Here is a 69,292-nt window from a genome sequence, read left to right as displayed (position 1 = left end):
TGTGCATAATCTCTTTTATAAAACACATTATATTTAAGAAGCTATTTACTATATCATGTATTCTCATTTATTTAGGTTCGTACATGCTATATTTGTTCAATGGATTATTATTATTTTATTTATTTTTAAAACATTTTACACAAGTAATTTTTTTTAGCTCTCTACAACCACGGAAATTGCTTGTTTAATTTTTGTCTTATTTTATTTTATTATCATTTATTAGCACCACAATAAATTTTCATCAGGAAATAGCACCCCGCACCCCCCATACACCTTCCTTTTCTATTTTGTACACGACCACAGCGATGATGTTGGACACTTGCAAACTGTTTCCGGTCTCTTTCAAGGCAGTTCAAGCCACAGCGAATCAGACCATAATGTAAGTTGGTGCCCCATCTAGTGGTGATATATGTGCTTTCTGCAAAACTCTCCCCTTTGGCTGCTGTTCAGGTCTTCAAACACACAGTGGCGCTATCTGGTCATGAATAACCTATGTCCTGTGAGCCTTGCCACACTGTAATTAAATAAAAAAGCACCAAGGACCAATTAAAAGTGTTAAAACTTGCCTCTGTTTGCACTGATGCTTGTAAAGCTAAATTATTAGTCAGATTACATAATGTGAGCTGAATTTAACCCAAACTTCCACAAACTCAGATGATGTCAGTTAGAAAAATACTAGATATACAAAAAGATTGCAGATTATTCATCATCATAGCACATTTTCATCTTGCATTTAATATTTATTAAATGTTATATTATTTGTTGGCTGAGCTCCAGTTGCACATGTAATGCTATAAATACCCACTCACCTGCGAGCAAGCTACAACTAATGGACCATAGTTTAATACAGCATTACAACAAACTGTAGCTGACAGGTGCAAAAGGAAGTTAATAAACCATAATAATGAGCCAAATTGACTGCCTAAATGGATATAATGAGGCAATTGCACCTGAGGCACTATTTCCCGGAAATATCCTTTATATAAAACCTTTAATTGATTGCAGGATGAAACACCAGTGGCAGGTAATTCAACAGTCAAGGTCAAACCTCTCAAAAAAAATAAATAAAAAGGCCAGGTTTTGTGATTGTTCCTTTTGGTCTGTTTGGCCACATGTGGGGGACAGAAACCACCCCCCAGAACACAACAAAAATGCTTTTAAGGAAACCCCTCTGGGCTTTGGTACTCTTCGCTGTATTGCAAGAAGCCCAAAATAAACCCAATCTGACCTTATCACTAGGCAGACAAGGTCCAGGCGGGGGGGAGAGAGGGAGGGAGAGAGAGTGAGAGAGATAATTCTTTATTCCAACAGGTCTTTTTTTTTTTTTTGAGGGGGGAAAAAGAGCTCAGAAATGCGTCTGGTATGTCCGGATTGTTCCATATTTGATAAATAATTTCACAGGGTCTGGAGACTATCAGCAGCACAGGCAGGACCCCTGACCCCGAAGCTTGGCCAGAAACACAATGCGCGTGTGTGTGTGTGTGTGTGTGTGTGTGTACGGATTGTGCGTGAAACATGTGTGTGTTTGTGCGCGTGTGTATTTACGCCCGTTGAACCCATTGTCTCCGAGTCTGTTATCATTATGCAGCAGTTTCCTTTGGCTGCGGTGACGGAGGGAGAGAGAGAGAGAGAGAGAGTGAGAGAGGGAGAGAGAGGGAGAGAGAGAGAGAGAGAGGGGGGGGGACAGAGAAACAGGAATACACTCAATTATCAGTTGCTCAACAATGAAGAGACTATGAAGTTGACAGGCTCATCATCGCTCCCAAGGCCAGGCCACACTCCGCCGTCTTTCAACACAACATGTTTTATGCACTCTTTCATGTCCGTCCTCTGTTCACTTCAACACCCAAGTCCACACACACACACACACACACACACACACACACACACACATACACACCCTCCTTATCTGCCAAGCTGGTGCCCCAGACACAACCACAGTAAGTAAACAAACAGCTGACATCATGGGTGTACCCACACACACACACACACACATGCACTTGCTTTCCCATTCCTGGTCTGAAGTCACTGGGTTGGAATGTGACCAAAAATAGAGTGAGAGTGAAATGTGTGTATGTGTTTTTTAGTTTGTTTGTTTTCCAGACCAAGGAGTGTGACAAGGAGGAGGAGGAGGTGAGGAAAAAGGGGCATGAAGAAATGGTGAAAATGGGGGCGACGCAGCAGGAGGGGAAAAGGAGACGAGATACAGAGGTGGGTATTAGAGAGAGTGAAATCTCTAAACAGACAGGAGGGGACACACCTATAGACGGTGACACACACTGCCCACACACACAGACACACGTAGAGTGTGAGTCATCACCATTAGGCAGCGTCTTATCAGGGCAGCACATAGTAAAAAATCCACCAGTCACAACACGGGCTGACTGCACTGACACACACTGTACTGCAGGTGTGTGCATTGTATAAGGTTCACATTACGTAAGCGCCCCGTGTTTACACACGATAACTTTTATTTACATGACAAATCTAACGAGGGCCACATGTGTTTGTTTTGTTCCTGGATGAGTGAGAAGAGTCGTTCATTCAGCTGAGGAGCAAATACAACGTAGGTCCTTATCTACAGCTGATATCTGATATCTGGTCTCCTACTCATCACTTTTATTAAACACTGATTGCACACACTGTACTGCAGGTGTGTGCTTTATAAGGTTTAATATCACGTAAGGCCCGACAAGTCTAACAAAGGCCACGTTTGTTTGTTTTGTTTCTGGATGAACACGAAAAGATCATTCATTCAGCTCATGTGCAAATACAACCTAGATCCTTATCTACAGCTGATATCTGATATCTTGTCTCTTACTCATCACCTCCATTAAACACACATCAAACTCAACAGTGCAGAGATGATAAAGGATCAAGTAAAGTTCCCATCTACAGAGATCTGCACCCATTCATATTACAATTTAACTTATTACAATTTTACTAAATTATCTTGTTTACTGTTTACCACAGTAAACATGTTTGCATGTTGACCTGAATATTCACCCCACAGTAACACTGCCCGAAATACTTTATTGATCATCACGACAGAAATGATGTTACAAGTTGTTAAAGAGAGCAAAGGCAAGATAATATAGATAATACAGATAAATGTACATACAAACATATAAGATGGATATATACACACAATTAGGACAGCACAATAGACAAAAAACATCAAAATTGCAATTATGGGCAGATATTATGATCATCATTTACTATTTCAGTGTGAATGGTCATTTTTGCTTTTTTTGTGTTATGTCTTGAGAACACAATTTGTTTGCGTCTCCATAGCACACTGTAACACACTTTTATAAATAAATTAAAAAAGGTAATAGAAAAAGGCAGCTCTTTTAATTAAATACCGCACTTGATTTCTATTATAATGTGATTAATTGTTCAACTCTAATATATGAGAAAAATGGAAAAGTCAGACTATTGTTTCAGAGCATCTGATAGTCAAGTTGGGTCAGTGAGGAAAAAGAGCAGAGTATTGACAGGTTCAATAGGAAGCTTTATTCCATACATTTTGATATATATATTCCATTTGATATACTTAAGTTGTGGTGACGGTGCACAGTGTCTGCCTGACTGTCTGTCTGTCTGTCTGTCTGTCTGTCTGCCTGAACCGCCTCACAGGCTCCGCTCCATTTATTCTAGGTCACATTCATTCTAAATATTTTATGGTGCAAGTCTGGTGAGAAGCTTTAAATTTAGATGGTTAAATCTGGGCTGGAGTCCAGACATCTACGGCCATCACCTGGCCTCCCACCTTTTACAGCAGAGCAGAGGAACTGGTACATGAAATACCCCCACAGCCATCACCATCATCACCATGTGTCTGTCTTTAGGCGTCCTTGGGCAACAGCCTATAAATGGGCTCACTCACTATAACACGGGAAGTGATGAGGCAGGATCTGAGAACCAACCCATTTTCCATTTTTAAATGAAATCTACAAAGCAAACAATGATTTTGCAGTTTCATCTGGTTAATCATCAGTGATTGTAAAAAAGCTGAACACAAAAAATGTATATCTCGAAAAGCCATTAGCCATCTTACATTTTGCAAAAAGCAACGCCTGGCAACCTGTGTTGTGGCCCCTCGTCGCCATAGTTATGACCGTTAAGTGTCAGTGGGGTTTCCCTCATAGAGTTAATGAAGAAACTTCCAATGAACTGCTGATAAAGTTTCCATGTTAGCCGCTGAAAGAATGCCCCAAATGCTCAGAGTTTCATGAGAAAGCCGGGGGGCATTTCCACCTTCAAATCTGTTTTCCTGCGAGGAAGATGACAAAGTCTGACCTTTGTAATTTTTGGAATGTGCTGGATGGAATAAACAGGATGGATTTTCCTTCCATAGCGGCCAACAAGCACTTTCCGCAAAACAATGTACTTAAAGGGACAGACAGGTCTTTGCCTGAAGGGGTTTTTACAACACGGCGTATGACACCCTCTATTCTTAGACCCTTCAACAGAACCAATCACCTCTGTTATTCATAGCAAAAATCTAAGATAAATGAGACATGACTGACTCTGTGACATGGCGTTAAATCTGAGGAAGATGTGCGAAAAAGCGAAGAAAAACCTGATCATGACCAATATAGGTCATGTGAAGAGCTCAACGCAACTTCATGACATCACCCCGCAGCACGGCACACATTTTAATCTGCTGAGCCACAGCGAGTGGCCCCGTGTGGTCAGGCTTAAGCTACTGTGAGACCAGTGTGACAGCAGCGGCGTAGTGCAGGTTTAATCCGCTCCCAGTCAGGCAGGACACTGACCTCACTGCTCTGACTTCATCAAGGTGAGTCAGAGACGTCTGAGAGAGAGAGTGGCGGCCGCGGAGGAGGAGGAGGAGGAGGAGTATTATGGTAACAGATGTACACATACAGCATGTCGCAATACCAGCATATTTGGATTTAATTCTTCACTGATGATGATTTCTATACTGATAATGAATAAAATGACAAATCTAACACAACTGGTGTCTTTGTAGTTCACAAGCAGAGCATCAATCTGTCATCACACTCATTTCCAGCTCCTACAGGCAGTTGTTTTGAGAAAAAAAAAGCTACAGTATGTTATGTATGAAGCAGTAGCCTAAAGGCAAACACAACATTAGAATCTAGCTAGTAAACATAGCAGAGCATTTAGCTACTAAAGATATTTCCATAAGGAGTTTATGGAGACTAAAAACAGAGCTCATAAAAGAGTAAATACTGAACTTAGATTCATCATCATGTGTGTGGAAATACGACCCCGGTTGTTAACGCTGCTCTGCGTCGGGTGGATTTGTGAAGGATAAACGATAAAATCGTCACCGCAGCGGCTTCATGAAGACATAACTTAATGTGTTAACATCTTGTTTGCTCTGCCCCACAAGTGGCTTTATGGTTACGCAGTGATAAAAATATATGTGCGTGCAGACAGAGCACACATTACACACTGATATAGGATTTTACGTCCCTGTCTGTATGTGTGTGTGTATGTGTGTATATGTGTTGTCTGGCTATCTTTCCGGGGACTTAGGTGTGATTTTGGGACCTTTCCGGGGACATTAGGGGAAATGAGGACATGTTGGCCAGTCACACCTTCAAGAAGCTGCTTTAAGACGAACACCTGGTTTTATGGCCATAGGCATGTGTTGTGAATTTTATTGCAATGGTTATAAAGTTAAGGTAAGGGGCTAGACAGAGAATGCAGCGTGTCCTCACAAAGATAGAAGTATGAACATGTGTGTATCCACGTGGGACGTACTGAAGAAAAGCATGCACACACACAAGACGAGACAGTGTGTGTGTGCGTGTGTGTAGTGCAGGGGCCACTAAGTCCTTGTCAGATATTGTCACTTATTAACCAAGGCCTCCCTGCAGTCTCGCCAGTGGGAAATTCTTTATCAGTGACATCACAGGTAGTGGACAGACAGACAGACAGACAGAAAGGGAGGGAGGGAGGAGAGGAGGCAGCGACAGTTTCACGCAGCCACAGGCTCCTTAAAAGGAGAACTGTGTTGTTCTTCGTTTCGGTCCACATCGTCTGCACTTCCTCAGATTGTCCTGAGGATGAGTCGACCGTTGCACGAGTGCCACATTCACCTCAATGTTATTCTAAAAGCCACTGAGAAGAATAAACCACCTGCATGAGAGTTACACTTTTACCCAGGGAGTGGGTGTCAGTGCTTTGTCCAAGTTCAACTGTTGCTCACAAGCCACCGCATGTACATTTATCCCCCAGCTAGACTTGCAGGAATACTAAAGCTTAACCATTAAATTAGTTACAGCTTCCACTCCACTGTAAATCATTTCACAACTAATGATGGTTTTTTGGCAGTCAACCGCATTGACAATGCCAAAGATGAAAGAATTATAGTTGTGTTGTTTTGAGTTGATTGAGCAAAGTGGGATTTTTCTAATTATAACCTCGGGGCATTCACTGTCCTACATCCAACAACTGTTTTTTTTTTTAATTTGACTATACCCTTACTACTAAATACAACAATGTAACCAGAAAGTACATCTCAAAGATTTTATGTTAATTGAAAGAAAAAGAGAGAAAGAGAGACAATAGTCAGTTCAGACGACGTTGGTTGAGGCCTCCTTGTTCGTCTCCCATCTCTTTGGTTTCCTCAGCCCCAGAGGGTGCCGGATCCTCGTCCAAGTCGACTGCCTGTCTGTTGTGGGGGCCGTGTCTTCTTGGGGAGGCTGGTGGTGAATTAAGAAGATCTCTTGGTTCATCTTTTGTTGGATGGTGTTGATCTCAGTACTCGGGTCTTTGTCCAAAATCAGGTCGTCTGTCGCCCTGATATCATGAGCCTCCATTTGTTTCTCCAGCTGATTGTGCAGGTTCTCAACCTGCTCTCTGGTGGTGTGGACCAGACACTTCAAGGTGTCTTTGTATGAAGCTCTCACTTCCTCCAGGTCTTCTTGGAGAGTCGTGTTGTTCTGTCTCTCTGCTTCTAACTCTGTGGTGAGCTCAGAGTTGATAGAGAGTTGAGTGTTGAGCTGAGATTTCAGTTCCTCTGACTCTCTCTGTAGAGCCAGGTCCTTGTCCGATGTTTTTCGTTTAGCAAGGCTGATCTCTTGGGTCATCTTTTGTTGGAGGGTGTCGATCTCAGCCCTCAGGTTTTTCTCAAGGAGCAGGTGTTCTGTCACACTGGCAGCATGAGCCTTCATTTCCTTCTCCAGCTCATGCTGCAGGTTGTCGGCCTGCTGAGTGGCCCTGAGGACTTCAGCTTCATACTTCTGGGTGTCTTGGTATGAAGCCTCTTGGAGAGCTTTGTTCCTCTCTTTCTCCTCTCCAAGCTCCGTAGTCAGTTCACTGTTAAGTTGGAGCTGAGTGTTGAGCTGGGTTTTCAGCTGCTGCAGCTCTCTCTTTACAGCCAACTCCTGCTCAGATGCACAGGTGATCCTGTGTTGGAGGGCCTCAATCTCAGCCCTCAGGATTTTCTCCACAGTCTGATCTTCTGGCTCCCTGGCAGCACAAGCCTCCATGTGTTCCTCGAGATCCTTCGACACAATCGTTTGGACCTCAAACATGTCCCTCAGTTTTTGGACTGTTAGCTCTCCTTTCAGTTCTGAACTAGTGTTTGCCATTGTTGTGGTTTTAAGAAAGTTTGAAAACGTAACGATGAAAAATTCCACTGTGCTCTCTGAACAGCCGTCTGCTTCAGTAATGTGTGTGTAATGAGCGGTTGTGTTCTCCTCTAAGTTTTACCTGATAATGTCAGTGTTCCATTTTGACATTATTGCCTGATGATGTCATAACAGACATTTTGACTTTGAAGCCGAGTGTTCATTTTTTTCTATTCAAATTATTAATTCATTTGTTTATCTATTTTTTAGCTAACTTGCTAAAAGCTATGAGATAGCTGTCAATAGGTATAGAGTGGTGAAGTCCCATCCCTTCTGCTGGACCCCATGGGACCTTTCGGAGCGTAAAAAATGAATGGTGTTCACTGGACAGAAAATAATTATTTTCTGATCCCGAAGTGGTTTTGCCTTGGATTACACAAATGTTGTTTAGAGGCGTACATGTTATTTTTCATGTCAAGAGTTTGACCGTTAATTGTGACATTGTTCAGTTAAATGCTGTTGAGAAAACACAATGAGAAAGGCTACATGTTATGTTGCGTATGTGACGTCATGTCATCACCATTTCCAGCGAAGACCTGTAGTTCACAAAGTGGGCTCACACAAAACCTAACATTATCAAGATTCTTCACGCTAAATTGTCGTCTTCTTTGCGTGAAAAATTATCTTTAAATATCACAAACAACAAATGTGAAATCCATGGCACAATTCAAACGAGGCCAGAAAATAATTTTTATCTAACCATTGAATCTCGTTGATAATTTTTCACTTTTGAGGACCCATGTACTGGAAACGGAAGGGCGGGACTTTGCCACTCTATTATGGTGTTTGATCAATCACTCTTCAATGACCATTATGAGACCAATTCATTAATGAGGGACTCCTCTGATATCCCTGCAGTTAATCTTGTCTCCAATACATTTATATGAAGTCTCTGTGAAACACAACCACACACACCAACACATGTGCACGCCCCCTCTGTTTTTTTCTCTCTTTTACACACACACACACACACACACACACACACACACACACACACACACACACACACACACTCCTAGACCCAGTTATTGCAGCGGTTCTCAGATCAGATTGTGCCACATTTACCTTTCATACAGTTCTCGTGTCAGACTTCATTGCATGTAGCAATAGTTAAGTGTATATTCAAGACTTGACTATACACTTAAAAACTACTAAATACAGCAATATATCCAGGAAATACATCTCAACAACTGAATCTTTTTATTTTATTTATTTATTTATGTTGATTTAGAGAAAAAAGACAGAATTACTGTAAGAGAAAAAAGTTCAGAAAAGAAGAGTGAAGGAAAAAAGAGAATAAAAAGTAGTTTAGAGAGGACGAGTAAAAGAAAAGAGAAAAGAATAGTTACTGTAAGAGAAGAAGAGAAAGGGTTGGGGAGAAAGTCATTTCAGATGACGCTGGATGAGGTCTCCCTGCTCCTCTTCCACCTGCTTGGTTTCCTCAGCCCCAGAGAGTGGCGGATCCTCGTCCATGTTGACCTCCTGTCTGATCGGGGGGCCATGTCTTCTTGGAGAAGCTGGATGCTGCTCCACTCTGGTGTGGAGGCCATGTCTTCTTGAGGAGGCTGGATGTTCCTCCGCTTTGGTGTCAGCTCAGTGTTTAGTGAGAGCTGACTGTTGAGCTGAGCTCTCAGCTCCTTCAGCTCTTCCCTCAGAGCCAGGTTCTCGTCCGATGCTTTTTGTTGAATTAAGTGGATCTCTTGGGTCATCTTTTGTTGGAGGGTGTCCATCTCAGCCCTCGGGTTTTTCTCAAGGAGCAGGTGTTCTGTCACACTGGCAGCATGAGCCTTCATTTTGTACTCCAGCTCATGCTGCAGGTTGTCGGCCTGCTGAGTGGCCCTGAGGACTTCAGCTTCATACTTCTGGGTGTCTTGGTATGAAGCCTCTTGGAGAGCTTTGTTCCTCTCTTTCTCCTCTCCAAGCTCCGTAGTCAGCTCACTATTTAGTTGGAGCTGAGTGTTGAGCTGGGTTTTCAGCTGCTGCAACTCTCTCTTTACAGCCAACTCCTGCTCAGATGCACAGGTTATCTTGAGTTGGAGGGCCTCGATCTCAGCCCTCAGGATTTTCTCCACAGTCTGACCTTCTGGCTCCCTGGCAGCACAAGCCTCCATGTGTTTCTCGATTTCCCTTGGCGCCATCGTTTGGACCTCAAACATGTCCCTCAGTTGTCGGACTGTTAGCTTTCTTTTCAGTTCTGAACCAGTATTTGCCATTGTGGTAGTTTTAAGAAAGTTTGACAAACGTAGCGACTAAAAATCACACTGCTGACACTGAAGCCGTCTGCTTCAGCATTGTCTGTGTAATGAGCTCTTGTGTTCTCTTTTACAAGTATTGCCTGATGATGTCACAAGACATTTTGACTTTGAAGTTGAGTGTTCCATTATGACATCATTGCCTGATGATGTCATAACAGACATTTTGAAGCTGAGTGTTAATTTTTTAATTATTTATTTATTTATCTAATTATTTATCTATTTCTAGTGCCACAGGACTAATGCTAACTTGCTAACAGCTATGAAATAACCGTCAATTGATAGCTTTCATGTGACGTCACGGCCCGTATGGAACGCCCCCCTGGTGGTCAAAACAATCCACTTCCCCGCGGCTTAGGACAAGGCAGAAAAACACACACTGCTCCCTGCTGCTTCAAAAATACCCGTGTTATGGCCCAACTGGTGTCTGATTTAACTGGTTACCGTACTGAACAACAGCTGTGCTGCACTTCCGTCCGCAGATTTGTCACAAATTCACAAATCAAGCCACAGTTCACATGTTACTGCAGCGTTGTTACTATGCTTCTGTGAGTGAACCTGGCTTATTCCTCCAATCTACAGACATCAGCGCCACACTACTCTCACTCTGCACAACACTGCAGTACACTATGACAAAGCCTGTCATGTTAAAGTTACGAACTAATGGAAAAAACTCTGGGCTCAGTGGGCTGGAGCTCAGCGGAGCTGCGGTACCAGGACGGTGTTCCCGCACAGGAAAGTTACAGGTACATTTCTACCACTTCAATGAGTTCAGAAACATTATTTTAAGATTAAAAAAAACTACAAAATGGGGCTTTTAATCAGAAACCAGTTGAGCCATAACACCGGAGGTATTGGTTGCAAGCGGTGGAGGATGATGGATTCTCCACCAGGTCAATGTAAACATCGCCCAACTGGAGCTTCGGCAGGGAACTGGTCATCTTAAACAGCTCGTATACAGCAGCTGGTGTTGTATATGGGTCACAAGTGCCCAAAACTTCAAAGTTGTTTTTATATCTTTCTTTCTCGGCTGCTGGCAGATGATTTAAGTCATTACTCGGTTGTTTGTCCATAGAAAGTCCGTTGCGCTGCCATTTTGGAATGTTGCTTTTGACCGCCAGGTCCCTGGGAAGTGACGTCACTGAAAGCTATCAATAGGTATTATGGTTTTTGATCAATCATCGTTCAATGACCATGATCATTCTTGGAGAAATGTTGAGATTATAATGTTCAGGCTAGAGTGGAGAGTGGGAGAAGTTGTCGGAAATTGTCTGAATTTTTCTATTTACACGCTGCTCCGGGCCACAAATTACAGTCTACACAGATGATTTTTTCCACAGTTGTCGACAAACTTGTCCTCTCTCACACAATGTACTCAAAAAAGCAGAGCGACTGACAGAATTTAAACTGTGAATCTCTGAGTGCAGCAAGATACCCTCCTGCTCCCCACTGAATCCAATACAAAGGGTTTTGGAGAGAAGCAGGACCTCTGTTTCTAACTTGCACAAGTTTCCAAACTATTGACTCTAGAAACACCAAATCATATTAAAGTGTTTAGGAAGTCCTCTGGATGCTCACGTTCTGCTTCTTTTTCTGATAGGAGTTACAGTTCTGTCACAGTAAGCCCAAATGCGAGACTATTGCCGAGGCAGAAGGCAGGACCGCAAAGAAAAGGAAATACAGTCCAAGTGAAGCGCTGGAGCCCCAGGCCGAAACCCGGATGTCACAGACAATGGGAGCCTCAAGTGTTATGCTGTAACGAGTAGGAGGGTTGTTGTGGTGGGCTGGGAAGCAAGTGCTAGCGGCGGATGCTAGCCACCACCGCTAGCGGAAGTTAGCATCGAGTTAGCGGGAGTTAGCGGTGGCGGATAGCATCCGCCGTTAGCACTCGCTAGCATCCATGACAGCTAGCGGTGGTAGCAGCCCTCCTGCTCTGCTGCATGGAGCTTAACCTGAGCTCTGTCATTGGCTGGAGAGAAAACACCACTCTCCATCCAGAAGTTTCTAGACTGTTTTTCTTGTTTTAACAGGCCTATACTATGTGAACTGATTAGTTTAGTTAGTTTAGTAGAGTAATGAAAAATCCAACAGTGACTTGAAGCAGATGTCAGTTTTATAAAATGTAACTAGTCTTCCCCTAACTTAAACCGATCTGCTTTCTTTGCCTAAACCTATCACCACAGGTAGGATTCAGTAACAAACTCCGGTGTGCCTTTACCATCAAACACAATCCCCTCACTTTACACATTTCATTTGGTACCAAACGTGGCCAAACATATAAGCATTACAAAAATGTAATTCATCTGAGTTTGACTTTGTATTATGAATACTGCCACTTTACTGTGTGTGGTGTTCTCCAACCTGTTAAAGCATCAATAAAACTATTGGCTTCCAGATATAATCTAGTTCAAATATATAAAGTTTTACAGTATGCTCCAGTGAGTGAGATCTGTCTGAAAGTGTGATATATATTTCATCACTTTATCTCTGTGGAGCGTGAATCACTGCAGACAATGAGGCTATGAACTACAGACACATCACAATAAGACAGTTTTAGTCTATAAATAGAGGGAGGGCTGTCGTGTGTAACGATGGATACGACCACATCAGTAGACATACACACAGACAGTGATTTCAACATATCAAGCTGAACAGTGGGTCGTAAAGATGAGAGTTTAGACTATAGGCTACCAGGGGAAAATGTGACATGATATGTCTGATGTTTTTATGTGGGAGTGTATGTGTGTGTGTGTGTGTGTGTGTGTGTGTGTGTGTGTGTGTGTGTGTGTGTGTGTGTGTGTATTTCATTCAACCAGACAACCTGACTAAGCAAAGATTCTTCTTCTTTTTTTCAACAGTAATGACCCAAGGGAGAAGATGAATTACATTCATACCAGAATGAAACCACAGCTCCTGCTGCTGTCGCACAATCTGGTGCCTTGTTTAACAGCAGCTTGTCTCTTTAAATAAGTTGCGGTTACTCCTCATTGTCCTTCACCTTCATGTGTTTAATCTTACAGGGGATTTGAACCATCAAACCTCTAGTGACACAGCTGCATCTCAAATGCTCACACATTCTTCCTGTAGCTATCCACATTAAATATTTGTCTGCGGGTGAATGCACATGTGCAAGTGTGTGCATGCAAAAATGCAGAGTGAGGGTGTGTTTCCAGCATCTGAGCACACTGAATGATGCTGTGCTCATTTAACAACAAAACCATGCACCTCCACCTGGCCGGTGCTGCAGACACCACAAATCTTCACCCCTCACCTCCTCACCACACCAAAGGGAGTCTCCCTGTGAGCTCACGTCTGGAGCTCAGCCCACAGCCTGTCTGAAACAGGATAACACGGCAACGTTGTGTTTATCTGTTTGTTGGTAGCATCTTCTAAATACACTCAGTATATAGGATTCATCCAGTTTTAGATGGTGAGCACATGGTTAAGAGTGCGAGTAATCTACCCAGCCAGTTTTAATCTGTTTTAAGTATGTAATCTTCTCATTATGATCACTGTGACAATAATAAAATGAACATTTTAATTATTTCATGCTTTAATGTTGTTAATTTATTGTGAAAGCACTGTATTAGTTACTTTTTCTATCTGCTCGACCTTCCTAATATCGGCATTGATAATGATGTGAAACTTTAAGAACGTAACAAAATGCTACTCTGCACCATAAATATCAGCATCATCAGCTGAGACTTGAACTCTAGGTTGATCGACATTAAAAACAAAATTCTGCCTCTAACTCTTGCTGCAAATGTGCGCAAGGTTATTTCTGACCTCTAACCTCTGAATTTGTTAATGGTGCTTCACTTCTATCAGACTGTTGGACTCGGATGTATATAATTCAGAAATTCTTCTCCCTTTTGAAACGTTACACCTACATTTCCCAATGCAACTCAACCATTATTAGCTCTGTTTGAGATCCTGTTGCATTTTGCTAATATTGGCTAATGTGGCCTGGAGACATCTGATTTGCTTCTGTCTGGCACCTCAACCCCAGATTTTCTTTTTTTAAATTTCCGTTCAAGGGACATCCCTTGAGGAAATGTATCAGCTTTTGCACAGCTGCACACTTGTTTCACATGTTCAGTAGTTGGCCTACCCTCCAAACTCTTTAAACAGACTTGGGTGTGTGAAATCAAAGAGTTATTTATTCCAAGGTTGGCAAAGCTAAAGCAGCTAAAACACACATTTGAAACTACAGGGGTATATTGCCATAATAGAATCACTCCGAAACATGCACATTTGAAAAACAGCATGTTTTGTAGGGACAAATATCCAATAAATCATCCTAGACAACCAGTTCTGTTACAATGACCTCAAATCACCTCCATGCCTGAAATCTAATCATTTATAATGATTGATGTATCAATATTTTTGTATTTGTGCATGAAAACATGTGCATGTGTAAGTGTGTGGGTGGAAAGTTGGGGTCAGGATGTCTAATGGAGGGCTAAACACCCAAAAGAAGGATCCACCCAGAGAGACTCACGCAAGCCTATCAATGGAGCCATTGATACATGAAAGGCCACGATGGATGGAGGGAGTGTGTGAGAGAGCACGAGTGTCTGAGTGCGTTAGAGTGAGTGTGTGTCTGAGTGTGCAAGGGGAAAGAGATTTACGAGAACAAATCCGCCAGATGTAGAGTGTGAAGCAAACTTCAGACATTCATGTTTGCCCAGATCACGACCTCGGAGAGAGTTTGATTTTTCCATGACCTGCAGACATTAGACATATGTTTTCCTGCAGCAAAAACTCTTTGACTGACTTCCTGTTCCTTGACCCCTCTTTTAACTCGCAGGCTTTTTTTGATGTCATTCAAGTTACTCAATAGGACAACAAACTTTAGGGGCTTTTGATGTATAAATTTGCACTGGATGATGAATCCCATTGAAACAAAATAGAGCTCATTCTGTTTAGGGTCAGGATCACACACCAGGCTGAGAGGAACACACACTGCGATATATCAGAGCATCAGCCAAAGCAAAGAAGAAAAAAAAACCTTATTGTTGACAAATCTGTTACAGGGTTTCTCTGTAGTTTACAGATCCTATAAAGTAAGACTTTGATGAGTTTGATTATAGATCAGTTCTAGAGTCTGTATTAATACTGTTCACAGTGTCCTCAGAGAAATACACACAGCCCGTATTCAGAAACTGAGTTTTAAAACCAGCCGTCAGAACTTCCTGTAACTTTGTGATGTCACAACAAAGCCGTCACCAAGCCCCGCCCACTTGGACCCACAAGGCTCCAACTTTAAGAGATCTGACTTCTCTGAGGTTTTACTTGACATCTGCTATAGTATCTTTATTCGATCATGCAGAAATCATTCAGCCAATCAGAAGGCTGTGCCCCTCTCTTCTGATTGGTTAAGCTCCAAAGAGAAGCATGAAAGAGAAGATGTAAAATTAAACTGCGATGTTTGGTTCTTACATCCATAAATATAACTTCTTGAACATCAACACTCAAAATAAAACACAAGGAACATGTCAAACCCGAGGCCTCTAAGTGTATTTTTAAAGCATTTTCTGAATGAATGAAGTGTTAAATTTATTAATTCCAGTGTTGTCGTCGAGAGCAGGTTGCAGTGTGGACGGCGGGCGTATTGAAGTGCATGTAGAGAATCTGTGGTTAGGGTTTGGCAACAGAAGCATGTTGGCTAAATGGCGTGTGGTTTTCATTAGTATGTTTGCAGCCGTGCAGAACACTGCTGATGATCATTACAACCTATTAATTGACTCCTCTACTACGACCAATAAAATGCATCAAGACTTAAAGTGGCGGCGACTTCTCTTTCATCCTCCCCACTCATTCCTGCCCTCGCTCTCACCCCGTTATATCTGTCTCATCTCTGATGCTTTTCACTCTGCGCTAACTCTTCCACAGTAAACTACCCACTCTGTGTGGGACCAGCTGTCTGTGTTTTGATTTTCACTTGTTGCTCGGTGTGTCAGCGCTACCTGAACTGTGGCTAACACTCACATTTTCATCCGGCAACCGCACCCACAAACACACACACACGCACGCACGCACACACACCTTAAGTGGATACACAGGGGTGAAAATGCTGCTAGCAATCGTAAACAGCAACGAGACGTCACATAAAAGAAAAGACAATTTGATAAATGTTTGCTGAGACTTCCCCCGTATACGCCTGAGCCTGTTTTATCATCTCTACATCTTGATATATAGTTAATGGCAACAGTACTGAAGTAACACACACGTTGTTAGAAAACGTCCTCACAGTGCAGATAATTAGAGAAACTGAGTGAAAAGTGAGAAAGGTCTATTTCCCCAAATGGACATACATTTGTATGCAGTCTTATTTACTTGTTATTCAAACAATTTGGCTGTAGAATAGACTTAATAGAGTAGAGAAGAGGTTGGTCATTTGAGTCCAAGTCGTACTTTTTTATTTAATCTGTGGAGAAATTGGCCATTCAGGCATTTCAAACACCTGGACGGACATAAAACTCTCTAGGATGAATCATCAGAGCAAACAGACCATGTGGCACAGTGCAGGAATGTGCACAACAAAAAAAGCCAAAAGGGAAGTCAACTTGCAAGAAGCAATGAGGAGAGACACATCCATTTACAGAGCTGTTGTTACATTTTCTCTGCATTGATTTAATTCAGTCATTAAGGATTGGTGGTAATTCTGCAACTTCATATTGAAGTGTTGTGTTTCGGTTCCTTTTTTTTCTCACTCCAATGAATCATTTACTGTTCATTACAACCAAAATGACAACAGTGAAACACAAAAGAGTAATTACTGTCCTATCCGAGTAACAAAAGCAGGAGGTGTGATGCTTCCTGTTCCCTGTACCAGCATCAGGAACTTTCCCCAAAGCTTGGCCAAGAGGTTTTTTAGCTGCCTAAACTCACATGGGGTGGCACAATCAGAAAATAAAACTCATCATCATTAAAAGGGAACATTTTCCGCACACCATCACTTTTTCTACCGATGGAGACAATAGGAGAAGGAGAAACACCACACCTTGTTGGCAAAAGAATGAGCAGCCAGGGAGGAAGGAGGTGGAGAAGGAGGGGTTCATCTCCAACCTGAAGGCAGTGGTCCAGAGGTGTGTGTGTGTCACAGGAATGAACAGGAAGCGGATATTACTTTTTTCTTTTTTTTTTGCCCCTATCTCTATTAGTGTGAGGAATGATAATGGAGTCCTGATCCACATCAAAGAGCAGGGACGTCCGCCATCACAGTAAACTACATAAACGTCTGTAAAGCCCCAATTCGCGTCATTAGAGGTAAGATGAGGCTCTAATAAGCCTCCATAAGGAAATTAGGCTGTGGCAACAGCAAACACACACAGGATACATCAAAGTACATTCAGACATCACACTGTGTACACTATAGGACCACAACAAGAGAAGGTAATTTCCACATACACCAGTTTCAACACTACAGCAGATTAAGAGGACAATCCTTTCCTTCTTCCTTTGACGATGCAAGATTGGCTTCAGTAAAGATCCAGCCTCAAAGGAAAGCCTTACTCAACACTGTGTGTCAGGTGGTGTCTAAGATGAAGGTAATGTCTAATTTAGTCATTCATTCAACATTTTTGCTTCTGTGTCCTTAAGCAAACTCTGTGTCCTCTATCTAACAGGTTGTCTGATGTAAAAGGTGAAGTAGTAGTAGTTTGTTCCAGCACAGATAGGCTACGACTAATTGGAGCAGTTACGGAAACAGCGCCCTCTGGAGGAAGGAGGTAAAGACTAAAAGAATAAATAAGTGGCCGCACCATGAAAATGTCATCAGGCCATCCTTGGACATTTCTGCCAAATTTGAAGCAATTCCCTCAAGATCTTACTGAGATACAAGGTGTGGAAAAAACACAAATTCCCCCAGAGAAACAAAAAATGGTAAAGCAACATTAGAGAAGAGTTTTGGTGAATATTCTGGATTTGGACAAAATCTGGTAAAGAGTAAGTGTATCGGTAAGTACCTGCCTGACTATTTACTCAAAGTACTTCTGAAGACCATACTGTCACAGCCACAGAAAATATTGATCGACTTACAGTCTGCAATCTGGGTGCGGAAACTTTAATTTACAAGGAGGGCAGTGAAGTACAGAATTACAAAACAGATATTCAGCTTCCTCAGTTTTGTGTTGTTGCCCCCTCAGATGTCAACATCTGATTGGTCAACAGCAGAGTGAGTCACAGCAACCAGGGGTGAACGCAGTGTGAAAGATCATCATTATTTGGATGAATATACTGTAAGTCCAGTGTTTTACTGTAATGTGACAAGGTACAAATTGTTACTGTAACTTCACCATGTGTACTTTACTTTGATTTTCAACAGGGATGTCAAACTCATCTTAGTTCAGGGGCCACATACAGTGCAATTTGAATTTAAGTGAGCCAGACCATTAAAAATAACAGCATAATAATGTATAAATAACGAGAATTCAAAATGTTTACCTTTGTTTTAGTGCAAAGAAGTACGAGTACATTATTAAGATGTTTACATTAGATGACCAATCCTTTTACAAAAACATTATGAACAACCTGAAATTCCTTGAGAAAAATATGTGCAATTGCAGCAATATTATGCCTCTTCTGTCAAATTCATCCCGCAGGGTTGACACCTCTGTTTTACAACTTTGTACATTTTCTGAATAAAATGTGTACTTTTACTCTGATACAATTCCCCTAACGATTTTCATTACACATTACTACAAAACAAAATTTGAGGAAATATGTCTATCAAGACAGCAGCTTTGGTGAATCAGTGTTCCTAGATTCCTAGAAGAGGAAGAAGAAGAAGACCGACGTCATCTCAGCAGAATCAACAGTGACTGATACCATCATGGAGGAGCGGGCTCTGATGCTAACGCTACAACTCTGGTAACAGATGACAACTGCCAAGACTACGGTGGTGATAAAGATGAGCCGTGTGCCAATTCAGACGCTTGAAACTTTGGTGGGAGCCATTTTGTTGAGCCTTTAAATTGGGGACAGGCCTTGTTGCGACGCTGTGACGTAATTGGCCTTCGAATGCCTCCCCCAAAGGGTGCAGCCCCTGAATTGAGACACAGCTCTAGTCTGGCTGTAATTGCAAAAAATGATTTCATATGTTTGATTGAGAAATGCCTCCTTTGATCCATTGAGGGAATGGTTCCTTAAAAGTCCTGGAAAAGTCACTGTCGTTATTGTAGTAAACATTTCACAACTTATTTGCTGCAGTTTTACAGTTGTGCCTGCGGGCTTATCTAGCTTTATCACCATTCAAAGCAATCTGTGTAACACATTATATTGCTCGAAATTCATCTCCAATGTACTATTTTCTCTCTTGTTTGCCTTGAAAGGGGTGTGAGTTGACGGTATTCTATAAAACTTGCGCGTTTTGTTATTTTTATCAAAACGATTAGTGCAACTAACAGCACAACAAGGCATGATCGCCGCTCTGTCTGCAGGCGACATGCGCAGTAGAACGTCAGCGACGTAGACTGATAATCCCTCTATATTTGATAAAATGTGGGTGCCCCATGCTTTATTATAAAGAAGCCATGATAAAGTTTGTAATCAAAATTCTACCTGCTCACTGTTTTTAACTTTTACCTTTAGTAACAGAAAATGTGATGGTTAATTAAATCAAATATTTAAGAAGTAATGTTCTTAAACTTTAACGTCTACCAAAGTCATTATTTGTAAAAAATTAAAGCGTTTTATACAAGCAAGGCAGTTAAGTAAATTTAACGCTTTAATGAGCAGACTGTTTACATAATATCCAACTTTATGCAGACAGGTTTAGAACATTAAACATGACCACATCTTTTTGTAACATAATTTGGATTCAGCTCACTGATGGTGAAAGAAATGGGAATTTTCCAAGAAGTGTCGGATTAGTTATTCAGTGCTGGGTGAGCATGGGAATGGAGAGGATGGATGGATGGATGGATGGATGGTGGTGTAATGTAGGCAGAGGTCAGGGATTAGGTAAGCAAAGTAAAGGATTTCCAGACGAGAGAGTAATCTAGACGTGTCGATATTCATCCTCTAAGGGGGAAAAAAAAATTTAAAAAAATACGGGGTTGAGGAGATTATCCTGATGGCGATTGCGTAATCTCGGTGTGTGTGCATGCTTGCATGTGTGTGTGTGGGTGTGTGTGTGTGTGTGTGTGTGTGTGTGTGTTATGGTGAGCAGACAGCACAATTAGTCACTCACTCAGTCGTGGCCTCGGGCTGCGACCAGACACACACACACACACACACACACACACACACACACACGTCACATCAGGCATGCAGCTACAGAGCAGCAGCACAGTTTAACGCACAGGAACGAATCAAACCAACTGATGAAAGAGCTGCAGAGTCACTTTTTCAACTCAGTGGGGAACTTGGATTTCCCCCCTTTCTCTCCTTCCTCCCTCTTTCCTTCTTTCTTTGCCCCTTTTTTCTAAACCACATCCCTTCTTTTTACCCCTTTTCCTTCCCTTCTTCTCCATTCTTATTCTTCTGTCTTTTCCTTGGTTGCATATTCACTTTTCAACTTGTTTTCTTCATTGTTCCCTCCTCTCTCCCTTCTCTCCTTCCCTCCCTCCTCCCTTGGTCATCTCTCTCGGTGATCTCTCTCATTCGATCCTTCCTCACCTTTTTTCCTTTCATCCGTTGCACATTTTCTTAAAACTTCTTGATTTATTTCTAATTTATTTTCCATCTTTCCCTTGTTCTTTCTTTCTTTTCCTTTTACTGGATCCTTCCTTATACTTTTCATCACCAGTCCTTCTCGCTCTCCTCCCTTTTCCTGTTCTTCCCTCCTTTCATTTCCCAGTCAGACCTCTTTTTTCCTTCTGTCAACCCCTTTTCCATCACCTTCTCTTTGATCACTCCTCTGCTCTTCCATCTCTGTCTTCCCCGTTTCCTCAATTCAAAAACCACCTCAACCACTTTAATCCACTTAAAGGAATTATCAAATTATGCTGCTCGGTTTATGATGTCATAGTTCGTCATCCTCTATTTTCCAGCATCCCTCAGAAAGTCTTGTATCCGTCTCTCTTTCTCACGTACATAAACTTCTCAGAGGTGATGTCAGTGTGTTTGATTCCCTCCTTTTCTTCCATTGTCTCACTGCTGTAAATCCCCTCATCCGTAACAAATACATTGGAAAAGTCTTCTCCATAATAACCTACAATAGGTCTGTAAGAGTGTGTGTGTGTGTGTGTGTGTGTGTGTGTGTGTGTGTGTGTGTGTGTGTGTGTGTGTGTGTGTGTGTGTGTGTGTGTGTCTGTGTCTGGACCTATTCAGCAGTGGTTCTCCCCATTGTTACACATACTGTGCACTAGGCCAACAAGGGATATTATGGAGTCACCAAGACCTACTGCTTAAAATCAAATGTAAAATCATGCAAAACAACAGTAATATTAATGAAAATAATAAAATAAATAAAACATTATTTCCAAAAAACATATATACAATTGGCTATTGCTTTAGCCCCATCCTCCACACCATAGGACTGGTCCAGGATTCAAACCACAAACCGGCGTCTGGTCTGACAATGTCAAACAAGTTTTTGTATAACAGAAACAAAAATGACCTAAAATAATAGAAAGAGGCACAAATGGTGCAAATACACTGTGTATTACTTTATACGTATGTGTTTGTGTACTTGTGTACACTCTGTCTGTACACTCTCTGTTAATCCGTACACACACCATACAGCTGCTCCATTGATCTACTTGGGCTCATATGAAGATCAGGATTGCTATTATTATTGGATTTAGAAGATTAGCACACACCTGCATGGCAGGACATTAGAGGGCTCTCGGAGTGGCGTGCATGTGTGTGTGTTAAAATGCGCGTGTGTGTGTTTGTGTGTGTGTGTGTTGTACAGTAAAACCATCTTGAAAGGAAGAAAGATGAAAGAAAATTTGGCCATTTGAGCCGTTTTAACTTTCTGCTTCCTGCTATTACTCTGCGCCATTGATCAGTCTCCTCAGAGGGACAAAAGAGCAGAAGGGCCTGTGATACTTTATTGTTTATGGATTAATCTGGAGAGAGAGAGAGAGAGAGAGAGAGAGAGAGAGAGAGAGAGAGAGCAGACAGACCTGTGGGTGTTTGGTGCTACGTCTCTCGCTGATGTTCAGAGGAAGTCTTCCCGTGTAAACAGGAAACGGTGAGGACAGTGGATGTGACAGCAACAGGGAGGATGGAGGTCAATCCGACATCAAACACACACTCACGCTCATCTGAACGGAAAACACGGCATTCAAGTTTAAAATATGAATTCTCCACACTACAAATGAAATAGAAACTAAAAAAAACACAGATGGTCCAGTTTTATAATAGAATTGTTCTTCTTGGATTTCACTGATCGCAAGAGGACGTGCTCTCTTTTTGCGTGTCGTACTGCCAATAACTTTAAGCAAGCAAATATTTTTTAAGCGTCCATGGATTCATTTTACTGTGTTCTAAGATCTGTCTCTTTATGACAGTTTTTTTATTTACACTGTTGCCCATAAAGTTGGAATAACTTTGAAGATATACACTTTATCTATCAAAAATAAATCATATTGTCACAATCATTTCATGTAAAGAGGTAAAAATATATATATTTTATTCCAACTTTATGGGCAACAGTGTACTTATGCAACATAGAACATGTATGTGTGCAATATTTCTTGACATATTCTATCCTTCTCATTAATATTAGAGTACAAGGACATTTTCTTATATTTTATTTTTATATTTTTCCTGAACATCAGTATATTTAACTGTATTTTTCATCCTTATCATCATCCTCTTCATTTTCCCTATTCCTCCCTATCGAAGTCTAATGTAACTAACAAATTTCCCCCCTGGGATAAATAAAATAGTCTAATTCATTAAAAAAATCTTATACTCCTGCTTTAAATATTGGTGCTATATGTTTGTATTTCACTCAGTTAGCTGGCTAGCAATAGCACTAATTCCTCCTTGACGTAATTTTAGTTGAGTATCATGTGGTGTGAATTAATTTCAATCATGACACAGTTAAACAACAGTTTCTGGAGTTGTACAGCGACCGGCTACTGTCTCTATTTATATGTGTGTGTGGAGATAAATAACTGCATACAGACATTTATAGAAATTCATACATGCTCATATTCACACTTGACACAGCCGTGTGCATGATTGACATTTATAAGGTGTATATAGTTTCTGGCAGCAGTACACACACACAAACACACACATGAAGCAGCATGCAGTGAGCAAGTGAAGTATTAATATCAAAGAATGTAGAGAGCGAGCAGGAAGTCCCCCTACATCAGATAGAGTTTGTGGAGAAAGAATGGAAACCCAATGCCCTCATTACCTTATCATATACTGTAGAAACAGGTTAGCTTGTCACAGTGTGTATGTGTGTGGGTGTGTGTGTGTGCGTGTGTGTTGCCTGGTTAGACTTTAAGTGAAGGAGCATTCCTGAAATAGTTTTACCTCCCAGTCATTTTCTCCTGCACCCTCTCTGTCCCTCTCTCTTGTTCTCTCCTTCCTCCATCCCCTTATGCATCTTTCATGCAGCCTCACCTGTCCTCCACTCCTGCCCCACATTTTTCTCTTCTCTCTCTTTCTAGGAACTATGAATTATGATTAAATGATGATGTCTAGTGAAAATATAAACAGTATATACAAGTATTCACATTATATATCCTTAAATGCATTGTTTCAACCAATCAATACAAGGTTGTTCATATTATTTATATTACTATAGAAGTATATGAAGATGGAGATGTTGCTGGGCAGTATGGATGTAATTATTATCGTAATTACCTCAGTTACATATAACGTCATTGATGAGTCCACTCTCCAGTCCTTCAGGTCAAGTCCACATGAACAAACCCAGATGCAGGTATTCGGCTCTGAAATGATAATATATATATATATATATATATATATATATGTTTCAAGATGTCTGCCTGCTGCTATGTTTTGACTGTCCATCATTAACTTATTCAAATTAGACACAAACAAAGGTCAAATGTTAAAGGTCAAGGTCCTCCCAAAACACTTTTTCAGCCACAATTCAATATTTAAAACAGCCATTACGACGACATGTCACAAAATTGGTTAATATTTTATAGGATACTGAACCAACAGGGATGTGACCTGAAACTAATCCGAGTGGCAGAGAGAAACAACAACAAGGTGGTGAATCGAGTTCTGTTTTCATCAGGCTTTTACTGCATCGAGACAGAAGGTCACATGTAAATGTATAAAATAAAGTCTGTAGGGAGTTTAGTCTGCACTTAAAGTCTCAGGTCCTGAGCTGCTGCTGGCGTCAGAAGTGCAGTGCAAGTATTTGGGGCATCAGGTCACATAGAGGAGGAGAGAGAGAGAGAGAAAGACACAAACACAAGTACTGCATCTTCAAAGATTAAAGGATTACAGTCAGTTACTTCTGGACAAACACAAATCAGACTTTTCAGTGTGAGAGCGTTTCATAGTCTTCACCTGTTTTCCCCAGTCAAGACTGTGACCCCGGCCATGGAGGGTCACACACACCCTTAAACACAAACCCAGGAGAGTCAAGTCTGTGTGTGAATGGATGAAGTTGTCCTGAGAGGTTGATGTTCCTCCTCTGCTGACGCATTTCCACTGCTCCACAGACCCGCACAGACTTTTCTTAGCATCTCTGTAAAAACCACAACTGTGCAAATTTACACAGACAAACCACCAAAACTTCCCCAGATGGCAAGTTTAGGGAAGTGGCTTTCCTTCGAGCATGTGTGATATGTGTATTTGTGTCTGGTGTACGTGCTTCTTTGAGTCACGGTTGTGCGCGCGTGTACGCTCATCATTCGCACCGGCTTGTTGCTTTTTCTGTGACACTTATGACGCTTTGTTCCAAAATTAAGACCCGGCAGAGTCAGAGTTTGTTTTTCGTGCATGTGTTTGCCCTCACGTTGGGGAAAATAACCTCGGTTGGAAAAGAGCTGCGGTCGCGCGCCTCACTGGAAGTTGTTCATCTCGAAATAAAAAGGTTAAACTGCTGGAGAGATGGGAAACACAGGTGCAACACGGTGCAGAGTCGTTTCAGATCTGTCGGCCTGCAGACTTATCCTTCTGATTTTAAGCTGAGCTTTGGTTGAGAATAATAGCACAGCTACATCCCTGATTCTTCCTTTCAACATGAATGGTAAGATCTTCTCCAGGAAGCATCAGGATATTCAAAATACAAGAGATGAGATTTTCAAAATGCATCTCTGCACTAATGCTCAGTTTTATGCATTAATTTATGACCAAAAATAACATAAACGTATTGCTAAAATGTGCATTTTTTAAAGTAGTGCACATGTATTTTATGTATTTAACTTGAGAGGATCCCTGCAGCTGATGTGTGCACACGTTTTGAAAGAGGGCTTTATTTATATCAAAATCGTCGCTTTGTGCAGCATCCAGTCAATATTTTGGTGTCTCAAAACCACAGCAGAAAATTTGAGCTCCGGCCCTGGGGGGGGGGCGGGCGATGGAGGGCCTGAGTGAAGGAGGTGCTTCCCTGTTTCAAGGCCATTATTTGTTTTTTTTTTACAACGGAAAATCCTGTGAAAGCTGTGCAGCGCTAATTTGCACACAAGGTAGGCCAACGCTGCTCCACACTCAAATCAACGCCTCATTCATTACTTCTTCAGTTTTTCTCCTTTATACTCTTAATAGGTCACTTGAAAGATGGAGCAGAAAGACAGGGAGCCTCATTCACTCCCCCTCTTCCTATAAGCTCTTGTCAGCAACACAGTGCACATGTTATGAAAGTGCATGAAGGGGCTGTTTGATGTATGACACCAAGACCTTATAGGAAACCTATGGAAAACTCTTGGTGGCCTGGTTGCAAAAGGATCACAGGGCGATGAACAACGGAAGGATTGAGTGAAAGACTGAAAGAGAGGGAGGAAGAGGAAGAAAAAAGGGAGCGAGGAAGATGGGGAAGATGAGGAGGAGGAGTAGTGCAAGACTCCCAGCCCCAAAGGGCAATCCTCACGAAGTCTCAGAAGTCTTGGAGGAAAAAAAGAAATAGAAGATTGTTTTCTTTCTGGAAGGTAGAGGAAGGCAACCCTCCTACAGCGATACAAGTGGAAATTCCCACCAATTCAACAAACCGCCCTTCAGATCAAAGTGTGTGTGCGTGAGTGTGTGTGAGGAGAGTGCTACACCTGTGAACAGAGCCGCCCGCACCTCAGAGGTGAGGAAAAGAGGTTTAAAGGTGCAGAGGAATGCAGGCATTAAAAATAGCTGGGAAATAGGACACTGTAAAGTTGCAGCACAGCAGATGAGACACAAACAAGCGCGTTTTGATTTCATATTAATGCTACTCATGGTTAGAGTGCTCCCCTGTTGCAACAGGCTGTAATTCAGTACTTATGCAGTATAATAACACAAGTACTTTGATTAAGCTGCATGACAAAGTTCAGGTAAACCATCCAAAACTATGGGTGAATTTTTAATCAAAATCAAAAAAAGTAGCTGTGACATCTGAATCTCACTCTGGTATGTGTGAGGGGGTATAGCTCAGTGGTAGAGCATTTGACTGCAGATCAAGAGGTCCCCAGTTCAAATCTGGGTGCCCCCTTCATTATGTACAATAGCAACACTTTAACTACAAGCACATTTGGACTAAAAAGCTACATGGGAACCTTAAATGTCTCAAAATCCTGCTTCTATAATGGAGATTTTGGATTGCTTTTGCTTCATCAAAAAAGTAGCTTTCCCTTGCCTTAAAGCTTCAGTTGGTAACAATTATTCAGTCATATTTGCTGGAACTGTCACTATATTCTGATGGTCAGACATTAAATGAGTAATTTAGGACAAAATCCAACTCCTCTGGCTCCACCTACAGCCTGTAATCGTATTTGCCAAAATCCACCGCGCCCGACGATTCTCCACCAGTCAGGTAGAGGGAGCAGGAGGAGCAGCCAATCGCCGCTCCTACACGTCGTGCTATGGATACGGTACATCTTCTGTGGGTGCGTTTATGGCTACTTTGTGTGTGTCTGTGTGTGTGTGGGGCGCTTGGCAGAGGCAAAGACGGTTTATAAACTCTTTGGCAGAGGTTCATAAAGGGACCTGACGGAGTATTGTCTTGAAATTTCCGACCAAGTCGCGGAGTTTACTTTCACTTTCGTCAACTTACCAACTGGAGCTTTAATCGTGACTTTCCTATGTGAGGGGGTATAGCTCAGTGGTAGAGCATTTGACTGCAGATCAAGAGGTCTCCGGTTCAAATCCGGGTGCCCCCTTCAGTGCAATGGCATGACTTTAACTTCAAGGACATTTGGACTAAAAAGCTACATGGGAACCTTAAATGTCCTACTTACCTACATACAACTGGAAACCCAACTGGACTCTGTAGAAGCAACAAATGTCACATCCACATTACAATCAACGAAAGTAAGGTATCTGCTGGGTGACTGTTATATTTGGGACAGATGTTCATGGCCTCAGACCTTTGGACACCACAAATTCTGTCACTGCAAGTTTTACCATTTCCTTTGAGTGTGTTTGAATGTAACTCAGTGGTACCATATTTGACTGGCAGACATTGAATCTCAAAATGTTTTATAATGGAGATTTTGGGTTGCTTTTGCCTCATAAAAAATTGAGCTTTCCCTTGCCTTAATCGTGACTTTCCTATGTGAGGGGGTATAGCTCAGTGGTAGAGCATTTGACTGCAGATCAAGAGGTCCCCAGTTCAACTCTGGGTGCCCCCTACAATAGGAAACCTTTACGTTAAAGGTCAAGTTAAGATATATGAACTACAGGTCCTCACCCATCCAAGTATATTCAGGCCCAAACCAAGCAAATATGAATCTCAGATTGTGTCATAGCGGATTGCAGTTAACAAGTTAATGTTCTGAGGTCAGATCCAAGTTACCCTCACTCTTAATGAAATTTTAGACAGCAAACTCGAACATAGTTGTTAAACTGTACCAGTTTGGTAGAGGGGGTATAGCTCAGTGGTAGAGCATTTGACTGCAGATCAAGAGGTCCCCGGTTCAAATCCGGGTGCCCCCTTCATTTCAATAGCAACACTTTAAATAACTTTAACTACAAGCACATTTGGACTAAAAAGCTACATGGGAACCTTAAATGTCCTACTTACCTACGTATAACTGGGAACCCAAATGGACTCTGTAGAAGCAACAAATGTCAGATCCACCTTAATCAACAATAGAAAGGCATCTGGTGGGTGGTCGTTATATTTGGGACAGATGTTCATGGTCTCAGACCTTTGGACCACACAAATTCTGTCATTGAAGTTTTACCATTCCCTTTGAGTGTGTCAAAAAAAGTGGCTTTCCCTAGCCTTAATCAGGACTAACCCATGTGAGGGGGTATAGCTCAGTGGTAGAGCATTTGACTGCAGATCAAGAGGTCCCCGGTTCAAATCCGGGTGCCCCCTTCAGTACAATGGCATGACTTTAACTTCAAGGACAGCTTTATGGGAACCCAAAATGTCAGACAAATGTACTTCCTGCAACCAAACCACATTAAGTTACTTTCAAGTTCGACCATGCAGAGGCAACATCGATCCAAATCCACCACGAATTATAAAATGAAAAGGCATATGATGGGCTTTCATTACATTTAGTACAGATGTTCCTGGCCTCAGACCTTTGGACCCCAGGTCATAGTGTTGTCATAGTTTTACCGTTTCCTTTGAGTGTGTTGGAGTAGAACTCAGTGGTACAATATTTCACAGCAGAAGCCATACTGACATTAAAGCTCAATATCACGTTTCTATAATGAAGAGTTTGGGTTGCTTTTTCTTCATCAAAAAAGTAGCTTTCTCTTGCCTTAATCAGGACTGGTCCATGCGAGGGGGTATAGCTCAGTGGTAGAGCATTTGACTGCAGATCAAGAGGTCCCCAGTTCAAATCTGGGTGCCCCCTTCAATAAAAGGGCAAAACTTTAAATGATTTTAACTTCAAGGACATTTGGACCCACAAATTAACTCACTGGAACCAAACCACCATGAGTTACTCTTGGGTTTGACCATGATAAGCAACAAATGTCAAATACATCTAACATTCAAAGTCATGTTGTGAGTGTATATTACATTTGGTACAGATGTTCATGGCCTCAGACCTTTGGACCCCACAACCTCTGTCATCATAGCCTATCATTTCCTTTGAGTGTGTTCGAGTGGAACCCAGTGGTAACATATTTGATAGCAGATCAAGCCATACCAACATTAAATCTTGATATCCTGCTATTATAATGGAGTTTTATAATGGATTTTGGGTTAATAATTCTTTGTCAAAAAAGCTTCCCTTGCCTTAATCGGGACTAGCCCATGTAAGGGGGTATAGCTCAGTGGTAGAGCATTTGACTGCAGATCAAGAGGTCTCCAGTTCAAATCTGGGTGCCCTCTTCATTACAATGGCATGACTTTAACTTCGAGGACATTTGGACCACAGAATTTAATGGGAACCCAAAAAGTCCGACGAATATACTTCCTTCAACGAAACTACAATGAATTACTTTCAAGTGTGACCATGCAGAAGCAACAACGATCCAAATCCAACACAAAATATAAAATGGAAAGGCATTTGGTGGACTTTCATTACATTTGGTACCGATGTCATAGTTTTACCATTTCCATTTAGTGTGTTTGAATAGAACTCAGTGGTACCATATTTGACCGCAGATCAAGTAATACTGACATGTAAATCTCAATATCACGCTTCTATAATGGAGATTTAGGTTGCTTTTTCTTCATCAAAAAGTGGCTTTCTCTTGCCTTAATCAAGACTAGCCCATGTGAGGGGGTATAGCTCAGTGGTAGAGCATTTGACTGCAGATCAAGAGGTCCCCAGTTCAACTCTGGGTGCCCCCTACAATAGGAAACCTTTACATTTCAGGTCAGGTAATATGTATGAACTACAGGTCCTCACCCAAGTATTCAAGCCCAAACCAAACAAATGTACTCCCTCAAACTGAATCTAGGATTTATGTCATAGCTGACTGCAGTTAACAAGTTAAACCAACACTAAGGAACTTTTCAACCTTCATAAAATATTTTCATAACTTTTGTGATGGTACATCGACTTACAACAGGTTGAATGACACCTCTGTCATGGCCCGAGGGGGTCTGTATCGCCTTCACTGGCACTAAGCAGCTTTGAGGAGCATGGTAGGACCCCGGCTCTCACTTAAGTTTCACTTTCACTTTCGCGAGTCACGACGAGGAGGGAGCAGGCAATGCTGCACCTTTCCGTCGGATTGTGTATGTGTGTTTACTGTGAAATGATCCGCTGGCAACAGAACCTTAGTTTGGACGTCTTCTGTTTCCATGCACCGGGAGATCAGGATGTTTACGGCGCTACGCGCTAGTGCTCATGGGAAATGGAGTATTCCTTCAGGCAAAACACTACCGCTTTGGGCCACTGGCGCTGCCAAACTCAACCAAAACTGAAAGTTCTTTAGTACTGCTTTAATGTTCTGAGGTCAGATCCAAGTTACCATCACTCTTGATGAAATTTTAGACCACATACTAGTTTTAATTCATATGTAGTTGTTAAACTTTACCAGCTTGGTAGAGGGGGTATAGCTCAGTGGTAGAGCATTTGACTGCAGATCAAGAGGTCCCCAGTTCAAATCTGGGTGCCCCCTACAATAGGAAACCTTTAAATTTAAGGTCAGGTAAGATATGTAAACTACAGGTCCTCACCCATCCAAAACTCCAGGCCAGAACCAAACAAATGTGGTCCCTCAAACTACAAGCTACATCTGAACGGCCCACACACTTCCTGGTCGCTATTGCGCAACTCCCAGCAGAGATGGGAAGGAGCTGCATTTAGTTCAGCTCCACAGTGTAAAAAACACGGGCTATAGCAATACAAACTAATTATTGACTATTTTGTTATTGATTTTTGTCGACTACGTCAATTAATCGTTGCACCCCTAAAACGAACGTTCTGAGGTCAGATCTAAGTTACCCTGACTCTCGCTAAAATGTGAGCTAGCGTACTAGTTTTGATACCTACGTAGCTGTTGGATCGTACCAGTACCAGAGGGGGTATAGCTCAGTGGTAGAGCATTTGACTGCAGATCAAGAGGTCCCCAGTTCAACTCTGGGTGCCCCCCTTCATTGGGAAACCTTTAAGTTAAAGGTCTGGTAAAATGTATGAACCACAGGTATTGATCTATCCAAAAACACTATAACTCAGCTTCCAGACTGGACTATTACCTTAAATACTGGGAATTGGATCCCCACAGAACACATGAATGTCAGGTGGAAGAATAGACCATATTGTCACAATTGTCGTAGTTGGATGCAATATGCTAATACTCTTAGGTCAAATCTGATTCACAGGACATTGACTTTTGTGTTACCTAGCTCTGAACCTGGGCTTGCTTTGGTGAGGGGGTATAGCTCAGTAGAGCATTTGACTGCAGATCAAGAGGTCCCCAGTTCAAATCTGGGTGCCCCCTATAATTTAATGTCTGGTGTTGTATTACAGGTCACACATTCAAAGATTTGGACTAGAAACACCCATTCAGAACCAGACCGTTCTGCAAAACTCATATATTTCAGACCAGGTGAAAAAAGACAGTCCCATTGGTAACATTTTCAAAACTCATTGTGAAGTTTGCTTCCTCAATACTTTTACTAGCATTTTACTGAAATTTTCATTTAGACAGACAGTTTCTGTCAGTTCCTCTTTGGAAAGGAGCAGCTTTCATTTGTGTTGTTGCTCTAATCTAGCTCAACTGATAAGAGGGGGTATAGCTCAGTGGTAGAGCATTTGACTGCAGATCAAGAGGTCCCCAATTCAAATCTGGGTGCCCCCTACAATAGGAAACCTTTAAGTTTAAAATCAGGTAAAATGTATAGGGCACAGGTTTGACCTATCCAAAAAAATCCCCCCAAAACCCACAAGTGTACTTGTCCAAAAAAAAACAAAAAACACAAGTGTACTTTCAAACTGGAGTATTACCACCTGCAGCTGCCAACAACTGTTGCTTTCCCATAACAGACAAAACCAGAAGCCTTTCATGGTGGCCTATTTGGTTGGAGACTGGAGTTTCTTTCTATGTTCAGCATTATGACCGTACAGTATATTCACATGTGTTTTATGAAACCAATAGGTTTTGGATAGCTATGGGTGACATTAAAGCTATTGGACCAAGGAGGAAACAGAGGGGGCAGAGGTTTATGGGAACCTAAAATGTCCTACAAATGTGCTTCCTGCAACCAGTAGGTTACTTTCAAGTTTGAGCAAGCAACAAATGTCAGAATCAACAATGAAAAGGCGTTTGTTGTGTCTTCATTACATTTGGTACAGATGTTCATGGATTCAGACCTTTGGACCCCATGGACTCTGTTGTCGTAGTTTTACCATTTCCATTTATTACTTTTAGTGTAACTCGATTTGCTTGAAGGTCAAACAATACTGACATTAAATTGCAATATCCTGCTCCTATAATGGAGATTTTCATTGTTATTGTTCATCAAAAATGTAGCTTTCACAAGCCTTGATCTGGTGTAGTATGTGTGAGGGGGTATAGCTCAGTGGTAGAGAATTTGACTGCAGATCAAGAGGTCCCCAGTTCAAATCTGGGTGCCCCCTGCAATAGGAACCTTTAAATTTAAGGTCAGGTCAGGTAAAATGTGTGAACTAAAAGTCCGAACTCATCCAAAAAATTCAGGCCTAAGCTCAACAAACAGGGCCATTTCCACTGCCGGACAGCTTTACATGTCTTCATAGAAGGAAACGCCTGAAGGATAATCTCGCTGAACTTTTACGGGGACTAAACGAGTGTTTCCATTGTAATAAAAGGGGCACCCAGATTTGAACTGGGGACCTCTTGATCTGCAGTCAAATGCTCTACCACTGAGCTATACCCCCTCACGCATAACACACCAAATCAAAGCATGTAAAAGCTTAATTTCACCCATAGCTCTCCAAAACCTATTGGTTTCATAAAACACACGTGAATATACTGTACGGTCATAATAATGCTGAACATAGAAAGAAACTCCAGTCTCCAACCAAATAGCCCATCGTAAAAGGTTTCTGGTTTTGTCTGTTATGGGAAAGCAACAGCTGTTGGCAGCTGGTTATTGTGTAATCAATTCTGAATGTGCAGGTGGTAATAGTCCAGTTTGAAAGTTTTTGTATTCAAAACGTGTGTTTCAGGTATTTCCAGACCTTAAAGTTAAAGTTTTCCCAATGAAGGGGGCACCCAGATTTGAACTGGGGACCTCTTGATCTGCAGTCAAATGCTCTACCACTGAGCTATACCCCCAGACAAAGACATGACCACTGGCGGCCACTCACTGTCCTGCTGAGTTGCAGTTTGGGAACAAAGCAGCTGTATTTTGTTTCAGAAACAGCAGCAGTGTTTTGCTTTCATAAAGAGCAGGGAGAGAGGGAAGGGCTGTATATTTAACAAGATATCATCACTGGACGTTTTAAGCTGTGATGTTGAAGAGGAGGAGGAGATGATGAGGAAGAGTACAGGAGAATAAATTTAAAAAAGCAGTTAAGGAGGATGATGATGATGGTGATATGAACCTGTACCGCTCAGCCTCCTGTGCTGGAAACTCTCCGTCCTCACACTGTGGTCAGGTGCTGTGGGTAAAATTTGTCCTTTAAATGGCACAAATAAGTCAATACGGATCAAGCTGATGCTGTCCAGTCATGCCGTCATGTGTTCATAACTAATCAAGTCATGCAACAGGTCCATATAAAGTCAAAACAACTCCATCTGCTGTTGCCAGGGTAATAAGGAAAAAACGTCTGCTGCTATTCTTCCTGTTTTTTCCCCGCGGCCAGAAGGTCCAGCACAAACACATGACCTGGACAAGGGGGGAAACCATGCACACACACACGCACAGACATAGACAACATACCAGCGCTATGTCATGTCACATATCTCCAGCTATTCTAAGTTACAGGACGTGCTTGATGGGATCCATCACTGAGGTGAATTACGTCCAGTGCAACTGTGGAACAAGTGTATGAAAACACACAAATCTATGTTTTTATGTGAAATATCAGAAAATATATATATATTTGTGCCTGTATTATGTAATGTTTTAGTACACATTAACTGAATTTGGCATTTAAATTGTGTGTGTGTGTTTTTTTTTTTAAACAAAAAAACCCAAAATGAAATGCATGAGTCTGACATGAATTCAATGTGATTAGTTCTTTTTGGTTTCGTCACTGAAATTAATAAAAATTAATGGACACTTGATGGATAAATTATGTACATTATGCGTCTTGTAGTTAATTTGCTAAGTCATGCAAAGCTGACTGAGGCTCAGAGGTGTGACTGAGCGTGAACCTGTGTTGACTGTCTGGATGGGTTGGCGGGGGAGTGGGGCGGGGGGTGGGGGGGTTGTGTATCGGTGAGGCAGCGTGTTCACTCACTCAGCTCTTCCTGTATAAATAAAAGGTGGTCGTCACTGTTCCACACTCCTGAACCTGGTGACAGCCATGTTCCACAGCTGCTCCACGCTCGCTGCCTCATTGTGCTGTTTGTATATTTAGCTGCTCTGTTCCACTTCCTCTTCTGTTTACGTTGGGAAAACACACAACAATACAACCATGATTCTGCCCTTCCTCCTTCCCTCCCTCCCACCCTCTCTCTCTCTCCGTCCCCCCACCCCTTTTCCTCCCTCACGCCTTCCCGCTTGACTCAGTGCACCCTCATTTGCTTTCCATCTCATCAAAGCTTTCTTTGAGAAAGAAACTGTGAGGTGATTCACAGAGCCACAACAATGCCAATGGGCGGCCATGTTTTTCCGGCTCACATATTTAATTTGATGAACACCAGCTCAAATACAATATGGACGCCCAAAAATGGAATATGAGCCTGTGAAATCTAAATCAAGAGCTGGGAGGGAAACCACCACATATAATTCATACTCAAAGCTTGGCAATGTTTCTTTCTTGTACTTAACTATTATTGGGTCTAGTCTGATTATTCTATTGTGTTGCTCAGGGTACAGAACAACTTATTTATCCAATGATCAAACTAATGAAGTCTTTATGCTGAAATGCTTTGCAGTTACTTTTTAACATCTCACATAACTATGCTGTTACAATCAAGGCTTTTAAATTGTTTTAAAGGGGATTGTCTTGGAGGTTTTTTTGTTTGTTTGTTTGTTTTGGGGGGTAGTACATATTGTCCCTATCCGTGGAGCACCTAATATTTTGGTTACATTAACTGTTGCATTTCAAAATGTAATCTGAACTTGCTGATGCACATGTTCAAAAATTCACCACTCTTCTGATCAGTCCATATGGGATTAATCAGATCCCTATGAGCGATATAGCTGAAGTCAAACTTCTTTGATCCATGTTTACCAAGCTTACACTTACATAACGTTGTGGTGGGTTACATTATTAATAGATAAGTAATTATTGATGTCTCACCTCAAAGTAATCAGTCAGAGTCACACTTTGCTGATATGATGATGGTGATGATGATGAAGTTCCACCCTGGCTACAGCTGCAGGATCAAATTGTCTTCACCCGGCTACTCATATCATCATGCAATTACGTTTCCCTCGTGAATTTATTACCCTTTCGCTGTAAAGGCCAGCTGTATCTCAGACACCGGCTGTCCAGTGTTTGTGTCTCCAAACAGTGAAATGGCGGGGGTGTCTGCAGTCTGCAGCTGGTAATCGTCAAAGAATTTCATCAGTGTAGTGTCTTGTCTTTGTCTAAATGCTGTTTCAGATTCACAACAAGAATACAAAAGGTTCAACTGCAGTGTGTACCGAAATCCTTTCTCTGAGCCTTCAAACATCTTATTGGTGGAAATATTACAACATAGAAAACAGTGTGTCTTTTAATGCATCAACAGCACAAAAACTGCCATTGCCAAATACCAAAACTGCCATTGCCAATACCAAAACAAATATAGAGATTATTCACTTTGAAATATAGGTCTCACATTAGCTATTGTTTGATAGCTATAACATTAGCATTTATTTCCATTTACTCACCAATCTAGATAAAACCTCAGTATATATTTTCCTCTATGACAGACATGGGCAAACCTTTCCTCAATCTGTTCCTTTAGTGAAACAGATTGCCCATGCTTGATCTGCCAGGAGATGCCATGATATACTGCAAGATAGCGACCCAGGGAGCACCCAGATTTGAACTGGGGACCTCTTGATCTGCAGTCAAATGCTCTACCACTGAGCTATACCCCCTCTGCAACTGATATGATATAACAGCTATGTAGGTATTAAAACTAGTACGCTTGCTCACATTTTAGCGAGAGTCAGGGTAACTTAGATCTGACCTCAGAACGTTCATTTTAGGGGTGCAATGAGTAATCGATATAGTCGACAAAAATCAAAAACAAAATAGTTGATAATTAGTTTGTATCGCCATTGCCTGTGTTTTTTTACACTGTGGTGCTGAACTAAACGCAGCTCTTTCCAATCTCTGCTGAGAGTTGCGCAGTAGCGACTGGGAAGTGTGTGTGCATGTGGGCCGTTCAGATGTAGCTTGTAGTTTGAGGGTGCACATTTGTTTGGTTCTGGCCTGGAGTTTTGGATGGGTGAGGACCTGTAGTTTATATATCTTACCTGACCTTAAATGTAAAGGTTTCCTATTGTAGGGGGCACCCAGAGTTGAACTGGGGACCTCTTGATCTGCAGTCAAATGCTCTACCACTGAGCTATACCCCCTCTTATCAAATGGTCAGTATTACAGCTGGAACACAAATTATAGCTTGGTGAGCAGCTGACTCTACTGTCTGTAGAGATGAAAATTAGTACTCTATCATCTCAGCAAAACTAAGGAGCATTCAGAGTTGACCTGAGGATGCAAACTTGACAATAGGGCCAACAGGGTACACATGTCCAACTTGGGGTTAAGGTCTGAGATGTGTGATTTCTGCAGGGTTCCAGGTCTTAAATAATCAGAGATTAGATACTATGAGTTTCAAGACTAAACCTTAAACTAGAGGGGGCACCCAGATTTGAACTGGGGACCTCTTGATCTGCAGTCAAATGCTCTACCACTGAGCTATACCCCCTCACAGAAGCAAGCTCAGGTTCAACGCTATCTAACACCAAAATCAGTGCGCTAACTAACATTTTAATAGTTAGTCAGGTTTGATTTGAGGGTATTGACTTTTGACAGTTGTTACAATATGGTCCATAGGTCTCCCACCTAGGTGCAGGTCCCAGCTTTTGATGTAATAGTCCAGTTATGGGGTTTATGAATTGGTCAAGACCTGTGCCCTGTACCTTTTACGTGATTTTAAACTTAAAGTTTTCCTATTGTAGGGGGCACCCAGATTTGAACTGGGGACCTCTTGATCTGCAGTCAAATGCTCTACCACTGAGCTATACCCCCGCACATGAACAACTGGAGGTTAAGACCTATGTAAATTTAAAATTAGTACACTGTCTAACATTTACACTGCGAGTCAATCAGGTTTTACCTGAGAGTACTGACTTGTTACAGTAATAGCAACCAGCTATGCCAAAATGAGGTCTAGGTTTCCCACCTGGGATAAGGTTGAAGATGTTTGACTTCTGTAGGGTACCAGTGGCTAAGGTTTATGTTAACAGTGCAGTCTGGAAGTAGAGTTTGGTTGTTTGTTTGTTTGTCTGTCTTTAGCTATGACATGGATCCTAGATTCAGTTTAAGGGAGAACATTTGGTTTCATCCTGAATTTTTGAATGAGTAAGGACCTGCAGTTCATATATTTTACCTGACCTTAAATGTAAAGGTTTCCCAATGAAGGGGGCACCCAGAGTTGAACTGGGGACCTCTTGATCTGCAGTCAAATGCTCTACCACTGAGCTATTTGAGCTTTTTTTTTTTGATACAGCCAAAGCAACCCCAAAGCAGGATTTTGAGATTTTATGTCTGTAAGGACCTGTAGGTTGATTATAAGGTGGACCTGACATTTGTTGCTTCTACATTGTCCAGTTTGGTTCCCAGAAGTATACGATAATAGCACATTTTAGGTTCCCGCACAGCTTTTTAGTCCAAATGTTCTTGAAGTTAAAGTCATTTAAAGTTTTGCCATTGTAATGAAGGGGGCACCCAGATTTGAACTGGGGACCTCTTGATCTGCAGTCAAATGCTCTACCACTGAGCTATACCCCCTCTACCAAGCAGATGCAGTTTACCAGCTATGTATGAATTAAAATTAGGATGCATGCTATCATTAAGAGTGAGGATACATTAGATCTTGACCTGAGAACGTTAACTTGTTGACTACATCAGCTATGACACAAACCCTACATTCAGTTTGGGGGAGGGTATTTATTGGGTTTGGGCCTGATTTTTTGGATGGGTGAGGTTCATTCATTCATCTTACCTGACCTTAAATGTAAAGATTGCCTAGGGGGCACCCAGATTTGAACTGGGGACCACTTGATCTGCAGTCAAATGCTCTACCACTGAGCTATACCCCCTCACATGAGCTAGTTCCGAATAAGGCAAGGGAAAGCTGCTTTTGACAAAGCATAATTGACCCAAAATCAATTATAAAACTCCATTATACTGTAATATCAGATATCGAGATTTAATGTTAGTATGGCTTGATCTGCTATCGAATATGGTACCACTGAGGGTACTGAAGATCTGAGACTATGAACATCTGTACCAAATATAATGAAAACCCAACAAATGCCTTTCGATTGGTGATTATAAGGTGGATGTACGCACATTAGTAGCACATTTTAGGTTTCCACATAGTTTTAGTCCACATGTCCCTTAATGTCTTTTAAAGTTTTGTCATAGCAATCAAGGGGGCACCCAGAGTTGAACTGGGGACCTCTTGATCTGCAGTCAAATGCTCTACCACTGGGGGCGGAGTTTAGCTCAGTTGGTAGAGCACCCGCCCCATGTGTTGAGGCTATAGTCCTCACTGCAGGCGGCCCCGGTTCGAGTCCCGCGTCGGACGGCCCTATCCTGCATGTCATTCCCCCCATCTCTGCCTCCCATTTCCTGTCACACTCTCAACTGTCCTATCGAATAAAGGCATGAAAAGCCAAAAAAAATATATACTTTAAATGCTCTACCACTGAGCTATACCCCCTCATGGAGCCTAAACTTAATCGAGGCAAGTGAAAGCTACTGGTTTTGATGAAGCAAAAGCAACCCCAAATCTCCATTATAGAAGCAGGATTTTGAGATTTAATGTCTGTAAGGACACATATCATTTTGTTGTGGAATAACTGTGTTAAATCTTTTCATAATGACTGTGTCAAAGAATGTTTATGTTTATATAGAAAATATCTGAGTGTTTTTTCTTTTCTTTTCTCTTGTCACTGCGGCTGCTGTGCCAGCCTGATTAGTAGAAAGTTTGTGGGGTCCAAAGCGTCTGAGGCCATGAACATCCGTACGAAATATAATGAAAATCCACCAAATGCCTTTCCATTGTTGATCATAAGGTGCATCTGACATTTGTTGCTTCTACATTGTCCAGTTTGGTTCCCAGAATTACACGTTAGTAGAACGTTTTCAGTTCCCATGTAGTTTTTCAGTACAAATGTGCATGAAGTTTTAGTCATTTAAAGTGTTGCCACTGTATTGCAGGGGGCACCCAGATTTGAACTGGGGACCTCTTGATCTGCAGTCAAATGCTCTACCACTGAGCTATACCCCCTACACAAACCAATTGCAGTTTAACAGCTATATGTAGGAATTAAAACTAGTATGCTTTCTAACGTTTTATCAAGAGTGAGGGTTAGCTCTGACCTGAGAACGTTAACTTGTTAACTGCGTCAGCTATGACATACTATGTCCTAGATTCAGTTTGAGGGAGCACATTTGTTGGGTTAAGCCTGAAGTCATGGATGGGTGAAGACCTGTTGTTCCTATATCTTCAATAACCTTAAACATAAAGGTTTCCTATTGAAGGGGGCACCCAGATTTGAACTGGGGACCTCTTGATCTGCAGTCAAATGCTCTACCACTGAGCTATACCCCCTAACAGGGACCAGTCCCAATTAAGGCAACAGAAAGCTTCTTTTGACAAAGAATTTAACCCAAATCCATTATAAAACTCCACTATAATAGCAGGATAATAACATTTAATGTTGGTATGGCTTGATCTGCAGTCAAATATGGTACCACTGAGTTCCACTCAAACAAAATGGTAAAACTTTGAGGAGAGAGTTGGTAGGGTCCAAGGGTCTGAGGCCATGGACATCTGTACCAAATATAAGAAAGCCCCACCCAATGTCTTTCCATTGGTGATTATAAAGTGGACTGTCATTTGTTGCTTCTGCATAATAAGTTGGATTCCCAGAAGTACATATGTTAGTAGAACATTTTAGGTTCCTGTGAAGCTTTTTAGTCTTAATGTGAAGTCCTTTAAAGTGTTGCCATTGCATTGTAGGGGGCACCCAGATTTGAACTAGGGACCTCTTGATCTGCAGTCAAATGCTCTACCACTGAGCTATACCCCCTATACCAACCAGCTGCAGTTTAACAGCTATATGAATCAAAACTAGTATGCAAGCTATCATTTTATCAAGAGTGAGGGTACATTAGATGACCTGAGAACATTTGGGGGAAGGTATTTGTTGGACTTGGGCCTGAATTTTTGGATGGGTGAAGACCTTTCATTCATTGATCTTACCTGACCTTAAATGTAAAGATTTCCTAGGGGGCACCCAGATTTGAACTGGGGACCTCTTGATCTGCAGTCAAATGCTCTACCACTGAGCTATACCCCCTCTAACAAACTGGTGCAGTTTAAAACAGCTATGTATGAATCAAAACTAGTATGCTGTACCCCGTCACATGGTTAGTCCCAAATAGGGCAAGGGAAAGCTACGTTTGACAAAGCATTATTGACCCCAAATCCATTATAAAACTGCATTATAATAGCAGGATATCGAGATTTAATGTTGGTATGGCTTGATCTGCAGTCAAATATGTTACCACTGAAGGTACTGAAGATCTGAGGCCATGAACATATATACCAAATATAACGAAAACCCACCAAATGCCTTTCCTGTGGTGATTATAAGGTGGATCTGACATTTGTTGCTTCTACATGGTTCACGTTAGTAGGACATTTTAGGTTCCCGTGTAGTTTTTAGTCCACATGTGCTTTAGGGGGCTTTCACACCTACCTCGTTTGGTCCGGACTTTCGGACTTTCCAGATAGTTCGGATCAAATTGACAGGTGTGAAAGCTCCCCCGGACCACGGTCCGGACTAAAGACCGAGTCTTTGGTCCAGCCTCAGGAGGTAGTCTCGGTCCGGACTATCCTGGACCAAGGTCCGCTGCTGCGTAGTGTGAAAGCATTTTTTTGGAAGGTTCGAACTATCAGACCAAATACAGGAAATAACGTCAGATTCGCACGTGCCGAAAAAAGTAAATAAACAGAAAAAAAGGAAAGAGGAGCCGCGGCAACCGAGACGGCAACCGGCGGCAACACTTGGGGAGAGGAGGAGATCATATTATATCCAGATTTGGTCAGAGGGATGGGTGTGTCAGTGTAGGCTACGTTTACACGGAATTAAACAGTAGAGTGTTTAATATAAATCCCCAAACGATACATGCATTTTTTTTAAATATAGCCTATTTTTTTTATATATATTGACCCGAATATTTTTTTTTTCCGCCGAAAAGAGTCTGAAAAAAACGGATATTTATCAGCGGGTGACACCAAACAACATCTACCCCAGCAAGTCAGAGCTTTTATTTCTCTCACACACAAGTGACCTGGAGAGATGCAGCCGCATCTGACAGGAGGATCGCGTGTTTGCGCATAGCGTGTGTGTGTTCCCCTCCACTACACAAAACAGCTGATCGCTGATCGCTGCCACTCTGATCAATGAGAGCGCGGCACAACCCTCTTTTTCTCTCTCCTTTCATCAGCTCTAAACTAATTCTTCTGCACCGCGATTACAAACCACAGTGTGCTTTCCAGCAGTAGGCTATATTTTTCTTTTTTTACACATATTTAGGGCCCGAGCGGCGACTGCAAGTCGCCCAGCGAAAGCCCTTTTGAAATCGCGCTGTTTATTATTATTATTATTATTATTATTATTATTATTCTTCTCCGACTTCATGCCCCAATTTCGCCCCTTTCCCCAACGCGAAAATGCTTCTACTTTTGCACGGACGTCCGGCCGGATCCGAAATTCGATATTTTTGGGTGGTCGCACATGGTCGACGCGAAATGCCGAAATAGCGCCCCCTACAAACTTTCAAAATCCCCATAGGGAAGTCGGGTCACTTTGTCCGATGTCAATAAAATTTGGTACACATATGTATTATACCCAGATATGCAAAAAAGCCTCTTGACCTCATGACCTCAACCCAACAGGAAGTCGGCCATTTTGGTTTTGATTTTTCCCGCCTAAAACGAACTCCTCCCACAGCGTTCGCCCGATCAAGTTGAAATTAGGTACACCACATCTCCAGACCTAGCTGAGCTTATCTTGTGCGCCGTGAGTCCGTAGGTCAAAGGGCGTGGCTGCCAGCGCTCAATTAACTTTGGCGTGCTCGCCATGTAATACGATTGGCTCTCACGCCCACATACTTCATCCAATCAACTTCAAACTTGCTGGACATGACGATGGCTCCGCCCTGAACGTCCCAATATATTAACTTCCCACGTAACTCATAGCGCCCCCCGGTGGTAACAGGAAGTGAACTAAAATTCATTAAAAATACATAGTTCACCCGATCAACTTCATTCCACTTCTAAAACATGCAGAACCAGTTGGTGAAGCTACATTATGAAGACTGTGAAGCTACGAGTAATGGCGTCCCTGTGGGGGCGTGGCTACCATCAATTCCTCGCCATGAAAATACGTTTGGCTTTTTGATGGCTTTAATGAACTCGTATCATCATGAAAATTGATAGACAGGTCCAGGGTGGAGACCTCTTCCATCTGATAGGGGTGTCGCTCATGTGGCCCCCTAGTGGAAACCGGAAGTGCCATTTTTTGCATCAACATTGTCCGATTTCCACGAAACTTCACATACGTGATGAGGGACTGACCCTGAACACACCTGCACGCATCCCATTACTGCCCCCTAGTGGACAAACTTTTAACTGCTCATAACTCCCTCATGCTTTGTCCGATTTCCACGAAACTTCACATGTGTGATGAGGGACTGACCCTGAACACACCTGCACGCATACCATTACTGCCCCCTAGTGGACAAACTTTTAACTGCTCATAACTCCCTCATGCTTTGTCCGATTTCCACGAAACTTCACATGTGTGATGAGGGACTGACCCTGAACACACCTGCATGCATACCATTACTGCCCCCTAGTGGACAAACTTTTAACTGCTCATAACTCCCTCATGATTTGTCCGATTTCCACGAAACTTCACATGTGTGATGAGGGACTGACCCTGAACACACCTGCACGCATCCCATTACTGCCCCCTAGTGGACGAACCTTTAACTGCTCATAACTCCCTCATGCTTTGTCCGATTCACTCCAAACTTCACATGAGTGATGAGGGGCGGCCCCTGAACGCACCAGACCACATGCGGTGACTGCCCCCTGGTGGATGAACGAAACATTGCATTTTTGGCCTCCTTCCTGGTTATTTCTCCCTTTCTGCTCCACGCCACGGCCCCGGCGTGCCTCAGGCCCCGCGGTGGCATGGGCGAGCGAGGGCCCGCCATCGCCGCTTGCGGCTTTAATTTTATTTTATTTTTTTCTGAGCACTTTCTATGCGGTAAAGTCAGACGCACACTCATCCGTCATGACGTCGGTAGATCCTTTAGTCCGCTGTCAAATAGCAGTGTGAAAGCGAACTTTACTGAACTTTATGGAAACAATGTAACAAAAAAAAAAAAAAAGTCCGGACTATTAGGTGTGAAAGCGCCCTTAACGTGTTGCCTTTGTATTGTAGGGACCTTCAGTTCATTCATCTCACCTGACCCTAAATGTAAAGGTTTCCCATTGTAGGGGGCACCCGGATTTGAACCGGGGACCTCTTGATCTGCAGTCAAATGCTCTACCACTGAGCTATACCCCCTCACATAAACAACTGAGCTAGAAAGCAAATCAGAGCTCAAAGACTGAACTAGGTTAAAGATGTATTGAAATGTCAAAATACTGACTCACTTTTTTTTTTCTTTCTTTTTTTTTTCTTTTTTTTTAAGAAAAGCAAACAGTATGTCTGCCTTTATACATTACTGTTTTAACAACTTAGTAGTGTTGAGTCATAAATCACCCTATAGAGATAATCTTTGCTACAACAGCCTGACTAGACACCAACAGAATGAGTTGTAGACGTTGAGCGTTGAGTCTGTGACCCGGGTTTGAACTCTGGTGCGAGAGCAGCGGCTGTTTGCCTCATCCTGCGACAGGCTGCGGCAGAGTGACACAGGAAGTTGGCAGGAGGACGGGAGGAAAAGAAATTCACTGTATTAATTAGATCAGGATATTGGACAGGAAGTTAATTAACGCACTCACACACACGCACACTGAGGCTTAAAAAGAGGAAGAGGTGCAGTGAGAGGACAGAGGAGACAACAACGGTGAATAAGACCTGAGAAACTCAGACGCTCCGACTTTAACTCATCCAACATGAGCCACTCCTTTTCTAACTAAACGTGACTGTCTGATTGCTTTAATGACTTCTCTACTGGCTGTCTAGTCAGTGGAAAATTGTTTGGATTCTGGATCACATTAAAACCATTATCTCTGCTCTTCATCTTGACACACTAACTAAGTCAGTAAATCAGTCTGAGCACACACACAGAGGGCCAAATTCACAGAGACACACACTTGTACAAACAGATCCAAACAATGTGCACATGTATTTGTCAATCCTTGCTTATCGGATGGTTTTCTGTCTTCTTAATGGAAATGCACTACAAGCTTGCTGGAATTTCCCTTCGTAAAGTTTTTGGACAACAATGCAGTCTGCGGGCAGGAAGGCGTAAGATTTATCAGGATGTAGCCACTCAAAAAATAAAAAAATAAAAAAATAAATAAAGGTAAGAATGAAGCTGACATAACGCTCCACAGTCACATGTATGGAGGATGTGGACTGACCTCTGTGATGTGTTCAGTTGCGTTTAAAGGGGAACTATGCAAGTCCGGTTGCTATTCCGCTGTTTTGGTTACGCTCCTCTCGCCCATGTGCATTTGTTTACAACGAAGCCGGCGAAAAATCAATACATGAAGCGACCGAATAACGTTACATAACATATACGATGTTACAACGTGTGTGTTTGTGTAGTTTTATTTAAAAGATTACGGGTTACGGAGTGCGTTTGTGTGCAGAGACGAGAGCTGGGACAATGGGGCGGCGACCGAGTAACTACACTGATGTTGCAAGGTTGGTTTTCAGCCGTGAGACACCAGAAGGCAGAGAGCCTCCGTTGTCAGTCGTAACAAGTCAAAAGTCATGTAGTTAACTATCACAATTACTCCGGAGCTTTTTAATTAAGGTAAAAATGTAGCATAGCCACGGGAGAAATCCTGCTTAGTTTCTCTTTAAGTTGTGTGACTTTTTTTTCACAGCAGGAGAATGAATCACCTGATGAAATCGACGTGCTGCCTCCTCCGCTGGCTTTGCAATGACACAAAAATAGAGACCATGATATCACACACCTGTGACTTGCAGCGTCACAGACAGCTGTGCAAGCTGCGGATATGCTCTACATTATTTCACCTGCTCAAATACACACACACACACACACACACACACACATACACAGTACATCTCCTTCCTCTCTGACATACTGGGAATTCCATGTTGAGGACTGAACGCAAGCAACACTGTGAACCTGATATGCTTTCAAGTTGTCACACACACATACACACACACACACTGTACATGCTGTGGTCATTATAGAGATGAGGGCTCGTACTTCATCCTGTCAGTGTGAAAGCAGTCTGTCCCCGCAGTCGCTCAGTCACCATGTTCGCCGCGCACGTAGGTAAAAGGTCAACATTTAGCAGTATATATACACATGACTACGTGCGTGTATATATGTGTGTGTGTGTAGTCCAGGAATAGCCACACAGGGATGCCTGCTTCCTCTGTCTTCCCTCTGCAGGGAGGAAGAATCTACCGTGACCTCTGACTTCCACGACGATCCATCCAACCCTGACCCCGAAGTGAAGCGCTGAGCTTCCTGGAAAACAGTCGCAGTCTCCTGTGGAAATGCGAACAGATCTGTCCTCTGGTCAGCGATCTGCTAAGTTCACCACACAACCAAACATCTCTCTACCAGCCACAGAGCAGGACATATCGATCGCAACCTCCAGCAAAGCACCTATCGTCGCTACCTCTGCCCAAAAGGAGACACGTCTCAGTTGCATCACGGGTATTCTGCTGCTCAAGTTTTCTAGAAATACTCATCGTCATACTGTCATACTAATGAAATGTGACAGAAAAAATAACCATTGAGCCTCACAAAAGCATTTCTGGAAAGTCTAACGATACCATCAACGCTTAAAGTATTTCAAAGTGTTCATATCTTGATGGCGTGATGACCGTAATTTGCTCCCAACATCGGTCATGCCCTTTGCACTCCCAAACGACTTCTGAGCACAGATGTGAAACAAACATGAGAAGAATCAACTTGTCCTGATTTGCATTTAAACTGTAGATTCTGAAATTCTCAATGAAGCATCAAGGTTGTTACATGTCTTCAGAGAGCGCCTGTGGGGCGTCTTTAATGATTTTCAAAGCATATTTCTGGGTAAGTCTTTGGATTTGAACACCTGATCGGGTTTGAGTGTTGAGTATACAAAAGGATTTTCTCCTCTTTGACGGGTGGAGCTCGCAGTAAAACGGCCGTTCGGTGTAAGTGTTGTTGAAAAGCAGCGGTGGAGATAGTCCAAACCTTCTGGTCCTCTTTGTTTTGTTCTGTTTGCCAACCCGCGCCCCTTCAATCCACACAATAATCCAAGAAGATTATGACAAATGCTTAGAGGTTTTCTGGAAAAACCATTTGCCCCAGCTCTGACTCATAACTTCACAGACCAGGCTGAATTTGCTGATGATGTAATGCACTTTCTGCCTTTTTGCATTAGATGTTACAAACAGTCAACATCCATTTAGAGTTCTTAGTATTGCTCTTAATATCATAATCCAATAAAAACTGTTTTTGTTTTCGTTTGCGGTGACCTCATCGTATCTTTAAAATCCTTGAGTCACATGTAAATAAATGGTTGGCCCCAATACTAAAAATAACCATCCGCTGTAAACAATGTATTTAACTACACAGTGAAACTAAACTATTAATATCATCTGATGATGTAAGAAGAGAAAGAGAGAAATATGTTTTATTTTAATGAAAATCCAGTTTTTAACCTCAACATATCTGTAGGAGCTATGAGTGAAATCATTAGTCAACGCTATGACTGAGATTATGTCTCATAAGAGCAGATTCAAACAGTCATACATCATAAACCAAAGGAACCAATCTGTTCACTCTTTTTAGTCACAACCTGTGGGTGAGTCTCTGATGTTTCTTCCTCTTAAACATCTTAATGCTTTTTCACCTGTGCACGGAGGTGGTGGATGCCGTGATCCAGATTTATCAATGAGGAGGTAAGAGTAGATGCCCCTCGGCCCCGGTTTTTTTAATTCACATAATATCACTTATAATGACATAGTCTCTAGATCTTGAATGATATAATCACTTGAGAAAACAACACTTAATTTCTCCCCTGGGGGAAAGGGAAAGTAGCAGACACTGTATCCGTTACGTAACATTTACGTTGCTATAATGCACACAGGGATTTATAATTTGTGTCCTGGCTCCAAACTTCCCCTTTAAGAGCACCCATGGGCCCTCAAGTCTCCTTGCTCCTAATAAGGAGGTGGTAAGCCCTGCCTTCAAGAGGAGAGAGAGGAACGAGGCCCCTGAAGCAAAGTTGAGGACCACAGTCAAGTCAGACACCTGAGGATTCACACTTCCAGTAAGGAACTTTCAAAGTAAAACCAATTCTAAATCTCAGTATCAAAACTGATATTAAAATATTAGAGGAGAAGAACGATTAAATATCAATATATTATTTTATAAATACAATATTAAGGCACTATTGCTGACTTTTCAATCAAAATATTTCACTAGAATAACTCATACATGTCTCTGATGGCCATTTTTAACCTGTGTTTCCTGTGTATGATGTATCACTTACACTTTCCTCAATTTTAGGAACCATATGTCCATCTTGTGAAACTGCATGTTATTATTATCACTGGTATCATCTTTTACACAATAATCTCTCAGCTGGTGTTGTGTGGATTCAGTTTCAGTGCTGAGATCATGACATTTCCATTCAAATCGCAGTTCCTTCTCTTATTTTGAAAGCCAAATCGCTGTGTTTCCGGTACGCCTCGGCGTGTCTCTGTCTGACTTGACGTTTAAAACTTGAGGGAGGCCCTGTTTCTATTTGGAAAAGCTGCTCACCGCCCAAAACGCAACCAGAGAGGAGACGCGCGAGGGGCGAGAACAACCTGATCCTGAGCGGAGCCGGTGGTGAGCGCAGCAGCACTTTGGAGGGGGAATCGAACACGGACACGGCGCCAGAGACAAAAGTGTCAGAGAGCCGCTACCGACAGAGAGACGCTCAGATTAGACAGATGCAGTTCGCCGTCCAGTAAACCGCGCTGGGATGAGAATAATCTGACTTTTGCAGCGGAGCGTCCAGAGAATTACGCACGAAGCGCAGCTCCAAGGTGACCAACTTTTTACGCACGGTGCTCTGGAGTGGAGACGTTTTACTGATGGTGCATTATTTTGACATTTAACGCAGATTTTATTTTATTTTTTTCCTGGAACGGGGAGCTCGTTACTTGATATTTTAAAACAGGAGTCTGGGCTGGAGAGTGGACGCATCGAGCACTTTGTGACACATGTTCACGCCTCGTTTTGATTTAAGAAATCACATATTTGGAGACATTTTTGGATTCACAGCGGGAGCTCACAGGGATTCACTCTCTCTCTCTGTCTTCACGCTGCAGACTGACACTATGGGAACTGCGCCGCTGTAGCCTCCGTCAGTCATAGTATCCTGCATTACGCACCTGTCCCACACCACACAGCACACGCTCCACGTCTCCGTGTGTGTGAGTTTTCAAAACAGCGCTATGGACAGAGTCATACGTCTAGCCTGCGTGTGAGTCACCGTGAGCAAACATTTGGACAAGCTGCGCTGGTAGGCAGTGACACATTTTTTTTTTTTTTTTTTTTTTTTGCGGGGATATTTAACCGTGCGTGCACTCGCACCACAAGCCACACACACGACACCCGGACGAGGCTCGGTGCAGCCGGGGGATTGGACGCCGAGGTGCTAAATGCCCAGCCGGTCGCTTGCGGCTCCACAGGCTGGGCGGCAACATGAGGTCCTGGGTCCTGCTGCTGCTGCTGGCTGCGCTCTCCGCGGCCCGTCTGCGGCTCGGCAGCGCTGAGGTAAGACCGGGATGAGCCGGTGAACGCACCGCATGACCTCGAGTCGGTCGGTGTGAGGGAGGGAGGGGAGGAGGAGGAGGAGGAGGAGGAGGAGGAGGGGGGCTGACAGACAGAGATCAAAGATGCACAGTGTTCTCTTTAATGAAATGTCTATAAACTCCTGATGAGGCAGTGATTAATAGAAATTTGCTGATCATTAGAAGGTGGTGATCAGAAAAAACTTAAACTCATTCTGATTTCACGCCTCTTTCTGAACCATGTGGTGAAAACAGGTTGGTTGTACCTCCACTAAACTCCCTGGGTGAGCTGGAGGAGAGATGTTTTCTAGTTACAGCTCCTAATGGGAGTGGTGGTGCTGATGTTTCTTTTCTTTCTTTCACTCTGCCATATTCTGTCATCCTGAAAACACCAAGTCTTCTGGAGGAAGCCTGAAATATCAGTGAAGTCAATAGTTCATGTTCTGACACTGAGAGTCGTTAGAGCGAGGTGACATCTCCACTGCAGGAGAATTTCCTTCTCTTATTGTAATGAGCGTTGTGTGACATTCACGGTCCCCTGAGATGATCATGATCCTACTACAACCTGGTGATGTTTCCAAAAAAAAGAAAGCGCAGGGTTGTGTGAGTGTTTGAGCGTATACACATCAATCTGTGCAGCTTTCTGCAGCCTGTGCTGTATCTGCGTCTCTCTGCGGCTGCTTTTCATGTCTCAGGGCTGTGAAGTGTTGCATGGAGGAGTCACAGTGTCACAGAGAGAGAGAGAGGAGGGGAGAGAGAGGGGAGGGAGTGAGGCAGGGCCTTGGCTGGAGGCCCAGCAGCAGGAGTTAACCTGTCATACGCAGCTGGAGCTGGAAAAAAAAATCCACCCATCATCGGTCCAGCTGCTGTTTTCACTGTGGCTCCACGGCACCGAGGTCCTGATGTGCTCCACCAACAAAATCACATTTCTCTCAAACACAGTCTGATCTGAAGTCTCCAGCAGACACCTGTTTCTTTAACGAGCCGCCACTAAACACAAACACAAACACAACACACTGTAGAGTAGAGAAGAGAGAAGATGCACATCAGGACCAACATTATGTCATTCATGCAGAAGACTGGAGGGTTTTAGTCCTCGTGTCAGTGATTCTTGTCCACTTCAGCATCTCGTCTTTATACGAACCCTTTAAACGGTGTTCAGTAACTTTTTTCTTCAGAGATGGGACACAGGTGTCTCATGTGGATGACAGTGAACCCTGTGTCACTGTGACTTATAGGTCTTCAACAGGAGGTCCGTGACCCCTAGGGGGTCTGTGGAGGTGCTGCAGGAGGGTTGTGGAATATTTGGTTGATTAGGCAGTGTTTTATATCGTTTAGTTTCCGCATTTATGTTCAATATGTTCAAATTTTAATAGCTTGTCTGCATGATGACCATGCAGTTGACAGACATTGTTGATATTGGCGTCGTTATCAGTGAACAAGGTGTGTTTATTAATGGCAGAGGGACGGCTACTCTGCTCACTGTACATTGTACATATTTAGAAAAAACATGATATAAACCTGTGTGTTATTTCAAAAGCTTAGTATTGAATGCACAATATCAAGCTACATTTATACATGGTACTGGGCCTAGTACAATTTTTTAATATAGTAGGGGTCCCTGTGTAACGGTCCGGGTGCACTCACTCACCCATAAAGGACGTGCAAACCTGAATGCTAAGCGGTCACTGACCTCTTGACACAACGGTTTGCATCATCACCCGCCGTACAGGAGACCAGGGTTCAAACCCCACCTGGGGCAGTCCGTACTGAAACACAACGTAGTTGGCCAGATTAACATCGTCTATACCTGCTCCATGTCTCCATCAGTTTGGGGATCCCAGACCTGAAAAACATTGAAGACACCGGCTGTGTAGCATCATTATCTGTGTATTTTGTGACTAAGGCCTCATTAAGTCTCTAACTTCTCACTTATGGTTCAGAATCTCAAAGACACTGAAGTTAAATAGAAAATGATCTATTCTATTGATATTGGACTTCAGTGGTGTCAGCCTGCACCCAAAGCATCCACCCCAGTCTGAGACACTGGAGGCCGTGGCTGTGGCTTTGCTCCTGTATCACTGTGTGTTTGAGCAGCTGAGTGAACAAGCTGCAGCTCAGGAGTCAACATCACATCAGAGGGTCGGTGGTTCGATCTCCTGCTTCTACAGTCTGCACGTCAAAGTTCATTCGGTCAAGACAACAAAATCACACTTGATAGCTGTTCCATCAATATATGGGTGAATGTGTTGAGTCATCATCGCTAAGAGCAGAGAAGTGCAGTTCATTTTAAAGTGTTTGTACTGAGAGGACAGTCTCTAGGCCGTAGAGCTGGTTAGCGGTTGGCAGCATCTCTAGGCTCTTTGCTCACGTTAAGGTGATGCCAGAGTGTGTTTTTTGGACATTTTTAACTTTTGTCACACACACGTGTCTCTCTTTGCGTCTCTTTGTCAAACGCACAACAAGCTGAAACCGTTGGAAACACTCAACAACAACTCCTCTACATCCATAAAGAGCAGTTACAGTTCACACGGTGGAAAACAGGGTCGTAAAAAAAACCCTTCACTCTGCCCTGTGAGCTGCAGTTGGACACTCCTCCAGGTCTTCTTCTTCCGTGCGTGTTGTTGAGCTCAGCTGCAGCTGGAGGCGGCATGTGGAGAGCTCTGACATCTTTTTACACTTAAAACAAACACTGACCTGACATGTGACCCGCGAGTGAGACGCCGCCAGGTCGATGTGTGAGTCCCAGCTGAGGCTTCTGTGACACGCTAATCCTCGTCTTGTCACAACGTTCAGGCCGGTGATGGAGAGACATCTCTGACGTCTTGGCTCTGCCGCCGCATCTGCTTCACATGCACGCACACACACACACACAGACACACAGACACACACACGTGCACGGATTACTCAGCAAACTCATTACAGGTTCACAAAGGTTGATCCAGGAACCATTTTCATAATTTAAGAAGGAGAGATCATTTTCTATTTAACGTGCAGCTGCTGTGAGTAATCCAGTCATTGCTGCTTATACAATATGCTGTTAAACACACAAGGATGAATGCACACACGCACGCACACACACACACATTTAGAAGTGTTTACGGTTCATTTTTAAATCCATTTAAACAGGACTGGAGTCAAAAACACAAAAGCGTTCACACATGAGGTCAGACCTCGACTCTTTCATCATCTGCTGTTCACAATCGCAATTGTCACAACTACACACACACACACACACTCACTCACAATGACCTGCACCACACACACACAGATTTTGAACAGGTTGTTGTCAGACTATTGTCTCTGCGGGCGAGCTGGGATGATGATTTGCTGCTGCCTGGCTTGATCCATTTTACATAAGAACAACAACTAATCTGCCGAGGGATTTCACAGACTTTGTGTGTGTGTACGTGTGTGTTTGTGTGTGCACATCTGGGTGCCTGGGCGGGGTGGAGCTGCCTTGATGTGTTAGTGGACATATGTGCTTGTGTTTTGGTGTGTGTGTGTGTGTACAGAGGGGGAGGAGGGAGGGGGGGTTGCCTCTGTGCGTGCATGTGTCAAATAGAAAAGCGCAGTGGCTCAGATTATTTGTTTGTAAGCCCCGCGCCGCAGCATTAGAGGAAAAAAATCCAGTCACAGTCCAGTGGATGGTTTGAAATAATAGGAATAAATAGGGATGGATGTTAAAAGTTTTGTGGATCTGTGCATCACATTTACAAAAAAAACTTAAGTTTAATGGTTAAATTAAAAGAGGGACCATATTTGACTATTTTTATGTGTTTTATTCCAAGTGTAGTTAGTACGTCTCCTCTCTCAGCTTCTCTCTGCAGCTTTAGTAACAACAGGTTGGTATCAGCCAATCAGAAGAGAGGAGGCTCTGATTGGTTGATTGTTTTCTGAGTGATTGATTTCAGGTAAAACACTAAGAGGAACCTTCTTTTTACAGTCTATGAGAGGAACCAAATTTTGCAAAGTGTTGGATGTTGGGTCCAGGTGGGCGGGGCTTGGTAGCAGTTGCAGTGTGACATCACAAAGTCCAGACTTGAGGCTCAGTCTTGAGGCTCAGTTTCTGTTTGCATTTCTCTGTGGACTGAGGCTTTGATACTTTCAGAGTATAAAACCCGGGCTTACTTTTATACGATACAAATCCTTCAATATGACTTGAATAATCAGACCAAAATATTATTTCAGAGTTATTTTAAACTGTCTTTAACTAACGATACTTTAGCCTAACTATAACAACATTCAACTAAAAGAAATCAAACACCTGTGGCTGCCTCACAGTAAAACGCCCTGCAGCGATGCCTCCTCGCCTTCAGTCACGCTCACCGGTGTCTGGAGGGCTTTTATTTTGAAGCAGCTGCAGGCGCGGGGCTAATAGAATCAGCTAACCTGGAATGCTAACTATTTACTCGAAATGCCTGGTGCTCATAGTTTACAGTATGCAGCAATCTGTTTGAAGCTGTTTGAAGACGCCTGATCCGTTGCTTTTCCAGTGTCCGTTAACGATCCTAATACATAACAACAGTGTATTGATCAAAACAATCAGGTTAATTGATTCATAATTTGGTTCAAAGGACTTGACTTCAGCGCTTATTGTTATTCAAATGATCTGCAGTTGTTCATACTTTTCTGTGTAATGTGCAGAACAGAGCAGGCAGACGTCTTCACTGCCTTGCTCAAAGACACAGTTCATCCCTCAGACAGCTTGTCTTTCTTATCCTCTTTTCTTATTTCCACTCTTTTCATTTCTCCTCTCCCGCTCCATTCTTCTGTCGTCTTCCCATCCATCATCTGCACCCTCATCTCTGCTGCTTTTTGGATTGTGTGTGTGTGTGTGTGTGTGTGTGTGAGGGAGAGACAGTGAGTCCCCCTGCCTGCACCCAGCTCTGTGAGGATCAAGTTTATGCGACAGTCTTTTGGCCGTCTGCCACGTCTCTGATAAAAGACGGCATGTGTTGTGACAGCGTGGTGTGATGGTGAGTCACTCCTCACACACACACACACACACACTTTTATTGTGTGTTTTAGTGTGTTTATTATTATTATTATGTTTAATCTCTTTTCAGTCAGAGTCTGCGCCTCTGTTTGATTTGATTGCATGTTTGCATACGTGCGACACCATGCATGTGTGCGTGTGTGTGCGCTCAGCCGCCCCATAATTACATTCCATTACACTTCACCTTTCTCCTCAAACATTCCATACAATCTCTTTGCCTTCCAGGCTTCCTGCAGCGAGTGTGTGTGTGTGTGTGTGTGTGTGTGTGTGTGTGTGTGTGTGTGTGTGTGTGTGTGTGAGACCTGCTTGTAGACCATGACATCCTATCAGACAGTCTTGGGAGCTTTTAAGCAACACACACTCAGGCTTGTGAGAAACTTTCCATGGAAGCGTTGAGCAGGAAAAAAGAAACGACAACAACAGGTGTATTTGCATGTGTGTGTGTGTTGAGTTGAGTACTTTTTATTTGACCTCAGACAGTTGTAATCATGAAAATAAAATCCATCTCTAATTAGAGAATATCTCATTTTTGGGCTGTTTTTTGTATAAAAATGAGTATACATCACAGAAGCCGGCCTGTTAAGGGTTAATCAATTAATTTTATTGTCGGAAATTAACAGCCATAGTGGGAGAGAAGCTAAATAACATAACAAAAAAAAATCGTATTAATAAAACCATTAAAAAGTTATGACTTCACCATCACAAGGACTCAATGAGTCAACACAAAAAAAAGTAAAAATGCATAAAAACTGATATTCCCCATAAACATTGTCTGACCTCAGACAGTTGTAATCATGAGAAAAAATCCATCTCTAATGAGACAATATTTCATTTCTGGGCTGTTTTTTGTATAGAAATGAGTGTACATCACAGAAACCGGCCTGTGTGTGTGTGTGTGTGTGTGTGTGTGTGTGTTACACAGTGAATTGGGAACTTGGTGACAGATTCGTTCTGGCTAATTTAGCTGTTCTGCTCAAACCACTATTATTAGCTTGTTGTCCAGCTCTAAGCTTCTTTTTTTTTAAGCAGCGGTTTGTTGTTTGTCCAAGTGAGGAACTATTTCCTCTGTGTGTCCCACTCTCTAATTTGTATGTGTGTGTTTGTGCATGTGTGACTGTGTGTGTGTTTGCGATTAACACAGGGACTGTAATGATAGCTTGTTGCTGAGTGAAAACTGCCTCTGTGTGTGTGTGTGCCTCTCTGGACAAATTGGGCTGACAGTTAAGTGGTTAAGCATCTGTATGTGAACTGGAAAAGAGGGGGCGAGAGTGTGTGTGTGTGTGTGTAAGTGTGTAAGTGTGTGTGTGTGTGTGTTTGCTCAACTAGGTCAGCCAATGGCTCGTGAAAGTCATCCAGGTGTCCTGAGCCACCGCCGCCCACAAAGCAGACAGAGACAGAGAGAGAAGAGTGGAGGAGTGAGAGAGAGAAAGAACATTCATTTACAGTTAAAGGCATTTTAAACTCCTATACTGATCAGATACAGTAATGACAAAAGGCTGCATCTCTAATTCAGATGAAAACCTTCATAATATAACAAAAATATACTTTTAGAAACATCCTTTGTTTCCTTTGGAGCCTGTCTGGCAGAAGAGCAAACATGTTTTATTATAAATGTAGAATAAAATGTAAATTGTAATCCTGATATTTATGTGTGCTACTGTATGCAACAATCAAACAGTCATAACAAAATATCATATTACCCGTTCATAAGCTACAGATAGCTTCTGGGGTTACTCCTTTTAAAAGATCATATATCTGCTGTATTTTATGAACTGAAATTGTATTTTGGATTTTAAAATGATTTGTAAATAAACGTAAATCATGTACGTAAATCCCTTAGTGTCCTAAAGAATTGATCTGCTCGTTTTGCTTCCACAACAGAGCCAACGTTGCATTAGCTGCTGTTTCCTCAACACTCTTAGAAGAAACGTTGTGAGTTTAGCATCAAATTTCGTCTTTACTCAGTAACATTTATCTCCAGAGGTGGAAAACAACACTAATGTTAACTCTTGTTTCTATTAAACCTTCTCTTCTTACTCAAGTTAGGATGCTAACCAGCTAGCCCCACCCGCCCTGTCTTGGACTTCAAGATACTTTATTGATCCCAAAGGAAATTCCTGACGTCACTTTCCACTTTCCTGAAACTACTCCCGGCCAGAAACCACAACCTGCAGCAGAGGAAACTTTAAAAATAGCTCCTTTAACGACTCAACCTAATACAACCGGAGGATTAATAGCTGCCTCGTAATAAACACTTTGGCACTTTACATAATGTCATGTTATACCACCGGACTCCCCGCTGAGATATTCTTGATACTTGTCTCTACGGTAACTGTCTGTTATCGACTTTACAAAGATGTTGGTCGCCTAATTAAAAATAATCTCACTTAAAAAACCTCTAACCGGTTGGTTGCTACGCTGAGGTTAACACTCTGGATAAACAGTAACTACATTTAGTCTCATCACATCAGGAATGAAAGGCCGGAAGAAGATCCTGTTTAAATATTAATTAGAGGAAAGGTTAAAGTTAGAAGTGTTACGGCTCTGCTGGGGTTAATATTGAGTTTGATTACAAGTAATAAGTCTTGTATTCAACCAGACAGGTTGAAAAGTGAACAGACTCTTAATGGTACTGATCATTTTTCAAGGGAAAATAATGTAAAATTGAATTTTAAGCAGCATCAGAGATTTGTTGGTAAATGTTTTGGGGGATACATTTACATTTGTTTATATGATAACATTTCTAACTAACAACTTCTTTATGAAGCATTGAGGAAACTTTTCTGCATTTAAAATGTTTAAATCCTCTGACTGGCTGTGTTTATGAGAACATCTTTGGGAGAGTGAGCGCTGCCTCCGCCCTTGGAGGAGTATGAGGGGAGTACGATACTGTAAACATGTTATATCTATACTCATTAATTATGCATCACGATCGAAACCCCTTTACTTTTTTCTCTCTATCTCTCTCTCTCTCTCTCCTGGCATCTCGGAGAGTTCACCGGGGAAAAAAAACACAAAACGAAAACAACATTTTTTACTCCTCATATTCTCAACGCTCCTTAATTTGTTTTGGCATCTTTCTTGGCATAGTGGCTCCATCAAAATGTTGCTCCGGCTGCGCTGAGATAGTATCACCTTACAGCCGAGCAGAGCAAAAGCAAAGTGTGACACAGAGCGCCGAGTAAATCTGCCTTTGATCTCCATGAAGAAACCGCAGGAGTCTCCTTAAAAAACACAGCCAGACTGAATCCATAATGAATTCCTGCAACGGCATTCATTAAAAGTTCATTAAACATCGCATTCCTTCGCTTTTCTCGGGCGATAATTAAATGACTTACACAACTCTGTTAAATAACGGTGGGCTATATTTTCACAGTTTTAAGATTTATGACATGCAGATGTTTTATTTTTCATTGAATCTAAGGCGAAATTTTGATCATTTTCTTGATTCTTTGGATAAAAACCGAAGCGACAGAACCAAAGAAATGGACCAAAACAAAAACAAAAAGCGAGAGCGAGAGTGAGAGGCTAATTTCCCCGTGTTACTCTGTGGTGTTTGTGGGTAAACAGACAGGGAGAGAGTGACAACAGCAGCAACAAACACCAATCACAACCATCATTTCCTCTGCAGGAGGAAGTGAAACTGGAGCGTTGAGAGTTGACGGGAGATGGAGGACTGAGATATTACACAGCAGCTCTCTTTCTGTTTGTTGGTTTCCCTGCTGTTTGTTCCATTTCTGTTTAATCTTGGAAACTTTTTTTTTTTGGAGGGGGCGACAGCTTAGAAAAACAGATAATAATCAAAAGTTACAAGACTAAGCCCATGTGTTGTGTTGTGTTTTATATGTGTGGAAGCACTACGGCGCTCACTCCCCCCCTCCCTCCATGGATTCACTCTTCCCCCTGCAAAGAGGCCACTTCCAGCCTCTGTGTGAAATAATAATAAATACCAAAGTCACAGTTCAGGACCCGGACAAACCCCACAGTGGATATAAACCCTCCAGAGGGGGTCTGGATCCTTGAATGAACCTGCACTACAACCTTTCAAAATAAGAGTCTATCCATCCCAGTGGTTCCCAACCTTGTTTGGCTCGTGACCCCATTTTGACATCAATCAACTCAATTTATATTTGAGAAAGTGAAAGTATAGAATACAGCTGTTTAAGATAGTGTGTGGTGTTTTTCATCATACTTTTATATGAATATATATATATATATATTTTTTTTTATCAATTACTAGACATTTCAGGCGACCCCATTTGAATTTCAGGCGACCTCACATGGGGTCCCGACCCCAAGGTTGAAAAACACTGGTCTATCCCCACAGAGAACATTAATAATGTTAACTTTTTTTTCTTCTTTTGGTTCTTTGTGACCGATTTTTCTGACTGGCATCACCTGAATGCCCCATTTTACCGCTGATGATTGGACACGAGGATTATGGGATATCGAGGGCTTCGAGTGCGGTACACATGGTTTTGTCGGGCGAATGTGGGCTGCTTTATTCCTCTGAGAAGCAGAAGTGGGACATAGCTGCTGCTGATTCATGAGTGTTCACTGTAATTCAATACAAAGCATTGTTGGCACTGCCGGTGTTTCCAAAGTGCATAACAAGAGTAATAAGAGTGTGTGTGTTTGTGTGTCTCCACAGGGCGACCCTCTCCCCACGTCGCTGGTCGACCTGGTGAGGAACTCCCCCATCTCCTCGATGGACGATCTGAAGCTGCTGCTGCAGCAGGAGACCAATGCAATAGGTACCTACTAATAATGACCAACACACGCACACACACACATACACACACTCTAATAACACAGACGTGGAGGAGGTGAATGTGTGTATGTGTGTGTGTGTGTGTGTGTGTGTGAGGCCTGAGGAGATAGGAATGCAGTAAGAGAGAGTATCAGCGTACATGCCAAGCACCATGTTAAGGCAATATTTACCCGAGACAGCAGAGAGACACCAGCCTGGGGTGTGTGTGTGTGTGTGTCTGTGTGTGGGTGTGTGTGTGTGTATGTGTGTGTGTGTAAGAGAGAGAGAGAGAGAGAGAGAGAGAGAGAGACTGAGCTGTGACCTTGTTCTGTGTCGGACAAACTGAGACAGAGAGAGAGAAACTTCCAGCACAAGGTCACTGCATTGTTCTCCTGCTCTGGATTCCTCTCCATGTTCTGATATATGGATGTGTGTGTTTGTGTGACAGAGAGAGAGAGAGAGAGAGAGAGAGAGAGACCCCCCCCCCATCCACCATCCCCACCCCTCCCTCCTCTACGACTCCACTCCCCCAAAAACAAGAGTCCAAACAAACTCAGCAGCAGCTCGGCGGGTGATTAAAAAATTCATTATGATCTTACCCTGGTGAGAAAGCAAGTCACACATACATATATTAATAGATGGCCCTTTGATCATCTCATAATGCATAAATAACATGGTGACATAACAGCGACCGGAGAGAGAGAGAGGAACCAACAGGCACGAGGAAGTGACTCAAAGTCGATGTTTTTTTATAATAATTTTGAAACTTAAGCCTGGGAGTTTTGGAGGTTTAGCAAGTTTTCCCAGAGGTCTGAGTTGGATTATGTTGACTTCTTTCTGTTGTTTACGATTGTTTTTCATCGTAAATTCTGTGTTTTTAGCAACAGCGGCCAATTTTTTCAAACTGAAATGTCTATTTCAGGAGTGTGTGGGGAAAAAAAAAAAAAACTATAAAATTCCTCCACTCCTTTGATTTAACGACTAATTCCCACCAAAACTAATGATTCTCCCTCCGGCCTGGAGGTGTTTTGTAGCAATTAGCAAGTGTTAACATGCACAGTGCACACTATAAAACATTACACCTGCTCCGATCAGCACATATTAGCATGCAGATATTAGCTATGCATGCTAATAAAAGCGTAAAACACGTAATCTTTTGAGTTTTGCACAAAGGATTTTGCAGCAGTGTGATGAATCTGATTGGCCGCCTGTTGTTTTTTTGTTGCATAATTAAATTCATCACATGCAAATACATGAAAGAGGAGGGGCTTAGAAAAAAAAAAACATTTAGGTGCAGATAAAATTAGAAAGCAGCTTCTGAGAACAATAAGAAACTGTTCTTTCTGCACCAGGCAGTTAATTAGAGCTAACAGGCAACCAAATAACATCTTGTGCATCTGTGTATCACACACACACACACACACACACACGCACATAACCTCTCTCTCCCATGCACATACACACACACACAGTGACCAAAAGCAATCTACACCAGAGATATAATTAGGGCTAAGGGGCTACAGTATGAAATGACGACATGTGCAAACACACACACACTCTCTCTCTCATAGATCCACATGAGTTATATTTAACGACTCATATCTCTCCTCAACAGTATTCTTGACATTGGCAAGACAAATTGTGGCAGAAAATAGCCTAATTGTTTTAGCGGGGAGGAGAAAAAAATGGCTTCCTTTGTGCTGTGAACAATGAGCTCGGCTAAAAACTGCCCCCGAAAAGCCTCGAGTGTTTTAGGAGATTTCTGTCGTCGCTGGTAGAAGTGCTGCTTCAGTGTTGTTGCCCCGCCGTGGGATCAAAGCCTGCATGGAAAATATGAAGTTGACTTTATTAACTCCCTAATTCAGTTTTTGTCTAATTTTCTCTCGTTATCTCTCTCTCCAAAACTCCCCTCTTCCCCTCCATTTCTCTTTTTTTTCTCCCCCCTTCCCACTAGAAGAAGAAGAAGACGAGCGTGATATTCCCGCGAACCGCACCCACGGCCGATACACTAGAAGTCTTGGTAGGTTTCCACGTCTATTTGCGTCCCTTCCGGTCTATTTGTGTCTCTTTCGCTCTTGTCTGTTTCTTCCATCTGTCTCTCATCACTTTGTTGTGCCTTTCCTGCCAATAATTCAATCTCACTCTTTATCTTTCTTTCTTTCTTTCCCTTCCTTTCTCCTCCTCTAACAGTGGAGGCGCAGCCGGCGCAGCAGGCGGCCTGTAAGGTTCGGACGGAGGTGATGGAGGTGACGAGGTCCATGCTGGACCGCCGCAACGCCAACTTCATGCTGTGGCCGCCGTGCGTGGAGGTGCAGAGGTGTTCAGGCTGCTGCAACACCAGGCTCATGCAGTGCGTCCCCACCGTCACCTCCAGCAGATACCTGCAGGTACGCACACACACACACACACACACACACACACACACACATGCACACACACACACACGGCTGCCATGGAAACATGAGGTCATGGTTTCAAATAGGTGCAGTAACTGTGGAGTCAGTTCCTTATTCATGACACTGTGCACTCACTGTGACACAAGCCAAATACCAAGAGCTGGTTAAAAAGAGCAATGCAACGTTACCATATATGGACTTTCAGTAGAATATCATATCATCGTCTTACATAAGCATTTTTACACGGTTCTTCTTTCCAAATTAAAGGATTAGTTCATCATTAGGGGAAATACGCCGATCCGTTTTCTGGCCAGTAGAGCACTCTCACATCACAGCACACACAGTTAGCTTAGCTTAGCTTAGCATAAACCCAGCGAACAGGGGGGGAAACAGCAGGTCTGGCTCTGGTCCAAGAGTATAATTCAAATCCACCTACAACAGCACCTGGATTGAACACATGATACGTCGACTGTTGCAACGACATAACAGGTTCTGCCGGGTGAAGTTTGTTTTCTGTTAGAGTCGAGGTAGATGGGATGTTTCCCCTTGTTTCCAATCTTTACGCTAAACTGGATCCAACTTCTTATCAATAAACTTAAAGGAACCATCCCAGGCGGCTCGTTTTTGGCAAAATTTTGGCAAAATTATAAAAATCTAAGTATATCTGGTCAGTATTAGACAGTAATCAATTACATAAGTGATTTCACATATTAATGACGAAATTTGGTCGTCTAACCCTAACCCTAACCCTAGGGGCCAAAATTTGGCCGACCATTCAAATTAGTCTCAGACAACTTTGGTTGGATGGCCCGTCCAACCAAAGAGACGAGAGCTGTGACACCGGGTCCGAGGCTCTGATCGCAGGTTTGGTTTCCAGCAGCGGTGTGGAAGGCAGAGAGCCTCCACTCTCCCTGTAACAAACTACAAGTCATTTATCTAACATCACAATTAGTCCCAAGCCGTTTAATGACAGTAAAAATGAAACATATAGGTAAATATCCTGCATAGTTTTTCTGCTCTGTGCTACTGCTACTACTAGCAACGGTCTATTTAACGGTTTTGGTGATTCCTGATTGGACGGAGGGGGTGGGTGCTTATCAATTGTGCAATTAAAAAAAAAATCATAAGTCCAGCCGCCTGGGATGGTAACTGAAATGCACCGATTTAAAAGCGTGTCAATTCCCTTGGTGATCACATGCAGATAATGAAAAACAAAAGTAACTTCTTGGATTTTTCTTCCAACATGAATTGGTCTATTAGTCACGTTGTGATAAGGAGCATATCAATAGAAGACTAATATTGTTAGTACAGGCTTCCCTGCCAGGATAAACTGCTACCAAAGGTCAGGTGCCTCAATAATGACTGTGTTGGCATTTTTATTTTTATTTCTTCAAGCGGTGACGAACTGAATACACTGGTAAGATAATAATAAATTATCCTGCAGGATCTGACTTTAGACCTGATATAACAGGAAAATTGACATTTGTGCGATTAGGTTTTTGGCTGAGCGCCACCACATTTTAGGAAATTATCAGCTTGTCTGGAAACGTCGACAACCAATCAGGTGGCTTCGCTTCTTGTTTAACTATCGTGCCTCACACACACACACACACACAGCTGTATGTTCAGCCGAGAGAAAGTTTTGTTTGAATCCGTCCTAAAGTTTTATTAAAGTCCCCCTAACAAGGCATTTTAAAATTTGTAAAAATGCTCTGCTATGACTTTTTTTTGATTAAAATTGCTTTCCCACAAAAAAGTTGTTTAAAAAAGCTCCCAAATAGACTAAAAACAGGTCCACTATTTCTCCCTCATTGAAAAATCCAGATTCTATGAATATTCATGAGTATGCAAATGCATCATGACGACATTTTTGGTTTAGGGGGTCTTTAAAGATCTATAACCTGATGTTTGTTCGTCTCCAGGTGATAAAGATCCAGTACATCAACAGGAAGGCGCGCTACGATAAAGCCATCATCTCGGTGGAGGACCACATCAGCTGCAGGTGTCAGTCCGCTGCGTCCTCCTCTTCATCGTCCTCGTCTCTTCCCGTCACTCACTCGTCCATCCAGAGCAACCCCAACCCCCTCGCGCCGCCTCCACCGCCGCCGCCGCCGTCCGCCCACCACACCCTGCCTCTTCCCCGGTCCGTCCACCCGGCCGCTCCGCCCAAGACGCACGCCTCCTCCAAGGCCGACCTCCATCGCCACGACGACCTGAAGCGCAACCAGCAGCAGCAGCACTACGGCCCCGAGGAGCGCGAGCCGGTGGCGCGACAGTGGCAGCAGGGCAGCTACACCCAGCTGGTGCACTGGTCGCAGCCCCGGGCGCCGCAGCAGCCGCAGCAGCAGCAGCCCGTCATCGGCGTGCTGGGCTCGGTCGGCAGCAGGCCGTCGGAGGCGAGGGGGGAGCACAGCGTCATGGGAACCACGCCGCAGGTCGGGCACGGGAGCGGGTATGACGGGAGCAGGGAGGAGGGCAGCGTGCACGTGGCGCACAGCGGCGGCGAAGTGCAACAACAACAGAGACAACAGTATCAGTATCACCACCACCAGCCGCATTATCCCCAGCAGTACAACCACAGAGCGGCGGCGGACGACCACCAGTACCGGCTCAACGCCCCGCAGTCGGACGGTGCCGCCGGCCCGACCCCGCCGGGCACGCCGGAGCAAGGCCCCACCCCTCCGCTCGCCACCGCCACCGAGCAGAAAGACTCAGTGACCGGCCGAAAGACGACGCAGGTCACGGGTCGCGGACAGACTGAGACTGAGACGGAGACGGTGGTCAGTCGGAAAGAAGGGAACGAGCGGGAGGACGGCGGCGGGTCGGCCAACAGCGGGGACTCGGCCGCCCCGGAGCCGGCCAATCAGGGGACGGAAAGAGACTCTAACGTGACCGGAGGAGACGGTCAGTTAACAGAGGAGGAGAGGAGGCAGAAACTTCTGGAGATGGTACAGAGGGAACCCGAGAAACAGACGCATCTTCATCCTCATCATCCACAGCAAAGACCAAAGCCCACCACATTCAAAACAGGTACTGCCCAGCTGTGTGAGAATATTTATTATTATTAGACTTTAAATTCAACAAATTCATGGCATAATCTATGATTTAAATGAAAACCAAAAGGTCAAATACAAAGAAATGTGATTGATTGGTCACAGACATGCACCTGCAAACATCTACGTCTGACCTATTGTCTCATATTGCTGTTAAAGGTTTGTTTACATCAGTCATATTATTATTATAATAACCTTTATTTAAACTTGGAAATATATTGAGGAGCAACCTCATTTGCAATATAGCCGAGTCAAAACGTGAAACATTTGAAGCATACAAGCATATCCGAAATCTGAAATACCCAAAAGTAAAGTGACAAAGATAAACTGAAAACAGAGAAGTCTAGTTAAAAACAAAAATAGCAGTTGGAGGTAAAATAAGATGCAGTTATGGATTTAAATTGTCCTCCTGATAAAAGTGTGCTAAGTTTCAGATGTTTTTGCAGATTGTTCCAGGTTACAGGTGCAACAGTATGAAAAACTGGGCTTTCCAAATTCAGTAATAACAGAGGGAACGTGCAGTGTGAGCCGTGTATGATAGAGACTTGCATTAAAATGTACTACAGAGTTAATATAGGATGGTAAGATGGTGAAAGCCAAACTTTTATTATGTAACATACGGGTATGCATGGTTTAAATATTTATCTATACACGTATGTTTGTTCAGTAGATTTGCTCTGACTGACTCTGCAGACACACCTCTTTGCACAGTTCTGCACAACTGTTTGCTTCAAAACAAAACGAGCAGTTTGGGGAAAAACGTGGAAAATGCAGAATCCACTGACGACGGAGGCTGGAGGACTTGTGTTACAATCGCCGCCCTTGTCAGATGAAGTGCTAGGACAGATTTACGGAGGGGTAACCACCGTTACCACTACTATACTCCAGTGGTTTGCCTCTATGGTGAAGTGTTTTGTAATTCAAGCACTGCATGGAGAGTCAAGAGAGAGTCAGTGTGAGTCGTTTCCCGGGCAGGAAGCAGCTGAACGCAACACGTATGACTAAACACAGCGGCCACATGTGTCCTGCTATTCTTTCCTCAAACCCCCGAGAGCGCCGCAGCCAGAGAGCGCGACTCAGCTTTGTTGTGCAGCCTCCAAGGTTATCAGGTGCCCTTCAACGTGCAGTCAAAGCCACTACACGAGCTCCACGCCCTCTGTTTATTCTTCCCTGCTGCTGCACAACCAGAATGAAATGAACCTGTTGTTGGAATAAATCACCTGTTACTTGATTTCCTTTTTTTAATTTCATATTTTCATGTCATTTTATACTTTTTCTGTTGGTTGCTTATTTGTTCTGAGTGAGTCAGCATTTTACTCATTTGGTTACAAAGCTGGTTGACAAAGAGAAACACATATTATATCACCTAAGGCCAAGTTTAGCAACTACTTTGTTAAGGAAAGATTGTTCTTCTATATAAATAACACCAAGTGTGTTTGCATACCAGCTTTTCTGCTCATCAGATTTCAATATTTATATGTTAACAAAGAAGTGAGCTGTGTTGTCCATTACTTGCTTTAGTCTCATGATGTCTTGTTTTCTTCATCTCCTCCAGCCCCCTATACCGCGGCTCCCATCTCAGCCTCTGCACGTCAGGCTCCTTTCCGTCCAGCTTCGCCCCGGCGCAGGAGGAAACACCGCAAACGCATCAGCAAAGCAGCCATCAGAGCCATGATCATGTAGAGCTGCAGGTAAAGAGGAAAAAAAAAGAGGAAGATCAGTCCTTCTTGCAAAAGTCATTTTGATGCTTTGCATTTCAAACAGCTGCAGGGACGTTTGTTCTGTCACGGAGCTCGATCTCTATCGCCCCTGAAGGGCAAAATAAAAGTCAATTTATCCATTTAAAGAGGAACTATGCAAGTCCGGTCGCTTTTCCGCTGTTCTGCTAACCCTCCACCTGGCCATGTGCATTTGTTTACAGTGAAGCCAGCGAGAAATCAATCAAGAGTGGTAGATAACATTTTACATCGTATTTGTGTAGTTTAGTCTGTTATAATCAAGACATTAGGCGGCAAAGTTGGTTTTCAGCCAAGGGATGCAATAAGTGACGCGCATGTGAAAGGCAGAGAGCCTCCATTCTCCCTGTAACAAGTTCATCCATTTATTAAACCATTGCAATTACTCCAAAGCTGTTTAATTAAGGTAAAAATGAAGCATAGTTAAGCTACAAATCCTGTATAGTTCCTCTTTAATGAGACAAGAAGGAGGAAAAACATCTTGAACCTAATATTAGTTTTACATTATTTATTGTGCAGATTCATTTTCTGCACCTAGAAGAGAGTGAAAACATGGAGACGATGAAATCCAACCATATTTATCTCATACATCTTCTTTCTCTTACAGGTGATGATAAAGCAAACCAAAAGCTTTTGGCCGGACACGTTGCTCCAAAGGCACACACAGCGGAGGACGAGGAGCATGGCGGGATTCTTGAATGTGGGACAGCTGACTCTGTGATGGACACTGCTGCCGTTTTGTGGACGACGGACAGCGTCAGAGACAACGTTACCTTTCCTGCTCCAGAGCTGCCGCAGAGCGTCCAGCTCCGTGGATTTGACAGAAGTGCAATCTTATGAACTCCCCTCGGACCGGAAGATATTTGTCACACTAAAAAAAACACTGGATTTCATTTGTGTGAACCTCAACAAAATCCCATTAACGTGGATCGACACAGAAGTTCATCAGATGCCTACAGCTAGACTGGCGGTCTGTTCTTACGGTTGGCAGCCATTGATTGGCTACTTTGAAACACTTTGGACTTCCAGCTCAACTACTGATTGGTGAACCCTGACTGTGACTTTTTGGGACTAAGAATGAAGTCGTTGATTTTGCGGGGGGCTTGAATGTGGAGCTCGAGTTGAAACTGGAGATGTGGAGAACTGGATTTCTACACAGGGACGATAACTGGAAAACTGGAGAGTGCAGCTCAGACCTCAATGCCAAAACATTACTGTTATCCTACAATGTCTGAATCTAACTGTATCTAACACTGGAGTAGCCATACACTGATCATACCACACTGACTTTAGAGAAGTGCTCTGCCGTGTACTGTAGTTTGATGTACTGGAAAATATCAATAACCTGCTCATTTTGTACTACTGCCAGATCAAAATGGAATAACAACCAAATGCCTGCCTAGATAACAATGCTATGAATATCCACATTAAAGCAAGTCTTAAAGACCTGGCTACTAGAGATTGCTGTGAGCCAGTTATTAGCCAACACTGTATGTATAAATGCTTTTAGAAAATGATATCCGGGGGAAAAAGAAAAACTTTATTTCTTAACTTATTTAAAAAAAACAAAATACGGAGGATATGAAGTCCTCCGCGTCTCAAGTGTAATTATTGTTGCAAACATGTTTCAGATTATTATTGGTTGTACAACTGTTACTGTCATGAATGTTATTTTTAATATAAAATAAAAATGTTAAACAAATACACAGTTCATGTATAGTTTTGTTTCAATTTTTCTTTTCTGTGTTTCATTTCTGTGCATATGTGTGTGTGATTAAGTGTTAGGCGGACATGTAGGTGCATGCATACGAGCGCATGTGCATGCACGTACATGTTCGAGTGTGTGTTCAGTTCGGTTGTGCACAACATGCACCCGTACAGTGAGCTGCTCTGCTAATGTTTGCCCTATGACTGCAGCTCTGTCACGCAAAGGGGTCAGCAGAAATGTCTGGTTGCTATAGCAACTCGCAGACGGACATGTCAACAGAGGCGTATCGTATGGTGAAAGAGAGACGGGGGGCGAGCGCAGGGAGGGAAGGAGGGAAGGAGGGAGGGAGGGGGCGGGTGTCAGTCCAGGAATGGACAGAAGATGAACGACAGAGTGGGAGAGGGAGACGGAGGGAGAGAGAAGGCCCAGTTCAGGGGTGGAGGGAGATGAAACATCACAGCAGAGAGAGAAGAAGAGAAAGCAGCAAGGAGAGGAAGAAAAATAGACAATAATAATAATAAAATGGCGATGATGATAGAAAAAATACATAGAGGTATAAAAATACATATGATGGAGAAAATATGTAGTTTAAGAGAGCAGGTCGGGGGTCTGCCATCAGGACAGAGAGCGCAGCCTAAATGTCATTCTGTTGTGTAACGGGGTTTCCCCCTGCAGAGCTAATTCGGTCAGCAGATTCTTTTCTTTGAGAGTGATGACTCAGCGTGTACTTCACCAGGCCTGGAGGTACATAAACACATATAAACACACAAACTTCCAAGACTGCGCGACGGCAAAACCAGGGAAGGTCCGAAGGGGCTAGACATGAACAAGTCACTGTTTTCTGTCCTGTGATCGGACTGCTGCGAAACTACTTTCCAAGAAGTTTCACACAACACAACACAACACAACACAACGAGGACCTTTCTGCCTTTCTGAAAAACCACAGTGAGGTCGATGGTGAGTTGTGAAACTCAAAGATGCCACAAGATGGTTTGAAAGTGACAGCTATTAATAACAGGGAGGAAGAGACAACAGGAAGAAAAAGAAGAAGACGATGATGATGGTTTGTTCCTCAAATTAAACAAGGGAACTGGATGGAGACACAGAAATCAGTCACCTGCTGCTTTGTTCATTTTGAGGATGGCTTTTGTTTACTTGCAAAGCAGCATCTGCATAATTAATCACATTTAGACATGATTACAGTGAAGTGCAGTGAAGTAGACTCCTTACTCAGTTCTGAGTGATTGGACTTGTTGGTGCATCCTGGGATGAGCTGGGACAGGACACATCCGCAGCATCGTACATACGCCCTCACTCATGACTCAGCCCGGGTCCCTCAGACTCTTTTACAGCAGCAATGGCCCAAATTATCTGGCGTC

The 69,292-nt window shown here is 42.8% G+C and overlaps 2 protein-coding genes and 25 non-coding genes across 28 annotated transcripts; 13 read left to right on the top strand and 14 right to left on the bottom strand.

Annotated features, from left to right (window-relative positions):
* Positions 1-8,997: 8,997 nt before the first annotated feature.
* On the bottom strand, positions 8,998-9,932 carry LOC146992293 (uncharacterized). The gene has a single exon (XM_085792451.1). The coding sequence runs from the start codon at positions 9,842-9,844 to the stop codon at positions 9,020-9,022; it is 825 nt and encodes a 274-aa protein (XP_085648577.1). The 5' UTR covers positions 9,845-9,932; the 3' UTR covers positions 8,998-9,019.
* A 16,452-nt stretch (positions 9,933-26,384) lies between these two features.
* On the top strand, positions 26,385-26,456 carry trnac-gca (transfer RNA cysteine (anticodon GCA)). The gene has a single exon. It is a non-coding gene; the product is annotated as a tRNA-Cys (tRNA).
* A 595-nt stretch (positions 26,457-27,051) lies between these two features.
* Positions 27,052-27,123, top strand: trnac-gca (transfer RNA cysteine (anticodon GCA)). Its single transcript has one exon. It is a non-coding gene; the product is annotated as a tRNA-Cys (tRNA).
* A 399-nt stretch (positions 27,124-27,522) lies between these two features.
* On the top strand, positions 27,523-27,594 carry trnac-gca (transfer RNA cysteine (anticodon GCA)). Its single transcript has one exon. It is a non-coding gene; the product is annotated as a tRNA-Cys (tRNA).
* Positions 27,595-27,826: 232 nt separating this feature from the next.
* On the top strand, positions 27,827-27,898 carry trnac-gca (transfer RNA cysteine (anticodon GCA)). Its single transcript has one exon. It is a non-coding gene; the product is annotated as a tRNA-Cys (tRNA).
* A 316-nt stretch (positions 27,899-28,214) lies between these two features.
* trnac-gca (transfer RNA cysteine (anticodon GCA)) lies at positions 28,215-28,286 on the top strand. The gene has a single exon. It is a non-coding gene; the product is annotated as a tRNA-Cys (tRNA).
* Positions 28,287-28,704: 418 nt separating this feature from the next.
* Positions 28,705-28,776, top strand: trnac-gca (transfer RNA cysteine (anticodon GCA)). Its single transcript has one exon. It is a non-coding gene; the product is annotated as a tRNA-Cys (tRNA).
* A 410-nt stretch (positions 28,777-29,186) lies between these two features.
* trnac-gca (transfer RNA cysteine (anticodon GCA)) lies at positions 29,187-29,258 on the top strand. Its single transcript has one exon. It is a non-coding gene; the product is annotated as a tRNA-Cys (tRNA).
* Positions 29,259-29,651: 393 nt separating this feature from the next.
* On the top strand, positions 29,652-29,723 carry trnac-gca (transfer RNA cysteine (anticodon GCA)). The gene has a single exon. It is a non-coding gene; the product is annotated as a tRNA-Cys (tRNA).
* Positions 29,724-30,427: 704 nt separating this feature from the next.
* On the top strand, positions 30,428-30,499 carry trnac-gca (transfer RNA cysteine (anticodon GCA)). Its single transcript has one exon. It is a non-coding gene; the product is annotated as a tRNA-Cys (tRNA).
* Positions 30,500-30,901: 402 nt separating this feature from the next.
* Positions 30,902-30,973, top strand: trnac-gca (transfer RNA cysteine (anticodon GCA)). The gene has a single exon. It is a non-coding gene; the product is annotated as a tRNA-Cys (tRNA).
* Positions 30,974-31,609: 636 nt separating this feature from the next.
* On the top strand, positions 31,610-31,681 carry trnac-gca (transfer RNA cysteine (anticodon GCA)). Its single transcript has one exon. It is a non-coding gene; the product is annotated as a tRNA-Cys (tRNA).
* A 707-nt stretch (positions 31,682-32,388) lies between these two features.
* Positions 32,389-32,460, top strand: trnac-gca (transfer RNA cysteine (anticodon GCA)). The gene has a single exon. It is a non-coding gene; the product is annotated as a tRNA-Cys (tRNA).
* Positions 32,461-32,667: 207 nt separating this feature from the next.
* trnac-gca (transfer RNA cysteine (anticodon GCA)) lies at positions 32,668-32,739 on the bottom strand. Its single transcript has one exon. It is a non-coding gene; the product is annotated as a tRNA-Cys (tRNA).
* Positions 32,740-33,067: 328 nt separating this feature from the next.
* Positions 33,068-33,139, bottom strand: trnac-gca (transfer RNA cysteine (anticodon GCA)). Its single transcript has one exon. It is a non-coding gene; the product is annotated as a tRNA-Cys (tRNA).
* Positions 33,140-35,993: 2,854 nt separating this feature from the next.
* Positions 35,994-36,065, bottom strand: trnac-gca (transfer RNA cysteine (anticodon GCA)). Its single transcript has one exon. It is a non-coding gene; the product is annotated as a tRNA-Cys (tRNA).
* Positions 36,066-36,476: 411 nt separating this feature from the next.
* trnac-gca (transfer RNA cysteine (anticodon GCA)) lies at positions 36,477-36,548 on the bottom strand. The gene has a single exon. It is a non-coding gene; the product is annotated as a tRNA-Cys (tRNA).
* Positions 36,549-36,826: 278 nt separating this feature from the next.
* trnac-gca (transfer RNA cysteine (anticodon GCA)) lies at positions 36,827-36,898 on the bottom strand. The gene has a single exon. It is a non-coding gene; the product is annotated as a tRNA-Cys (tRNA).
* A 251-nt stretch (positions 36,899-37,149) lies between these two features.
* Positions 37,150-37,221, bottom strand: trnac-gca (transfer RNA cysteine (anticodon GCA)). The gene has a single exon. It is a non-coding gene; the product is annotated as a tRNA-Cys (tRNA).
* Positions 37,222-37,911: 690 nt separating this feature from the next.
* On the bottom strand, positions 37,912-37,983 carry trnac-gca (transfer RNA cysteine (anticodon GCA)). The gene has a single exon. It is a non-coding gene; the product is annotated as a tRNA-Cys (tRNA).
* A 239-nt stretch (positions 37,984-38,222) lies between these two features.
* trnac-gca (transfer RNA cysteine (anticodon GCA)) lies at positions 38,223-38,294 on the bottom strand. Its single transcript has one exon. It is a non-coding gene; the product is annotated as a tRNA-Cys (tRNA).
* A 1,124-nt stretch (positions 38,295-39,418) lies between these two features.
* trnac-gca (transfer RNA cysteine (anticodon GCA)) lies at positions 39,419-39,490 on the bottom strand. Its single transcript has one exon. It is a non-coding gene; the product is annotated as a tRNA-Cys (tRNA).
* Positions 39,491-39,742: 252 nt separating this feature from the next.
* trnac-gca (transfer RNA cysteine (anticodon GCA)) lies at positions 39,743-39,814 on the bottom strand. The gene has a single exon. It is a non-coding gene; the product is annotated as a tRNA-Cys (tRNA).
* A 409-nt stretch (positions 39,815-40,223) lies between these two features.
* Positions 40,224-40,295, bottom strand: trnac-gca (transfer RNA cysteine (anticodon GCA)). The gene has a single exon. It is a non-coding gene; the product is annotated as a tRNA-Cys (tRNA).
* A 198-nt stretch (positions 40,296-40,493) lies between these two features.
* Positions 40,494-40,565, bottom strand: trnac-gca (transfer RNA cysteine (anticodon GCA)). Its single transcript has one exon. It is a non-coding gene; the product is annotated as a tRNA-Cys (tRNA).
* Positions 40,566-43,778: 3,213 nt separating this feature from the next.
* Positions 43,779-43,850, bottom strand: trnac-gca (transfer RNA cysteine (anticodon GCA)). Its single transcript has one exon. It is a non-coding gene; the product is annotated as a tRNA-Cys (tRNA).
* A 4,410-nt stretch (positions 43,851-48,260) lies between these two features.
* Positions 48,261-67,907, top strand: pdgfba (platelet derived growth factor subunit Ba). 2 transcript variants are annotated; one of them, XM_085785401.1, is made up of 7 exons: positions 48,261-49,254; positions 58,922-59,024; positions 60,975-61,040; positions 61,211-61,407; positions 63,339-64,446; positions 66,025-66,160; positions 66,813-67,907. In XM_085785401.1, the coding sequence occupies exons 1-6, from the start codon at positions 49,183-49,185 to the stop codon at positions 66,150-66,152; spliced, it is 1,674 nt and encodes a 557-aa protein (XP_085641527.1). In that variant the 5' UTR covers positions 48,261-49,182; the 3' UTR covers positions 66,153-66,160; positions 66,813-67,907. The 2 variants fall into 2 exon arrangements, with proteins under 2 accessions (XP_085641527.1, XP_085641535.1); XM_085785409.1 differs by having other exon boundaries at positions 66,025-66,192; positions 66,830-67,907.
* Positions 67,908-69,292: the final 1,385 nt, after the last annotated feature.

The sequence above is a fragment of the Trachurus japonicus genome, chromosome 1 (genome assembly GCF_045865225.1).
Source record: "Trachurus japonicus isolate A0001 chromosome 1, Traja_1.0".
Classification (NCBI taxonomy): domain Eukaryota; kingdom Metazoa; phylum Chordata; class Actinopteri; order Carangiformes; family Carangidae; genus Trachurus; species Trachurus japonicus.
The sequence above is the reverse complement of the archived record's forward strand: the minus strand, read 5'-3'. Positions and strand labels throughout refer to the sequence as shown.

What these genes read in the sequence shown, in the direction of transcription:
- LOC146992293 (XM_085792451.1), bottom strand. Translation starts at nt 9,844, where the DNA reads ATGGCAAATACTGGTTCAGAACTGAAAAGAAAGCTAACAGTCCGACAA.
- pdgfba (XM_085785401.1), top strand. Translation starts at nt 49,183, where the DNA reads ATGAGGTCCTGGGTCCTGCTGCTGCTGCTGGCTGCGCTCTCCGCGGCC. An exon ending in TGCGGCTCGGCAGCGCTGAG is followed by an intron (nt 49,255 to 58,921) that starts GTAAGACCGGGA and finishes GTGTCTCCACAG; the next exon opens with GGCGACCCTCTCCCCACGTC. An exon ending in CCTCCAGCAGATACCTGCAG is followed by an intron (nt 61,408 to 63,338) that starts GTACGCACACAC and finishes GTTCGTCTCCAG; the next exon opens with GTGATAAAGATCCAGTACAT.